The sequence below is a fragment of the Echeneis naucrates genome, chromosome 5 (assembly GCF_900963305.1).
Source record: "Echeneis naucrates chromosome 5, fEcheNa1.1, whole genome shotgun sequence".
Classification (NCBI taxonomy): Eukaryota; Metazoa; Chordata; class Actinopteri; order Carangiformes; family Echeneidae; genus Echeneis; species Echeneis naucrates.
In genome coordinates, this window is record NC_042515.1 from 1,773,591 (window position 1) to 1,834,538 (window position 60,948).

The 60,948-nt window shown below is 44.2% G+C and overlaps 3 protein-coding genes, 1 long non-coding RNA gene and 1 other non-coding gene across 6 annotated transcripts in view; 2 read left to right on the top strand and 3 right to left on the bottom strand.

Annotated features, from left to right (window-relative positions):
- The window catches only part of gdf5 (growth differentiation factor 5), a 4,543-nt gene extending 878 nt beyond the window's left edge, over positions 1-3,665 (bottom strand). The window contains exons 1-3 of the mRNA XM_029502549.1: positions 3,184-3,665; positions 2,872-3,117; positions 1-455 (exon numbers count right to left, since the gene is read on the bottom strand). The exon at positions 1-455 is cut by the window's left edge and continues 878 nt beyond it. Coding sequence (XP_029358409.1) covers positions 1-455; positions 2,872-3,117; positions 3,184-3,664 — 1,182 coding nt within the window. The 5' untranslated portion in view covers position 3,665. The remainder of the gene's footprint in view (positions 456-2,871; positions 3,118-3,183) is intronic.
- An 8,409-nt stretch (positions 3,666-12,074) lies between these two features.
- trnan-guu (transfer RNA asparagine (anticodon GUU)) lies at positions 12,075-12,148 on the bottom strand. Its single transcript has one exon. It is a non-coding gene; the product is annotated as a tRNA-Asn (tRNA).
- Positions 12,149-19,357: 7,209 nt separating this feature from the next.
- sdc4 (syndecan 4) lies at positions 19,358-34,832 on the top strand. Of its 2 annotated transcripts, none has more exons than XM_029502018.1 (5): positions 19,358-19,615; positions 32,634-32,811; positions 32,902-32,945; positions 33,028-33,226; positions 33,319-34,832. In XM_029502018.1, exons 1-5 carry the CDS (start codon positions 19,559-19,561, stop codon positions 33,468-33,470), a joined length of 630 nt encoding a protein of 209 aa, XP_029357878.1. In that variant the 5' UTR covers positions 19,358-19,558; the 3' UTR covers positions 33,471-34,832. The 2 variants fall into 2 exon arrangements, with proteins under 2 accessions (XP_029357878.1, XP_029357879.1); XM_029502019.1 differs by having other exon boundaries at positions 32,637-32,811.
- A 17,055-nt stretch (positions 34,833-51,887) lies between these two features.
- Positions 51,888-57,103, top strand: LOC115043533 (uncharacterized). Its single transcript, XR_003840733.1, has 3 exons — positions 51,888-52,629; positions 53,453-53,652; positions 54,694-57,103. It is a non-coding gene; the product is annotated as an uncharacterized LOC115043533 (long non-coding RNA).
- oser1 (oxidative stress responsive serine-rich 1) lies at positions 55,722-60,616 on the bottom strand. Its single transcript, XM_029502090.1, has 4 exons — positions 60,229-60,616; positions 59,140-59,249; positions 57,906-58,022; positions 55,722-57,131 (listed from the first exon to the last, which is right to left on the bottom strand). Exons 2-4 carry the CDS (start codon positions 59,214-59,216, stop codon positions 56,219-56,221), a joined length of 1,107 nt encoding a protein of 368 aa, XP_029357950.1. The 5' UTR covers positions 59,217-59,249; positions 60,229-60,616; the 3' UTR covers positions 55,722-56,218.
- Between the last annotated feature and the right edge of the window lie 332 nt (positions 60,617-60,948).

Here is a 60,948-nt window from a genome sequence, read left to right on the forward strand (position 1 = left end):
CTTGCTTTTGCCGAAGGCCAAGAAGAAGGCCTTTTCCTTGTTGGTCCTGCCGGGCCGGGCGAAGCCCAGAGCACGCAGGTCCGTGGGCCGACCGCCTCGGTGCTCCAGGGCCTCCAGTTCGAAGCACAGCTGCTGGGAGTGCTGCTGTTTCAATCCCTTGAAGACTTTCCAAACGTCAAACACTTCCCATTTGCTGCCGAACGCGCTGACCAGCTCCTCGATGGTCTTGGTCTGGAGCAGAGCGGCTTTTTGTTTACCTGAAGCGCAGGTGTACAGCTTCAGGCACGGGGACGCCCCCTCTCCTCCTCGGCCTCCGTCCGAAGCCACGGGGGCTCTGAGGGGGTCGGACAGGCGCTTCCTCAGGATGCGGAGCTCGGCCCCCAGGAGCCCGTCTCGCTCCAGAGAGCTGATGTTGAAGTGATACCTCTGCCGTCTCAGCTGAGGCCCCCGCTCATCTGCAACGACAGAGCGGAAGACACAAACATCAGCCTGGGAGGTAAAACCAAACGCACACACCTAACGTAAAAAGTGCAGGTGCAAACAGGAGGTGGGTGAAGGGGAGGACACACAAACAGATGGAGACACACACGTGCAGGCAAACATCCACACACGCCAGCAACTGAAAATTCATCTGCGACTATTTCGATGATCACGTCGTCATTTGGTTGATCAAACCATGATCTGGCGCTTTTTCACAATTTTCTGACATTTTACAGACAAAAGGTGTCATTTCTATATTCATATTTCACAGCCTGCACAGACACACACACACACACACACACACACACAGTCCTCCCAGTGCACAACCCAAACCTGATCCTGACCTGAACCGAACCCGAACACCTGAAACCAGGTCTTCCCCCCGATGCAGAGTCCTGACTTATCAACAACGTGCTGACGGGGTAAAGATCAAAATGGTCAGAACGACAGCTTTACATGAACGCACACTCATACGTGCACATTTACACAAACATGCACTCGGACATCAGGAACAGCGGAATGTTTTCTTTTGTTGTCAGTGAGCAGTGACCCTCTACGTCTAAATGAAACACACAGCAGCAGCAGAATGTCTTCTTCTCACAACGCACACACTCGTTCCCATCCAGAACTACTTTGTTGTAAAATTTGTGTTGACACACACACACACACAACAGGTAGCCGTGCTAAAGACAGCGCCATAATGTTGAAGCTGATGCTAGATGAGCACTGATGAACGGTCTCCCGTAACCGCGGTGACAGAGCCCGACAAAAACCTGGAGTAAAACACTTCAACGTTTTCTTGGCTGTAAGTAACAAAAATTAAAGTTTTGTGTTCTTGTTTTCATGAGATGAAAGAATTACACAAAACGTCTGTAGTTTTCAGCGCAGAGTCCCATTTTCTGTTTGTCTGTCAGTGATTTTAAAGGCGAAAGCACACAAAGTCGTTTTTTGTTATTTATGTGTTGAACATGAAAACCACATAACTGGAAGGTGAAACACAACCCCATGCTACGTCGGCTGAAGTGTGAGCAACTTGGCAAACGGGAGAGGAAAGAAAGAAAGAAAGAAAGGAAAGGGGGAAGTGAATATGAAGGGGGGGGGGGTAGGCCATCAGTTACACCTCCTCCCTGCTCCTCAACATGTGGAGGAGGTCACCGGCGATTTGCTGAGGACACGCTAAGCAAATAAAGCCCAAATTAAAAGTACATTAAGTGCTCGAAATGTAAACCTTTAGCAGGACTAGAAACATCGGAGCGGTCATTAAAACATTGTTTTAAACAGTTTTACACCGTAAAGATAACACCAGGCAGGAGGGGGCCGCCCAACTTGTGGATGTGACGGCTGTTTATTTACCCTCCTGAGGCCGCAGATCCCTGGGAGCTGCCAATGAATGACCAGATGGCTGGAAACACACAAGATAAGTATGAATACACACATCCACACATGTGAATGTGCACAGGCATGTGGTAGAGCTTAACGTCCCTGGAAAGCATAAACATCAGGGCTGTGCAGAAGATGTTGCTAAATCCCAGACGATGCACCGAGAAACTTTATCCAACTGTAGCTGAAAGCCGATCGCTGCAGGAGGGAAAGTGGACGGACGTTTTGGGAAGCACGGCTGGAAACCCCAGAAAGCTCAGGAAGGACTTTTACTGATGTCGCTGCCAAATGAGCCAACTGAGGATCTGTCGCTCGTGTGGCTTTTGGAGGAAGACGGACCCGGATGACATGATGCCTTCAGACAGAGCCAGACTAACTGCCCCCCCCCCCCCAGCAGCTCCTACATCATGATCATCAATCTGAACCTCTAACTCTCCTCCACCTCCCAAAGAGCAGAGCTGCCCCACATGTATGTGTGATGGTTCGCTCTGCAGCTTTGAAGTCTGTTCCAGCGGCGTTATGAGTAACAGAGTCATCTCTTCTTTTCCCATCGTCCCCTCTGAACCCCCCCCCCTCCAGATGCTCTGTCTTATTCTGGGCTGCTCTTCCTTTTAAACACCCCTAAACATACATGTCTGCAGTTGGACAGTTTACAGTATCACCCCCCCCCCCCCCCCCCCCCCCACTTCCTCCTCCTCTCCTCCTTTAAACAATATAGGAACCTCCAGGTTGGTGTTTCACCCCCCCCCCTCCTTTTCCTGACAGACCAGTCAGGGAGTCTGAACACCAACGAGGTGAACTGATGTCAAACCTGAGAAGAAGAACAGTGATTTGCCCCCCCATGTCTCTACTGCTGCCCCCCCCCCCCATGTCAGGGCAGCACCAACCAACCACAGAATTAATAAAATCCGTGTTTGTAGGTTTCAAAGTGTGTGTGTGTGTGTGTGTGTGTGTGTGTGTTGGGGGGGTGAATAACGTTTTCCTGATTTAACTTTGTTCAGTGTTGTTTACCTTGTCCTTTATCCACGAAGCTGGTGATGGTGTTGGCCAGACCGGCGTCGTGCAGCGCGCTCCCGTTCAGGTCTCCGGTGGACAGGGACCAGTACAGAGACAGCATGTAGTCGTGCGGGATCACCAGCGGCTGCTTGTGATGCGGCTCCCGGTCTCCCGGTCTCGGGGCCTTGTAGCTGGATCCCCGCTGCGCCACCGGAGGCGCGCTCTGCTGCGGCTGCGGTTTGTGCGCCACGGCGGCTCTGGCTGCAGCTTTCCCAAAATGTCTTCCCGGAGGTCCGCCGCCTCCACCTCCACCTCCACCTCCTCCACCTCCACCCCCTCCTCCCCCGGCCGCGGTCCTGACTCCTTTCCCAGCCGCAGGAGCGTGCGCCTTGAAGTGCGCATCCCCGCCGGGCAGCCAGGAGCGCACGGCCTCTCTGCGCCCCGGACCGGCCGCTCCGTCCCGCTGCTGCTGCTGATGATGTCCGCGGGTCACCGAACCGGACCCGCCGCGCAGAGGAGAGGATGTGAGCGCGCTTCTGCTGCCGGCAGGCTCGCCTTTGATTAACGGCGGACCGGCGCGGATACGCGTGATCCGGGCCGGACTCACCGGTGCCGGTTTCCACGTCCCGGTGCCGGTCAGCGGCGTCCTGGCCGCCGCCGCTCTTCCCTGGGCGTGCTCCGCAGCCTCTCCGAGCCGGCGGTGCTGGTGCTCGCTCGGTCCGGTCCGGCTGAGGGATCCGAGGACCGGGTCCAGGTAGACCAGAGTCCAGCAGCTCAGCAGGAGACAAAGACGCTTCGCAGCTTTCATCCTAAAGCCCTGCAGCCTTCTGCATGGCAGGGAGGAGCAGTCTGTTCAGAATCACCGGACCGGTTCGGTTCAGAAGAAGAAGAAGAAGAAGAAGTCCAGTCCAGTTCGGTCCGAGTCTCTCATTCTCTGAGGTCTCTCTCTGCTCTGCCGGAGGGGGGGTGAATAAAAAGCGCTTCTCCCATCTGAAAAGGACTACGGACATATGCGAGGCTGTAAAAGCAAAGATGTGGACAATAACTGGCTTTTATTAGCTGAAGAAACAAATCCTGCAAACCCTGATTCTCCCATCTGTGATGTGGAAGAACCATAGTGCTGCAAAGATCCGGACTCAGACCGAACTGCAAAGAAAATCCAGGAGGAGGGGAAAAGGCGCTCCGCGGCTCGATTCTGCAGGATATCTTGTAAGAAACTTCTTTAAATCCCACTTTTTTTTCCAAGAATGGCGTAATGCCGCTGCCTCCGTTCTCCCTCTCTCTCTCTCTCTCTCTCTCTCTCTCTCTCTCTCTCTCTCTCTCTCTTTCCCCTCAAAGTTTGAACTCCTTCCAGTGAAAATATTTCACTCACACACCAACCTGCAGGTGCTCGGAGAAAATCCTCCAGCAGACCTGAAGCGCAGGAATTGGAAACGGAATTCCAGAGAGCTGTTTTAATTAGGCCGTGATGTCATGCTGTCCGAAGTCATTTAACAGCAATATTTCTCCTCAAACCGTCCTCCCTCTTTCCACCAGTGACTCACTCAGACGGAGAATAACTGGCACACCCCCCCACTGAAGGAGAGAGAGAGAGAGTCTGTCATTTAAAGTGAGTCCTTTTTTCCCCCCCAAAGATTTTAACTAAACAAAAGGACACACACACACACACAGACTAAGAAAGATTATTAAAGCAACACACACTTTACAAACTTCGTTTCAAATTGGGGAGAGTTTTGCTTTTAATTGCTCCTCATTAAAAAGCAAAAAAAAAAAAAAAAACGAAACGTCACGTCAGCAGCAAGTTAGCTGCTGCTGAACGGTGACGTCACAGCACCGTTAGCATGTTAGCTTAGCTCAAAAGTAAAAGAACTTCATTAACGGGAAAGAGAAGCAGACGTCTGGCTCCTGTGTAGTAGGGGTCCGCACCGCACCCAGGGGCCCCAAAGGCCCCTGCTACACACCTGCACCCAGGGGCCCCTCCACAGCTGTACCCAGGGGCCCCTCCACAGCTGTACCCAAGGGCCACTCCACAGCTGTACCCAGGGGCCCCTCCACAGCTGCACCCAAAGGCCCCTGCTATACACCTGCACCCAGGGGCCCCTCCACAGCTGTACCCAGGGGCCCCTCCACAGCTGTACCCAAGGGCCACTCCACAGCTGTACCCAGGGGCCCCTCCACAGCTGCACCCAAAGGCCCCTGCTACACACCTGTACCCAGGGGCCCCTGCACAACTGTTCCCAGGGGCCCATTGCTGACACATTAACTAACAATGACAATAAAATTCTATGTGCTCTCATTTTGAAGTCCTTCAAAATAAGAGCCCCAATTCTTCCACTGTCTTCTGATGTTAAAATGTATTTTAATGTTTCAGCCTTTTCCTGAAACAAACAAACAAACAAACAAACAAAAAAAAAAAACAGTGCTGCTGTTTTCCTTGGAAGGAGTCTTTATCCTCTCAGGGGCCCAAATCATGAAATGACAATGACAATTAAAAGCACCTCACAAACAGACAAGTTGCCTTTTCAGACACGGCCTCGTGAACATCCACGTTCGAATTCTGTTCTTTTTAAATTTTCCTTCCTCTGCTGGAGGACACGGGGCCTTGGTTTTGATTCTAAAACTCTTTGCCAGTTTAATTTATGATGCCACGAGGAGCGCCAGCGCGGTGTCATAAATTTAGTTTCGACCAAGCTCGAGGAATAATTAGCAGCCAAAAGCTCGGCTTGAAATCTGGATATTTTGGCAGCGGAGCCGGTCTCTGGAGGTTTGTAACAGGAGCTGGTGTTCTGGTGCACACTGCCTCTCTTTCCCCCTTCCGCCTCTCTTCGCTCTCTTCCCCTTTTTCGTTTGACCTCTGCGCCTCTCGCCGTGGTGGATGAACAGAAGTGATTGGATGATACGAGGCTGTCGCTCATAAAATCATCCTGATCCAGACGCTTTGGCTCAACGGCCGAAGGACGACGGTTCGGTGACGTGCTTTGTGTTTGTGTAGCTCCTTCGGCTGCAAGATTGACTTTGTATAAAAAGCACATTACGGTTTTAAGATATTTTTACGGCTAAACATACAAAGAAAGTCAAACAAAACTTTAAACTTACAGCCCAAATAGAGCGGGAATAAGATGATGTGTTAGCATTTTAGCATCTTGTACCGAGGATGTGGATAAGACAAACTTAACAAAATAAACCAATAAATAAATCACTTCTTTTTTCAAGTCTTCAAAGTTAAAACAGTCATGTGACCAAGATGATGTTTCAGAATCAGAAATAGTTTTATTGCCAAGTGAGTGTAAACATACAAAAGGCAAAAAATGTATAAATATATCTACATATATACATTAGAAAGTTTATAACCTCTGCTGATTGTATTTGAGCTCCAAACATCACGTCTGACGGCGAAACTAGCTAAACCAGAGTGAGCGGTTGTTAGTCAGTCCAGAGCAGCTGACACAGGAAGCACGATTCGAGGAGGACGAACTCCGCAGAGGCACTGAGGAAGGCTGCGCTCGGACTGTTCTGTGCCATCCACGCGGTCGACATTCGTGATTCTCAGACAAAAATGGCTGCCATGACGTCGGTGCTCCTTCAGGTTTCCCTCCACGGCTGAGTTTCCCCGAGGTTCCATCCACGTGAGCACGTTAGCATTTAGCTGTTTTGTAATAAAGTGCCACCCGTCATTTCTGCCATCAGATGGACAAACAGATTCCAGTCAGAACAGCCATACAGGACCGCCAGATTTCTGCCAGCATTGTCTCACCTGCTCTTCTCGGTCTATTTCTGGAGTTTGAGTTATAGCAGAGCCGCCGTTATATTGGCGGACATTGTGACGAATATATCTACATTTATAAACATCGGCACACTGACACGTCTGTCCAGCCAAACTATGAATATTCTATATTTCCTGCAATCAAAACAAACGTCTTCTTCTTTTCTTGTTCTCCTTTTTCTCCCCTGACGGTGTGAAGTTTTATAAACACAGCAGCAGCTTTCCGTTGAGTCTCGGTGACAACAGGACGTGTCTCCTAGCACAGGCTCGCAGTTGTGGAGGGAGGGTGGCGGCTAACAAATTGACTCTTTATTTTATTGGTCTAACCTCATGGCAGACGCTGTCTCGCTGTGCGGTTTAGCAGCGTCACTCACCCCTGTCTGTCTAAATATCAGCAGTGCAGCCTACACACACCCTCTGCCTCCCTGAGTTATTATCGTGGCCGCGTGGCGAAGCTTCGAGGGCCAGACGGGAGAACCCGGCACGGCACAGCGCCGCGTTTGAGCCAAAGGTTGGCACAAATGGGAGACAGACAACTGGAGGCTTATTTAAAGGTCGTGGTGAAAAGTCTTTGCTTTGAAGGTTTTTGTGACAAAGTTGGAAAGAAAGCCCAAAAAAACCTCATATAACGGCAGGTGTCATTTTCACCACTCGTTCGTGTCACTTTCTGTTGACCTTGTTGTTGTTGTTTGGAAGTTTTTCAGCTCCTTCCTCATTATTTCCATCATTAACGTGCAAAGTTAATCCAAGAAGCTGAAGTGGAGCTGAGTGCTCCAAAAAAAACGAAGATGGCGACACTCGTGTCTCTTCTTCTGATGTTTCAGCTTTATGGCGCTCTGAAAGGGAGAACAGCTGACTCTGATTCCGAGCCAGCATGTGGCTGGATGCTCGGCCCATTATAGCGTCACACCTGGGCAGGTTCTGGCTCTGATCCTCCTGAATCGACTGCCGGCTGGATGATTTTCTGTTTGCGTGCCAGAATCGGTCCAGATGTGGAAGTAGCTTCTTATAATGTGGCTGTTTATGTGCCATATTTAGGTCGTGGTCGTTTATATCGTGAGCCAGAAGGAAACGAGCGTGTGTGATACTCACTGACTCCTGAGAAACAGAAGTTTCTTCGACTGTGAAGCTCTCCGGTTGTGACAGTTATGAGTTATGACAGACTGTTGACAGCCGTGTCAGGCTGAATCTCTCTGAACATCAGCGTTTGTCCCGTTAGGGCTGAAGTCAGGAAGCCTTTCCCTCCGAAGCGGGCTCTCGTGTTGGAGATGGTTGTTTGTCAGCTGGCTGGATGAGACATTGTGCGTTCAGAACTGGCATTTCTGTGTAAAAGCATTGGAAAGGTAACACTCCCCAGCTCCTGCGTGCCGCTCGGGCCAAACAAGGAACAAGGAAAACCACATTTCTGGCCTCACAATCTGCTGCGCTCAACATTTTCTGGTCGCCCGGTCTATCTGTTTATCCGTCAGTGTCCTTAACGTTACCCTCAGACACACACACACACACACACACACACACACTGTTCCTCGGATATTCCCGGAGCTGCCTTCACACATACGGAACTATAAAAAGTGTTGACACCCTTTCTGTGTTTTTCTCTTTCACCACACAGGAAACACAGTCGGGAGTTCGATGCTGGTTGCCAGACGAGGAATTTTAATGTCTCTGGTGACCCGGTGCCACCACGAGGTCGGCGTTTGTGGTTTCTAGTGAAACATCCTGAAAACTACTGGTTGGATTCCTGTGAAATTTGGTTCAGACTTTCATTGACCCCAGATGAGGCCTTTTATTGTCGCTTTTCATGTGCTGTCATCATCGGGTCAACATCTCAGTTTGCCCGAAACCAATAAAGCTTCTTCCATGTTTCTTTCTGCATCTGGACCCAGAACTTTTCGCAGCGACGAGCCAAGAGAAGAACAGATTTCCTTATTTACAGCTCGTTTACGGCTTGTTTTGGTGAAATGTCCCTTTAGGACCCGAATAGTTTCACTTCAGCCCCGTTCATCTGCTCTGAGTTAGCACTGTGTGCGCACAACAACGCATGCGTGTGTTTGTGTAAATGTAATCCTGAGTGTGCTCGCCAGGCGTCACACGGTTAAACGGCGCTTTGATCAAAGGAGGGAAAGATGGGACGGCGGCGTTTGAGTGTGTGTCACCAGGTACGTAAACAATGAGCTGCAGGACAAAGGTTGGAATCCCTTCCAGACTTTGTCAATCTGGACATTATAAACATATTTCTACGTAAACTCATCTATTAAAACTTTTCTTTCCTCAAAACGAGAGAAATGTGGAATTTATATGGTGATCACCGAAGATCAAGACTTTGTGGTGCAACTTCGTATTTCCAACTTTCTCTGTTTCCATTTCAGGGAGGAATATTGTACATTTCACTGTCTGTTATGAACAAAATGGCAGTCAGTGTAGAATTAGAGATGCTGAAGAGAAAAGTCTCCAAAAAAACAGACGCAGAAGTTAAAGTTTCATTTGCGTCCTTAAAAAAGCAAACGCTGACTCTAATTCTACTGATTTATCGTGTATTGTTTCTAAGAATCGTCGTGTTCTATCTGTTAATATTTGAGTGGTGATGAGTTTATCATATTAACTTGCACTCAAAGAATAAATCTAGTCCAGTAAAAGTTCCAGATAAAAAACAGAATTGGCCCAGATGTGAAGGTTTAATCATCTGGATTTAATGGAGCTGCTCTGTTTTTCAGGTAAGAGGAATAATAAACTGAACAAAGAAAGTGTTAGCTCATCATAGATTTAGCTAAGGCTGTCTGCTCCGATCCCACAGGCCTCCATTTAGCGTCGTCTCTCCGTGACAGATGTTTGAGGTCGCGTCAGTGACTCCGACAGAAATGTATCAAATCAGAAAATAAAAACAACCTGCATTTCCATTTTACTTCCTACAAACGTATATTTAATGGGAACTCTAAGTTTGGATATGCGACAGCTGTTAATGTCTTTGGGGAGATTTCGCCTTCGGTGCTCAAAGAAAAACTCAATCAAAGATTTTTCCAGATTTGAAAAAAAGTCCAAAACTTTTTGGATGAATAAAAATCTAATTCAGCATTAAATGATCTTATACATTCGCAGGCTGTAACTGCAGCATGTTTTCTTGTAAGTGAGTCTTTCCACATTGCTGTGTTGGCCTCCAGTAAAGGATGTAAATATGTCTTGTGTTATTGCAGTTATGTTCATACTTGGCAGTTGTGTTTATTTGTTGTTATCTTTTTTTTCTTTCTTCACGTACTTAAAAATGAACCAAGTGCCCCGACTTCTTGGAAACGGCTCCGTCAGGGCTGCTTTCATTGTGGCCTGATGTGCCCTGCTCTGTGACAGAGGCTCTGCTCCCCGTCTTGTGGTTTCTGGATCTCTCTAATTGACTCGAAACCGAATGCCACTCAGACCAGATGCTCTTCCAGTGCCCCCTTTAGGCTAATATAAGCCAGGGCCTCCTCGTGGAACAAATTGAGAACATCCAGTCCTTGGTGTGGAGTTTACAGGTTGCAGGTGGGCCAAACAATGTGACACGGATCACTGCGAGAGTCTGTTTATTAGTTTCTTCATTGCCCGCTGAAAACTGTCCCTGGAGGTGGAGGAGGTGGCAGGGAAGGGAAGGATGGGGGGGGGGGGGGGTGAGCGACTGCAGCTCAGGACCAAACGAGCGGCAACGTGGTGAGACTGTGGCTCAAACATGGAAACTGTGACAAGTTTGGACACGGTGGGTGAACTGTAAACCTTTGGTGGTGACCCTCACAGAGCGACTTCTCAGGTGGCGCTGGAAAAAAAAAAAGAAAGAAGGGAAGAGCAGAAACAAAGACGTGCAATCAGGCCGACCGCATTTACGTCACAGTGTTGGGTTGATATGGAGGAACGTGTTAGTTAGTTTGACAGACTCGTGTCCTGGAACGCGTCTGTGGCTGAAGTGGAGTTTATTTGGCTCGTTGACTTTTCTCAAAGCCGAAAGATTTTCATTAACTTCTTTTTTTTTTAAGCTAAATGGAGTTCTGGATTTTTTCAAGCACACGCAACATAAACGAAGATTGCAAAAAAGTATGTTTGATGAAATGTTGCTGTAATATGGACAATATCAGACACAACAAGTGCTTATTGGTCTAACTTCTCAACAGCTGGCTGCCGTTTCCTCCTCATCGTGTTATTTTTACCAACGTATAAATGTTCTATTTCTGTCTGGACATTTACACGTCCCATCACGTTAATCAACAACAAACCAACCATTATATATGATGTCCCAGGAGCTGGGCCAATAAAAGCTAAAGGCCCCGTGTTTTCCACTTGTACAGCGTTTTATTTTGAAGGGTTGATATAAATAAAAAGCTATATTTGTGGTTTTAATAACAAAAACCATCTCAGAGTTGTTTTAAATCGTCTCCGTCTGCAGCTCTACTAACAACACGTTTCTGTGCGGCGTGGCCAGAGCAGCGTTTTGTTGTGACATCACAAAGTTACAGAGGTCCTGGCGGCTCGTTTTGAGGCTCTGAAACGAAGGTCAGGGGTCAGCGGTGTGACTCCGCTGGGGCCCTGGATGTCCCTGTTAGCTACAGAGCCTTTCAGAGTTACCCTTCAGCTTTGGACAGGAACTTTGTTTTGGGTATTTAGACCAATTTAGAGTCAACAGTCAACCTAAACATACAAAGCAGCTGTGAAATCAAACAAACTGCTGATCATCAACTCATTTCTTGTTTTATGAGATATTTACAACAACAATGCTTGTGCAGGAGTTCTTCTAAAGAGAAGCCCTGTGGTGCTCTAAAAAAAATAAAGAAATAAAAAAATAACTTTTGAGGGATCCAGGATAATCATTAAATATAATTTGGTGTAGACATCAGAAGGCTGACGGCTGTAATAAAATTACGGCTCTCGGCCTTAAGCTCCAGTCGTGTCAAGTGGCCGTGTGCTGAGAGGGTTGATCCGGAGAGAAAGAAGTCCTTCTCTTGGCCAGAGGGGCCTTTGCTTTTCCACCTGAGCCACAGGTGTTTGCTTAACGTGCCTGCGGTTTGAGCGGCTGCAGCTCCGTCATTTACCATCACCCTGGAAATGTTGACTTTCAGCTCCGCTCCTCCCTGAAGCTGCCGGCCCGGGGGGAAAAGAAAAACCCACTCTGGCTCCTGATAAACTGCGAGTGTAAACATCGCCCCCGCATGTGTGTGTGCGTTTTATGATGATGATGGCGGCGATGATTGTAGCCTATCACCTTCCACGGCTGCACTCTTCCTTTGACGCAGGGCGGAAACGTGGGGTGGAGCTCGGTAACATGATGATGAAAAATGGCGGCGTGTGCGCAGGTGCTTCTGTGTTTTCACAGAGGATCAGATCTGACGAGGCCGTTTCTCCCATGAAGCACAGAAACCTTTTAGAGCTGCTGAGGTTAATCACTCATCTGCTGTCTTCATATTTTTAGACTCATCGAAGGGATGCCGGCTAACTAAAACGTCCCTGGGTGGGCTCGAACCACCAACCTTTCGGTTAACAGCCGAACGCGCTGACCGATTGCGCCACAGAGACTTGGGACTTCAGGCGGCAGCGGCCAGCTTGGGCCATACTGAGGTTTTCTGTACTTAAAGCAAAATCTTGGCATTTATTTGTAAATGCTTTTCTGAAATTGCAGCTGAGGACATCCTGACAGCACACCAACTTCATATTGATCCACAATAATGCATCTTTTATGGCACCGGCTTAGATTTAAAGCGTCCCTGGGTGGGCTCCAACCACCAACCTCTCGGTTAACAGCCGAACACGCTGGCCGATTGCACCACAGAGACAAAGCTGAGTGCTCTCATTAATCAGAAATGAAGAAAAAAGGTCTGAAAACTTGCCTGCTTTTGCTAAAAGTGTGACATCTCATCAGTATTTAAATGGATTTAGATTCATCTAATCCAGACTAAAGCGGCCCGGCTGTGAATCCGACCTTTCTCTCCTTCGCTCCATTTATCACAACAAGGGAAATAATAGCTAACTAACTGCAAAGTGGACAGTTTGCTTCCTGTTTACGGTCATGTGATGCCTTTGGGGGTTTGGGACGTCAGATTAGTGTGGACTTTACTTTGGACCTGATACCGGGCTTGGCCTTGTCTTGTGATGTTGGTTTTGATCGATAACCGCAGAGAGTCCAACATGAATTTAACGTCAGAGCTTTGAATTCCTTACCTTTCAGCTTCTGTTCAGCTCACCTGTCTGACCTTCTCCCCCCTCCTTCGCCCCCCCACCCTCCTTTTTCAGCACATGGTCCTTGTATTACCTGGCATGCGAACGCAGCCGTTTATTTTCATGGGGATACGTTTTCTGGCAATCTCTGCCAGAGACAATATTATGCTGGAAATATACAGGTATTAACTGTTAAGATTTCAGATGGTCAAATAAACCGGAGTGGCCGAGCTCTGGCACGGCACAACAGAGAAGAGATTGTGTGTGAACGGCCCGACTCCTAATGAAACACACGAGGGGGGAAGCTGCTCAATCACTAATAATTACTCCCCCCTTCGTCCCTCCATCCATCCATCCGTCCCCCGCTCTCCCTGTGTCTCCCTCGCCCCCGGTCCAGGTGATTTCCAACTGCCTCTCTCATTTATCTTCCCTGCCTTTGATTTCAATGTGACATTCATTTCACGCTCATTTCCTCTCGGCCTCTCGCACCGCCGCTGCCGTGGCCGTGAAGGCCGGCCTTTCATACACAGCTCCGAGCCACTAAACAGTCTCTTATGCTTTGACCTTTAGCAGGCGGCGAGCTGCTGAGACAAACAGCGCTCAGCAGGACGTAAATGATGATGGATCTGTTCTGGCAAACTCGGGGGTTGAGTTACGCAGGGACTCGGCTGCATGTGGTCACACTCAACGTCTGAGGGCGACAGACTGCAGGTCTGTTGTTGCACACAGAGATACTTAATGACCCTCGAAGGGTTAAAAGTAAGAGGAGATTAATAGCTGGAGACTTAATTAATAGTTAATTAAGTGCCTTTGGGGAATTAATAGAGTTTTTTTTACATCTGGATTTAGGTGTAAAGTTTGTGAAATTCTTCTGAGGTAAAAGTCAAAAACATCAGGACTGTCAGATACAGTGGAGGACAAAAACCAGAATGGATCCTGGACCAGAAGTTTTATTTCTATAACTGAGTGTCGTCAGTTAATTCTCCAACTAGAATACAAATTTCAGTCACACACTTTAATGATGATTATATATATATAAAAAAAAAAAAAAGTCATCACCACATGATAAACATGATAAACATTTGACTTGAATTGTTTCTTTGCCTATGAATTTGTGAGTTTCAGGAAGCCCCTGTGACCTTTGACCTTTGGCCCACAGGTTTTAATTTGTTGCCACCAAAATCGTTATTCTCGTCACTGCTGAGCTTTCACGCCTCAACAACACTTCACATTTCTTTTAAACTAAAAAGTCATATCATCTGTGGAGTAAATCTAACTGTAGTTCATCTTCTTACCTGACCAACTTATTCATTTATTTTCTGATCAGTTGCAGATGGCTCGGCTTCTGTAGGATTTATATGGTCAATAGTGTGTGTGAAGAAGTGAAATGTGTTTTCTCACCACCTCTGAGGTTACTAATTCGTATTTGCTGTGTCAGATAAAGGTGCAGCAGTGACTGTAGGAGCAGGACGCCATCTACAGGCAGCGAGATCTCCTGTTTTCATCTGTACGTAAAATCAGAGCGGTATCAGTTCGAGATCAGATCTAATCCAGTCACACGCAGGCATTCCATAAAATCCTAATATAGTAAAGGAATATGAATTAGTCAGGGGATAGAATGGGTTTACATCCCAGAGTGCACAGAATAATCTCAGATTATGGAAATATAAACTAATTAATAAATGAAAACATGAATTTATATAGATCAGTGATGGCACCAATCCAGGGGAATCTTTCACAGTTCACTGATTATAATAAAAATCTTTTCATGCAGTTTGGTTTGAATCTAATTTTCATTGTACAGAAATCTGATTGTCTCATAATTTATGTGAACAGTCGGTGTATAAATAAATTGCTATAACACTACATCGGTTTCCTCCAACGCACAAAATTCCTCCGTAATTTCTTAAGAAAGTTTATTTTCTAGAGAAATAAAAGCTCTCATAGTCCTTTTGCTCCATCTCTCTCTGACTTTCTTTTCTGTCTCGCTGTGTGAGCCATCCAATAGAGGCTCAAAATAAATCTCAGCAAAGAATGTATGAAGGATGAAGCAAAAAATAACTTGAATATCATAAATAATGTATTAAATATGCAGCTGTCAATAAACTAAAATTAAATCCTGTTAAGACTTAAGTCCACACCAGACAGGGAGGATGTTCTTCTTTATGATCAGCAGGTGGAGCTAAAGCTTTAACAACTAAACGTGCTGCAGACTCCAAGCAGAGAACGGAGCAAACAGAGCTTTTAAACAAAAAGTCTTGTTGCGGTTTGTCATCACTTGGTGATTTTGGGGTGTGTTGCTGATAAGAGTTTCAGTTTTGTGAGTCAGAGATGACTCGTTTAGAGATAAAAATGAATATCACAGTGGAGAACACCTCTGTAAGAAACTCAACCTCAAAGGACAGTCAGAAATATGGCATAAAATCACTTATTCTCTGTCTGTCTGACAGAAATATCTAAATATCTGGACTGCGGTATAAATAGTTGTCCTCACTCAACCTCTTTCTTTTCACTGCAGCAGGTCAAAGCTTTCACAGATCTAATCGGACTCCATGTTTCCATGACTGAAACATTTCTAACAATCATGTGTCTTCAAGAAAAATGTCTGAAAGCAGCTAAACAGCAACAAAAACACCATTTCACACCAAGGCCACAGTGAACTGAACCACCTTTGTCACTCTGGACACTCCACATGAATCCGGACTTTTCACAATTTATTTATTTATTAACTTTTCAAACATCATCATCCAATTTTACTTGAAGTCTCTGAACGTCGTGTCAGTGTGCAGTTCAGCTTAGCAAAATGCAGATGTAGTAGAGACGAGCTGCCTCCTACACAGCGGCGCAGCGAGCCCGTCACATTTTGGGGGGCATCCTTGGGCAGAACCAAAAGGCGGATCCATTATGTCCCGTCGTATCTAAAGAGTCACTGCGCTGCAGTAAAGAAAGCAAACAACGCTGACAAAGAGTTTCAGCGAATGGTCCAACTTTTAAAGCCAAAAGGCCTTAAAATGTGCTGTCGAGGATGTCGGGTGGCAGAAACCGTAAAAATCCTTCATAGACCCGACGTCTCCTTTCTGTTTGGCCTTCAGGGTTCATTTCAGCTCCTGGACTGGGACAGAGCTTCTGTCGGTGTTGATGTTAGCATGTGGACTTGTTTCTGTTTCCTGCTGATTAACGTTCATCTATCAGTTCCCCACAGGAGCCAGAGCCTCCGTTTCAAAATCCCTCTGTGATTCACGGTCTGATGGAGCTCATCACAGTTCATCACGTCAGGCACTCACTCTGTATTACTTTCGGCCGCAGAGCTCATGATTCCCCTCATGTTACCAAAGTTTTGACGTACTCATCTCACCTCTGGTTGTGACTTGACAGTATGTTTTTTTTTAGAACTCGTGACATTTTGGACTTCCTCTTTGTCTTGTGGCACTCTGTTCCTGAAGCTGATATCAGATGATCTTTTCCAAAGGTCATTGTAGATACACACACTGCACAACACTCACAACCCCACACACTTTCATGTGGAGCTTCCCTTTTCAGATTTATGTGGTACAGACATGCCCAGTCAGTTTTTTGTGGCTCATTCACTGAGCTGATAAATCAACATTTTCCCATACACTTCAATACAATCCGTCTTCATTCAACAACCGGTGGAACCGCCCCCTTTTAGCGTCTCTTTACGGACTCAGAGTCTAGTCTTTTAGCTGTAACACAATAAGTTGAGTCTCCAAACTCAGTAGCAACACGTCTGCGGTTAGAAGCTGAACATTATTACGTCACAAATGAGGAAGAGGTGCTCAGAAAAAGAAAGTCTTTCACCTTGATGTTAATATGTTCGCTTTACCAAACGGTTAAAAGAATCATCAGCTGCCAACACCTATCCATTGTGTACACACACCAGGCTTCATTATTACCTCAGCAGGGATTTTACCTGACACGTCTGGAAGTCCAAACACACACACACGGCTTCCTGGTTTTTTCTCCTCCACCTGAAAGGGGAATTTACTCGCAGTATCTTGTTTATCCAGCTGTCAATCTGATTTGAGAGCAAAATGAAAACAAGCTGCCGGCTGCTGATTTCCGTCCAGACTTCTTGTTTGAAAGACTTTGGTTAAATCAACCAGGGAGAAGTTTAATTCGCAGGAAACAGACGAGATATCGACGCCTCGTGAAGAAAAGGTCATCTAAACTGCTGCTGATAAAAGAAATGAGATGCTGCTTCTGCTTCTGTCTGTGATCGAGGGCCCATTGTTTCAATATAAGCTTAAATATAAAGTCAATTTCTTTATTATTTTTTCGCTTCTTGTTGATCCAGTTCTGGCCTATATACAGTACCACACGTCTGGTTCGATCTCCAGTGTTGAATAACAACCGGAAAACTTTCTGTGGGTCCAAATATGGAACTGTCATCTGACTGTCAAGCTGTATCTGAGAATGTGGGCTAATGGCAAAGGATGAGACCAGCAGAGCGCTATCCACCGAGCCCTCGGATACATACGGGGTTAAAAGGTCAAGGAGCAAGTGCTGATCTGTGATCTGGGTGTTTAAGATCATAATGCCATCTCCAGAAGTCATAAAGTTGAGTAAAAGGGGGAACGATTTCTCTTTGAAATGTAGATAGAAAGGAGAAAAAAGAGGCACAAACGAAATGAAGAGCTTCTTGCCAAACATGCCACAGCTTTCTGTGGAGAACTATAAATATGTCAGACGTCTCTGTTCTTCCTAGAATATCAGATCACATCATTTTAAGATGCGTCCAGGTGAACACACCCGGCTGTAAATCAAGCTGCAATGAGGACGCTGATGTCAAAGGGAAACAATCTTCTGCCTTGCGGATACGTTTGCCTTTAAAAAAAAAAAAAAAACTAAAGAATAAAAGAATTGGTTCACTTGGGAAAGTCCTCATTCTCTTCTGCCAACCTGAGTGGAACAGGTGTGACCAACCAGGTGAGGTAAAAAGTGGAAGCTGCAACTTCCTCATTTAGACAACACAGAAAAAACACGGAAAATTACACAGTGTGACGAGTTAAACTGTTTAAACGTGCATTTCACTGTGTTGATGCTGGTTATGAAAATATGTGAAGCAAATACAAATAGGCATTTACACATGAGCTGCCTACATGCGCATACACATAAAACTCTACACAACAGACAATGTGTGCGTTTGCTTTACCTCCTGTTATCTCTAATCTTACATCTACTTTGTGTTTTCTTTGTGCTAGTTCATCCTCTGGTGTTTAATGGAAAAGTGACAGCTCGAACATCTGAAGGAGCAGAAAATCCCCACCATGTGTCAGTGACAACTTAATTAAAACAGACACCATAGATCAGCGGAGCTGACGTGCAGCGTGCCGATAACACAGATAAATCAATGATTTATACACGCTGCTTATGCTGGGAAGACATTAAAGTGGCTTTTATTTTCCTTCTGAGGATCATAATTTTGATTTACATTTACTTTCAATAATATTGAATGTATTGATGACAATCAAAGACCCCAAAGGATCACAAGATTAATAACAAAAAGTATTGTATTAATGAATGACAATTAACAAATGAAATAATGAAATACTATTTTGGTCTCTGTATATGAGAAAGATAAAGATAATGCATAGTTGAAAGTAATTTAACAACAATATGATGAGCTAGGAGTACATTTGGGTTCTCCTCAGTTATATCTCCACCCTGAAGTGATTTTGGATTATGTACTAAAAAAACGAGGGAAAGTGACAGCATCGATGAGGCAGGAGGAAGAAAACAAAAGAGGTGAACTGATAAACTTAATATAGTTTCCAATGAAAACCCCGGTGGGATAAAAGCCCCTGAAGAACAACAAGAGGGGGAGGAGTGAAAGGGAGAGGAGGCAGAGAGGGGAAGTTTTTACCGGAAGATGTCGTCACTCCAGTAATTTCCATGAAGCAGCAGAAATGAATGTCAAAAAAAAAAACAAAAAATCAGCTGCCCTTTTAGGGAGAAAACACGCTGTTAAGTGAAAAGAACATTACTCAACCCGAAAGGATTGCATTTTTTTATTCCTAACTGAAGCTTAACGTTTGTTTACTCTGGACCTTTACTGCATTTAAATCTTTTTTTTTAAATATATATGTCCTGTCTCGTCACGCTATTATTGACCTGCTTAAAATGAATTTCCATCGTAGTAAAAAGGTAAAAAAAAAAAATCCTCTGGTTTTTTGACAAGTATGTTGTAAAAACAACAACAACAACAAACAAAAAAACGTGGATGTCTTCATATATTAATGTACATCACGGATTGATGTTTTTCATATAAATGTCAATTGATAAATCAATAAATACTAGTCGGATGTCTAATAGAGTTGAAGCTCAGTCTTAAAACTAAATCAAAGCACTTTCAGGTTGATCTATTTCACACCGCTGGCGTGCCTTTATTTTGAAATCCGCTCCAGGCGGCTGTCGTTAGGGGGCGTGGCCACTCCATGAGCGGATTTACAGTAAACACCGTGGAAGGTACGTAAGAGGCGCCACGCCCCCCTCGACGCGGATTGGCCGATAGTTTGGGGGCCTCATCTATAAGTGAGCGGCGGCTCCGGAGCTCCGGTGTAGTGGACCAGACACCGCAGAGAGAGTTCAAAGCCGACCGGCCCGAAGGCGCAGAAAGACGGACCAACTCTCCGCTGTTTCCGTGGACTATATCACTGTCTGTGGAACAACAGAAGCAGCCTCCCTCGTTTGGTTCCATTTGTTTGAATCTCCGTTTCTCCGGTAACTTGAACGCTCCCTCAGCGGACAGCCATGATCCCCCTCTGCTGCCTCGTGCTGGTTCTGTCCGCCTCCGTCTGCTCAGAGTCGGTAAGTGGATTTTATATTTCTCTAATGAAACGCGACACACTTTGACACACACAAAGGAAAAGCAGGAATTTAAGTTGGAAACTTGTGGTTTTGTTTTGCCCCCCCCCTTCCTTCTCCCCCCCTCTGCTGGCTAAGCTAGGCTAACATTAGCTGTGATTTAACTGCTAACTTGTTAACGGTGTTTGCTGTTGTCCCCCCCCCCCCCTTCACACACACACACACACACCTTCAAATTAAATCACTATTTGTATAAAGATGAAATGTTGGGTGATCCATGGAGCCTTTGTGTTGTTGGCTACCGACTCCATTTGTTTGTGGGAGTCCGGTGTGTGTTTTAGCCCTGGATGGGGGGGTCACACTGCCCGCTGCTATTATCCAGTATGGGGCCCAGATTTGGGGGGGGGGGGGGTCACTTTTCAATCACTGACAATCTGTGGCTGCTTTTTCCTTTCATCTATTTCCACGAGTGAAAGTGGTCATACACTTTCACACATCTGCCCCCCCCCCCCCCCCAAACAAAAGAAAAATCTATTAATAAATGCTCATCTGTAGGCTGCTGTGTGTGAAGCCTGGACCCCCTAAAGCAGCTCAGCCCACAGAAAATGTGAGGAAACGGTGATAATGACCATCACTCTTACTTCCCCTCAGGAAAAGCCTGAAGCAGTTATTCACTTTGATATGATGTAAAAAGACGTTATTGATTACTGAATTGGTGATCAGGATTGATTGTTTATGTGCAGCATGTGGTCTGGATAATAATAGTAATACTGTCCATCGACGCAACGGTTTTGACAACTGCTTTCCTAAAAGCCTGGAAAGCCTTTAGATGAGTATTAGCTCTCTTGTGGCAAAAGCTATCATTAAAATGTTTAATTTTGGATATCTTGCAGTGGAACTCCCACTTAGGACCCTCCCTTGGATCCACTGATACTTTGGGGATAAGTTAAATGGTGTGTGCTGTGTTGTGAAAAGCAAAAGGCTGACTTCACGCCAGAAGAATGTGTGCGCTGAGGAGCGTCACTGAATTAAAGATGTCTGACAAATGTTATTTCACAAGGCATTGGATTTTCCGAGTGTAATTTCCTGACTTTTGAGAGTTATGTGCTGCAATTATTTTCAGGGTGTGCCCCAGCCTCATTTAGGCAGTTTGGGTTTTTGTGTTTTGTGTGGTATTCAAACACCAGAATGTCACATATGACCGGGGCCTGCTGTCATATGGTGTGTGTGTGTGTGTGTGGTGAGATGAAGTAAGTCTTCAGTCACACAACAGCCAAAAACCCCTAGAAGTTGGGTATTTTTCTTATCAGAAGATTTAATCATCATTTGTATATGCCTGCTTTAACCTGTCAGGATTAAACATCCATTGCCTCATTGAAAAGTAGTAGGAGAAGGCAATTGTTTGCTGCTTTGCATTCTGTTGTGTTGTCGATGGTTATCAAACGTGGCAGTCAGAGCAATATTTATATTGAAATCTTTGCTTGGATCAATGGGAATCAAAAAGTCACTAACTTAAATGTAGACTCTTGACTAATAATGGACTGATATAAACTGACAAGTGGAGTGCTGGTAAAGAACAACTGTCCTGCCCTCCCAGTTAGCACAGTTGGTGGTTGCAGGTGGTGTTTAAGGGTGAACAGCAGTAAACTGACTTCGCTGGGTGCTCTTGTTTTGAGTACGTGTCTGTGGTAATGCATGGTGGCCTTTAAAATGTTGACCGTCACATGCTTCTGTATGACGTATGGAAATTTCCCATGACGGAGCCTGCAATGCTTCAGGTCACTAATCCAGTCGAGCTTCAGCAGCCTTCAGGCCGCCTTCTCTCCACTAGTATGTCATGCTGTTGGACGGATCCACTTTAGCATTACAACCTATTACATTCCTGAGAGCTGAGGAGCTTCTGCCTGCTCACTCTGCTTGCTCACTCTTCATCTTGTTGTCTCCTCCTATCCTCTTCTCCTCGCTCTCCTTTCTTTTTTTTTTTTTTTTTTTTTTTTTTGATTTTCCCCTCTGGAATGTGACCTTTGGTGACCTTCACCAGCCCTCTTTGGGATTTTGCACACTTGGAGGGATCTCAATAGGGCCCTGGGGCCTTTTCATAAGGGACACCGCTGTCCTCTAGCCTAAAATGGACACATGTACAGCTTTCCCACAAACATGTGCTCACTTTCTAACTTTTATTTTTGCTCCATAAATGAGCAGTTATCCTGCGGGTTTCTGAGCTTTTGCTTCTTCGGTCCTTGTTTGATCAATTGTTATTCCTGTGTAGATCTCTGCGGCCTCCCTTCCTCTTTCCTCTTTCTCTTTTATGAACTTTCCTTTGATAGATACTTAGCCTCTGAGCTACGGCAATCCTTCCCTCCACCTTCCTCTCCCTCCTTTCCAGCCCTTTCTTCTCTACCCACTGAGGTCATTATTGGTATGTGGGCTTGGCGTTCCCAGCTAATCGATAACAATGTTTCTGCTACCTGACAATGGTGCATGCTCCAAGTGAATTAGGGGGTTCTTTGGGAAACAGCAGGCAAGATTGGAATGTTTCTGTCAATGGATTGTGTTGGCTTTCTTATCAACTGGATGCCAAAAGACTTATCGTTTTCTAACTCTGGGAAGTTAGTGCTACATTTAACAGTCTTTAGCTGCCCAAATTGGCGTTTATTTTTTTCCATGTTGAACATTCTGATTTAGCTTGAGATAAGCTGAACATTAGCCAGCTGGTAAATTTATCAGTTGGTCTGAGATAGCCCAGGAAAAACAAATCCTGTTCTTCATGGGTTTCTTTTTTTTTTCCACTGGCCTCAGCATTTTCTGCCTGTTTGACTACGTACGGTTATACAAGCCCACAATGACAACGTATTGGGTGAAGGTGAAAGATGGAAAACCAAACAATTTTTGCATGTAAAGTGAAGGGTAAATATAAAGCTGTTTGATGGATTAGGTGTTTTTGTTTTTTGTTTTTTTTTTTTTGTTTTTTTTTTTTTTTCCCAGTTTGAGTTGGTAAAAGCAAAATGTGACAGTGAAAACAGGCTTGGTGAATAAATGGTGATGACTTGCTTGTTAGCTCTCTCCAATACCAACACTGGTCTTCTCTACTTCCAGGAAATAATCGTATTTCACTTTGCATCATACACAAACACCTCCTGCCTATTGTTTTTATACATCAAACTAATGGGAAGACTTTTGGCTAGCAGCAGTCGGGCTGATGGCCTACAGGAAGTACACATCTGTGTTTGCCCATTAAAGCATCCAAATTTTTACTGTCTGTGTGGCTGTCATTCAGGGTACATTGAGTGTGAGGAATCTTCTCTGGGAAACGGCGTGGACACGAACCATGTGACTCAAACGGTGATGTCACCCTGACTGGTTTAGTGGCCCACCAGCTGCTTATCTTGTCAAATGCTATTAGAATAACAGCAGAGGCTGGAAATTGTAAATACTTTCATTCCATTCATTTCAAGGGGCAATGTCACAACACCGTCATTTACCAAATGTGCTTATGGTCACAACTTTGGTGGTTAATCAGGGTAAGGGGGTAAAGAAATTCCCTCTGCCCTGGACCTAATCCAAGTTGCACCACTGAAAACCTCAGCTTGTTGCCTTTGGAGCCTCTGAGCTGAGTCCATTTGTTATATCTTGTTTTAATGTCACTGGTTTTGCATTTAGCCCCCCAATCATTTGCACGAGAATGAGCTGGTTTTAAAGAAAGTGTGTTTTTTTTTTTTTTTTGTTTTTTTTTTTTTTTCTCCCTTCTCCCTTTGGGGGGGGGGGGTCTCTTTTGCATGATGGGGCGCACTCAAAGCCTGTGTGGTTGAAAAGAACACAGGGAAGCAGGGAGGGGAACGAGGGGGCATGATAAATAGTATCACTAGGATGTAATAATGGTTCCTGCATTGCTGTCCGCTGGTCTATAAAATCCCTTTGGGCCGTGGAATGTTGGCACAGAGAGAGGAGGTTTTTGTCCTTCCTGCCTCTGATGGAGAGCGGTCGAGAATCTGATTCCCCTCGTCCCCCACCTCCCCTCCCTCCCCTTTAACCACTACATATTCTGGCACTTGTAACGGGAACTATATGAATTTGCTCAGGGCAGAAGTCAACCATAAAACCCCTCCTATTCAGGCTAAATCACTATAATCCAACTTTATTTTTTTTTATTTTTTTTATCTTGGATCAGTTATATTTCAGCACTCAAGACATCTGCAGGTTTTAAGTTTCAGATTCCAAAGAAAAATTTAGATTTTTGCTAATATCACACAGAAAATAGTTTCCTTCAGATCTGGTGATGAGTGTCTGTTTCCTCATTACAGCATTACAACACACTTTTATAAAAAAAAATCTTCTTAACCAAATATGTGGATCTTATTGTTTGCCTCAATAGCCAGAGAAACGAACACATTGGCTTCTCCACTGTTGCCCCCTGCCCCCCCACCCAGAGGGCGATGGCAGAACTGAGACATATGAGCCTCGCCGTGTTTCCATTGGGAAATGTATCGCCGAGCCTGGAGGGTGGCCCTTTGATATCTGCTCCACGACACACTGTTGTATTCTGAAAAATGGCTATTTCAGGCCTGCAGCCAGACTTTTAGCAGCTTTCAGCACCAACACTCCCCCCCTAAGAAAACTGTAGGGGGGAGCATGAAATCTAATAATCAAACTGCTGCACCCCACGGCGGGGCTCTGCATGTTTTGTGACTTTTGGTGTGTGATAGGATGCTTGTACCCACTGAGGAACCATTAGTTTTTGACTTGTTCAGTTTTTTTTTTCTGTCCTTCTTTTCATGCTAAGGCTGGCTGGGTTCGGTGGAAAATGCAGCTCTGACATGATGCACACACCAGCAGAAATGCACAGTCACCAGCCATAATGGAGGGACTCTGGGTGGCATTTCAGTGCTTCCCCCATTCAGGCATCCTTCCTGACAAGGGTGTCTCAATAATACAGTACATCTTTGATGTGGATCTTGTGTGTATGTTTTTTTTTAATTTGTCACTTTGTGTGTATCAGTGTGTGAGGTCTGCCTCTCTACACTGGACCACCAGGGGCTCCACAGCCTCTGAACCCACTGTCAACAACAGAGACAGCCGTGTCCATTTAAAATCCATATAATTCAGCTGTGATTAACTTGTGGTGGTGTTGGGCCTTTTCTATGTGTGTCTGTACCACGTTAACTTCAGTCATGAACTGATGGAGATGACATTTTCCTTGAGGGTGGATTAACTGAAGCAAAAAGCATCTCTGGAATGATTTGCTGAAGTCAAAGAAAGAAGCATGTGATGTTGGTATTTTCTTTTGCATTACTGCCTTCCCAACAGTAAAGGAAAAATCCTAAAGATGATGTATGGTTTTCCTGCTGGTATTTTTGACGATCAGTGCAGCCTGGATTCATACCCTGAACCTCGAAAGGACCACAACAGCAGATCTTGGTGGCTTGGCCCAAACCTTTAATTGCATCCTGCAGGAATGTTGTTGCTGATTGTGTGGACGTGGTCTTGGCTTCTTTGTGGAGGGGCACATTCCTCGGTGTTTGAAGCTCAGCTAAAGCACATTCACACAAAAGGAGCAGCTCCCCATTTTGTGGAGGCTTTGGGAGAGCTACGTGAGAAGGTTGATGTCAGCCTCATGCTGCTACAGACAGTCATCTTAGCATAAATGACCAGCCTGGACATCCAACTTCATATTTACACTGCGAAAAAGGGAGATGACTTCTAATACTCCAAAGTAGTTCATGGGGTTGTCCTTCTCTTAAAATAAAGCTTTGTACTTGATACTGGTTGATCAAACTGTGAGCCAGCTCATGCTTTAATATCTGCTGAACAAAGTTGAACATTAACAACAAACAGACTCAATACAGCGTGATCAAACATTCACATTTTGTTAACACATGTCAGGAACACTTTAATCAACCTGAGGTATAGATAACCACCACAAGTCCCACTCATAGCGTGTAATGTAGTTAAAGGCCCTTTATCTTTTTTAAAGAAGGTAAAATGAAGGTTGTTTACAGGTAATTGCAGTCACAGCCATATGGGATGAAGAGTCAACCTAAGTATTTCTTGTTAGAGATGAATGGGGTTTATTGTGAGTTGTCATTCACTGTTAATGAATGGACATTCTTGAACTTAAAAGTATAAATAGGTCAGTTGTTTACTGGGGTGGTTTTATATGGCAGCTTTTTCAGGGTTATATTAAACAGAAGTTGATTTGTGTGAGACTGATATTTCCTGTTTTCCTGCCCTTTTCTTATTTCCTGCCATTTAAGGTCCGAAGCCGATGCCCCGGCTGATAATCGCTCCTCAGCCGCTCACATTTAGTCTATTGGGCTGTAATCTCTTTGATCCAAGGCAGCGATATGCTTGCCACGGGGAGTGACATCAAAGAGTTTGGACGAGCAGGGAAGGCGTTAAGAGAGACATGGCTTCTGCGCACGTTCCACTCGCCACAGGTGTTCGGCTTATTTATCCATGAAGGGGGGATCGTTCAGTTCGGCGTGGCCGGACTGCTTCATTGGCGGGAGGGCGTGACCAATACACGATAAGCCTGGGGACGTTCTCATAGGTGGTGCTCATCAGAACTCAATTAGGCTTATCACTGGAGGCTGAATAAACGCTGTCTGCTGCACAGCTGGCTGGTTTGAACAGCCTCTGTCTTATCTCACAATGGCAGGAAATGAACAGTCAAATAGAAGGCGAGTGGCCCCGGTCATTGTGAAAGTTAAATTCGACAACATTACTCACTTTGCTGTGTGATATTTGTCTTTTGTGATAAAGAAAAGTACAGCTCTGGACTCGTCATGTAGCTCGGGTGTCTCGATGACAAACCACCCTGATTCTCAGCTGCAGTGATCTTTATCTGAACTTTCAAGCAGTTTGAGGAGCCACTGGGTCCACATGGGCCAGGAGGTTTTATTTACATTTTCTTTTAGCACCCCAATTTACTGAACAAATTCTGTAATGGTGACACTTTTTTTTTTTTTTTTTTTTTTTTTTTTTTTTTTTTGGACCTTGAGCCAAACAGCTTTGTGAGCAGCTGATATACTATAAATCTGCACCCAGCAGTACACAACTGAGAGAAGAGAGTTCAACTCTAAAGAACATTTTATTACTTAGATTCAGAAATGAACAGGCAAGTTTAACAGCCCGTCCTCCATTTGTGCTGCCGTATGGCTTCTCTTTACGTGTCATGTTGCTTTAAAGTCTCACATGGGGCAGGTAGGTGGAAACTGGGCTATAGATAGACAGGGCATAGGTAGAAGGAATCTAGAGCCCGCCTGTTAGAGCAAAAGGCGCGCATGTGCGTGTGTGTTCAGCATGCAGCACTGTGATAAAGGACAAACGAAGCCCACAGGGGATCAACTTTATGATTTTAATCAAGCAATGATCTGGTTTTAGATCACACCCCATGAAGCCCTTTGAATCCATAAACTCAAGGTGTGTGTGTCCTCTTTTGGAAGAGTTGCGTCACAAGGTCAGAAGTGCATCTTACAAGCAGATCAGGCAACACAATACACAGTGCAAATCCTGCTGCTTCAAGTATTACCCAGCAGTGAGGGAGGGGGGTGGGTTGGGGGTGGTTGCAAAACAGGATGGGGAAATTGGGGGAAGAAGGGAACGCTATCTCGGTCTAGATAGCTCTCATGGTTTATTTTGGCTCCTGTAGCGATCTCGGACCTGAAGGCGTCAGAACATCACACCAGAGGTCGGAAAACAACGATAATTGTCTTCTGTTGAGAAAGGTCAAGAGACGTTGGACATCAGAAAGAATAAGGAAGCACATTCCTGCGTGCTGGTGTTTCTTTTCTGTCCTTTCAAACCCCGCACCACCTCCACGCCGCTGTGTGAATGGAACAGATGCCTCTCTCTGTGCCGGCAGATGGAGGGATTGTTTCCCCAGTTTAATGAAGGGAGGCTGCTGGAGGCTTATCCCCAGTTACCTTGGTCATTGATATGCTCTTGAGGCGTCCATCGGCATTGTTCGGTGTCAATAGAAGGGACAGAGCCAAAGGCCGGGTGGCGGGTGTCTTGACAGACTGCCTTTCAGGGAATGTGGAGAATTGGGGAACTGGAAAGTTCGGGACCTCCATGCTGAGACGGGACAGAGCCTTGTTAGAGGTGTGAACATTTCAGCTTTTAACAGCTGCAGAGACGCTTTCATAAATCTGACCATACATGACAAAGTCCAAATGGAGACAAGTGGAGCAAAACACAAAACAAAACTACATTAGTGACTTCAGTTACAATCATCAATCATCGTTGTGATTTCCCCAGCCCTTTGCTGGTTCCTGCTTTTCTATTGTGAAAATTTCCCATCGTATATTTAGTCCCGTCATATAAAAGTTACCGGTTAATTATGTTGGTGCCAAATGTCAGTTTCCAGCTTCTTTTTTGAGGGTTGGGGTTTATTTTTATTTTTATTTATTTATTTTTTTTTTTGGACTTCACTATTTTCATAGTGAAGCCTCCGGCCATTGTGTTTTGTTTTGTTTTTTTTTTGCAGTTAATTTTTATTCCTTCCTCTGTAGTTATTAACATCACGTGGCAAAATGAGCTCCACAATAAAGAGTTTGGTTAAACAAAGACCAGCTTTGTTTGGCCGTGATGCCCCGGGGCTCTGTGGCCCCAGATAAAAACTTATCTGAACAGTTTGGACATCTTCTGAGAGCAGTCGTCAGTAAGTGATGTTGAAATAAATGGAAATACAGTTTGTTCTTCACTTGTTGAAAAAAAAACTATTATTTTTCCAGACTGGCTCCTTTGGGCTCTGGAAACTTAATGGGGTGGATCCACTGTTGTGGCTTAATATTAGATTAAATGTCGAACATGCTGTGCATGACGTTCCTCTGCTTCTTTGGCTGCAGCCCACATTCACCCCAACAGACAGGAAACACCAACCACTGATGGAGGACTAAACGCTGTTTAGTGACTTTGGTAGTGATTTATTTATTTTTTTTTTTTTTTCGAGACACAATATTTGAAAGTCTCCTGATCCAACACACTTTGGGTTTCAGCTGAAACCAGTTAATGTCAGACACAATAATCACGAGCTTTTAGCATCAATCACCATTATTTTCTCTCATGCATTTACTGTACATGAAGTATTTATCGCTGTCATTAAGTCTTCAGTTTTCCAGGATGTTGGGCTTGACTGCGGACCACAATGCTCCCAATGCAGCCAGAGTCTCATTCCATTAAGTCTGCAAAATGAATATTTTTCCTTTGGGATGGGAGATTAATGATAATGTTTGATTGCACATACAATTAATGGATTCCTGACTATGGTGCAGATGACAAACATCTTTTTTTTGTTGTTCATAATACAAGGAAGTAGTCAAATCTTCACTTTCATTAAAACTGTCTCTCTGTAAAATCCTCATTGAGGAGCAGATTTTCTAGTTGTCCTGTTTACGCAACCAAAGTTCACACACTTCTCTTCTTTCTCTTTGGCTGTCTTTGCAGAGTGAGCACATTCTTTCCTTTTTGTTTGTACAGTAACGTCTCCTTTCTGTAGTGATTTTTGGTAACTCTTAAGGGCGATGGGCAGCTTGGACACCAGCCTCATCCTGGTCTGCTCTGTTGAGGATGCGGTGTTCCTGAACACGTGCCTGCGTCGGGAACAGAGCGAGCTTGTTGTTCTGTGGACTGACTGGAACTCACCCTGGCTTTGCTTCCTGTGAGAACATAATAAAGATGAAATATCCCCCCGCACACCTGATCGTAATATCAGAGGCTGCCATCGATACTTAACACCAGCAGAAGTCTCCTCCTCTGTCTCAGCCTGTTGGGACACGCCTCACTCTGTTCAGTCGCCAGTTTCGTTTATATTAACTCCCCGAAATACAAATGTACATCCACGTTTCATCATGGGGGGGGTTAAAGGTCGGGATCAGCCAGCCAGACAGGAAGGAGTTTATTGACTTGCTGGGACCCACACAGGGATGAACATATCGACTCCTCCAGGATATTGAACAAAACACAAGCAGCACTCTTTTTCATTTTGAAGCTCCTGTTTGTTTTCTTATCCAGGAAGTTTTTTATCTGAACTCTCTGAAGTGTAATTCTGTTTTAATCTGTAATTCCCTGCCCAGTCGGTGTGCAGGGAGTGTGAGTCATCCCAATTCACAGAACGGTCTGTATGGAGGCAAGCAGCTTTGAAAAATGGCTGTTTAGTTGTCTTAACTCAAAATGAATGTAACTGTAATATTTCAGTAATGAAAATGATTTATAGTAAAGTCTGATGTTTAAGTAAATGAGTTTTCAACCTGTTGGTCTCAGTCCAACGGAGCAGAACTGAAGCCTCTGGCGGGGGGGACATTAGCATTACGGGAAAAAAGAAAGATGGTTAAGTGACTCACGTCGGCTCGAGACCAGATTCTGATGAATCCACATCATTGTACTGAGCGAGTGGGATTCCTATAATGTGACTCAGCGGGCTTGTTCCAGCCCGCCCCAGCAGCAGCCGCCTTTCATCTGAACAGTAGCGAGGAAATGAAGAGCTGGCAGTCACCATTTTACTGCTGCGGGATTAGACACGCACGCACAAAGACCTGCAAGTACGCACACACAGACACACACAGACAGGGTCCCAGCACCTCTGTGGGTTTAAATGAGGACGTAATGGAGACATGATCCACAACCAGGAGTCCTTCTCCAATAACTAATTTTGAAGAAATGAAAATTTGGTTTCATCAAAAGAAACATCCCCATATTTGTCTGTGAAATGGACACTGGACTGACACTAGGACATGAAAAATAAAAGTTAGGCAGTTTTTTTTTTTTTTTTTTTTTTTTTTTTTGTGGCATTTGTAATTAATGAGTGAGTTTAAAGTCCATGAGAACATGAATGGCTCATGGGGGGGGGGGGGTTACTGTACCAGAGGATTGAAAACCAATCAGTTTTTTGAATCAGTGGGAAAAAAAACTGAAGAGAAGGATTATGGGTAGAATACGTCTAAAACAAATCGAGAGTAAGACGCACACAGGAGTCCTCATCAGGAAGAAAATGGTCACACACACACCCCCCCCCCCCCCCCCCCCCCCCCCCCAAAATGAAGCTCCAGTGCCGTCACAAAGGCTGACACCTCCCACCTCCACCCTCCAACTCATATAAACTGCTAAAGGCAGAGAGGATTACTTTCAAACACACACAGACACACTGTTACTATGCCAAGCACTTCAACACACACATAATAGTGGGAGGCCCCAGCCAGCTTTACCAGCAGTTAACCCTTAAAAATGAAGACCAAGACCCCTCCCTCGCCCCCCCCCCGCCTTGCACGTCTCAGATGGAAGTAATTATGAGGAGAACTCATGATGTCAACACAGCTCTGTGTGTTTGTGTCGGGGACAGTAAATGAGGATGTTGTGGGACGCCCAGGCGATTGCGGTCAGATTTTTGCTTTTGCTTCTCAGCAAACGGATACTTTCACAAAAGAAGAAGAAGAGTTCTTTTCCCCTGAAGTGACTCAGTTCTTTCACAAGATCCGAGCGAGGAAAGGCATCAAGGCTGCTGGGAATTTCTAAGAATGGGTGCTCGTGTTGATTATTGTTAAGAGACACGTCCATATTTGCCCTCCAGTTATCTTATTTTATTCAACTGTGATGGTGAAAAAATACAAGATTTTGAACCATTAAGATGTTTTCAACAACCTGCCGGTGCATCTTCTGGGTCTCTTACTGTTTCTATGAAAGCCGTCTATGTGGACGATAGTTTTGACTGAGCTCTCACCTCCTATGTCAGCTGCCTCTGAGTTTAGGCCTAATGCCGATTAATCGTATGTATGTTGTGTGTTGTAATGATAATTAGGCTGATGGGGGGGTGTGTGTTAGTCTTAATCCCATTTATGCTGCTTACTGAGCAAATGGTCAATGAAATTAAGTGTGTTAATGTGATTAAAGGAGGTGGATGTGCTTTCATTGTGTTGAGCTTCATAGTGATTAGAGCGACAGTGAGTGGAGAAGCTGTGGGGCAAGTCCTCTTTAAAGTTCATCAGCATCACTGATGGGTTCATCTAAAATGTTGGAAAACAAACACCATCACAAAGTTGTTTTTTGTTTTTAATTTTATTTTTTATTGATTTTTTTTTTTTTTTTTTAATTATTCATGAAAGTTCGTCGGTGAATTAATTGAAAACTGATGACGGTAACTTGATGCTATGGAACAGCTGCATCGATTAAAAACAGTTTTAGGATTTCTCTTGTATCTTTTGTAGTGAGCACATCACTTATAGACTAAACAGTTACCTGATAATGAAAGTGATCATCATGAGTTATAAGTTTAGTATTTCTTCCTAACGGTCACTTATCCAGCTCTGTCATGGTGGAGACAAACTCCACGTCGGCTGTCGCCACCTAATAGACGCTTTTCTTTCCCAAACCTCTGTTTACGTGTCTGTGTGTGGCATCAGGACGCAGAGATACTGTCTGTCTGTCTGACACATTCAGATAAACCTGAGCAGAGCCTTGGGGCCTGACTTGAAGCTGTGGTTGTGGGTGATGCTGCAGAAACAAATGAATCTAAATGATTCATTTTCTTTCTGGCTGGGAGGACGGAGGCGGTTCTGCTCAGTCTTTAATGTGCAGGTTTACTTCAGGTCAGGACAGGTAACCACCACGCTGCTGGTAATGACTGTTTTTCTGCTTCTGGATCAGATCTCTCCTACCAACCACAGACCGGTGGTTAGGAGAAGTCGGCTCAGTCGGTGTGATGTGGTTACTAAAATCTGCTGTAATGTGGTGATTGAACAGTCGCCCCCCCCCCCCCCCCCCCCCCCCCACCGTGGATTAACATGAATGCATTTGCAGATATTTGTTGTTTCCTGAGGATGAATCTTAGCAGCTTTCTTTCTTTCTTTTGTTTCATTAAATATCTTGATGGATGGATTCGTTGATGGTTGATTGTGTACTTTTTTGTCGGTTTGTTTGTCTGACTCTGACATCTCGATGGTTTTGTCCTGTGGCTTTCCCATCAGCCTCAGCGTTAGTTTGCCTTCAGCTCATGACCTGACCACCCCTGCTCTTTTCTCTGATGTCCCAGCAGGTCAGGGAGACGGAGACGTGGATGCCCATGAAAACCACACAGACAGTCGCCATGTTGACACACAGGGACAACCTGGAGGCATCGGGAGACAGCGGCTCCGACTTCGGCTTCACGGACGACGAAGACGACGACGATTACTACGAGTACGATGAGTTTTCTGGCTCTGGAGATGGAGGTTGGTTTCTGCAGATACAACTTTAGATGCAGCTCTTTTTCCTTTTAAGTTCTTTCTAAGTTGAAATGACAAATCTGCTTCTTTCCACAGAAACAACTGAGACCCCAGACAGAGAGTCCAGACCATCACTGAAGGTGAGACCTCTTCTGGTTTTTTACTTTGTCCTGTGTGTGTCAACGCAGTGCGGTGTCTTTAACTTCCTCTCGTTATCCTCAGCCTGATGTGAACGACAACAAGATCCCAGAGGTGGAGCAGCCGGTGCGACCGACTGTCAACGAGATGGACATCGTCCTGAGCGGCAACGAAATCCCCGTCCTGAAGAATGAGGCGGAGACCAGAGAGGACTACCCGTCCAACGTCCTCATGTCCCACGCCAGTGACGACAGCATCCTCAACAAGACGGAGGTCCTCGCAGGTCCGTATGCATCCCGAAGAGTTGGCCGCAGTTTGGAGGTGGAAGAAAAACTTTCACAACATCTAACGTCTCCTTTTGTCCGTCTCCTCCAGCTCTGATTGCAGGCGGAGCCGTCTGCCTGATGTTCGCCGTCCTCCTCATCCTCCTCCTCATCTACCGCATGAAGAAGAAGGACGAGGGCAGCTATGACTTGGGGAAGAAGCCCATCTACAAGAAGGCCCCCACCACAGAGATCTATGCATAGACCCCATCCTCCCTTCACACACACAAACACACACCTCGCTCCCTTTTAAACCTCTAAAAATAAACCCCAATCAAGGCCGACACCTGGCCTCACAGTGCCTCATCGTCATCGTCATCACTTTTCCTCTGACTGTACAGCGGAGTGACGCTCTATCGATTGACTGACTCCTCCTACCTGATCTATAACCAATGTTATTGGTGCTCTCTCAACCAATCAGAGGCCTTGTTGTCCCTCTCTATCGGGAAAAAGTGGCATCAGGAGTGGACTATTCAGTTGTGGTGTTATTGTTTGTTCCCAAGTCAAGAAATTACAAAAACAAAACAGCAACACAACTTCTAAAGTGAGGAAGCGGAGAACTTCATCCCTCCTCTTCCTCTCTGCTGTTCTCTTCCTCCACCTTCCCGTTCGAAACACTAACATTGTGCAATGATTGTTGTCTCTGTATGGTACACATTAACAGTCCAGTTATTTATTTCCCTCCTCCTCTTCCTCTCAACCGGTTTCTTGGACTGAAGCTTCTCACCTGACTGAAGCAAATGACTTTTAAGTAAACATTTGTATTTGATTTTAAAAAAAAAAACAAAACCCCGACAAACTCCTTGTAATGCAGAGACATTTCATTTTTTTTTTTCTATTAAAGAAAGAAGAGTTTTCAGAAAGCTGTCCATCACTATAACACTGTGTGGTTTTATGTTTTCATATATTAGACCTGAGATTAATCACAGTGTTCGTTCATTTTCATCCTGCAATTACACAAAAAGAGGAAAAAGGGCCAAACAAGCTGTCAGCAAGTTACAGCAAATGGTTTTTTCTGCCTTTTTTTAAATTTTTTTTTTTCTTAATCTGCACAAAAATTGCTGCGTTAGAAGTGAGATGATTCAACACATGATCTATAAACTCCATTAAAATGACCTTTTTACTCCTTTTTACTTTCTCCTGGTGTGTCCTATTACCTGGAGGGGGTGGGGGGGCGTCAGAGTCCCATCCGTCTGCCTAACTAAACTAAACTAATCCAGGAAGCAAAAATAAGAATTCGCAAATGCTGTTTGACCCAAATTGTATAATCAACTACACTGTTCTTAGTATTTTTTTTTTTTTTTTGTGGGGGGGGGGGTTGAAGTCTTCAAAAAGGAATGTTTTACCACTATAATAGTTGCCGCTGTACCTCCGGAGATTGTTTTCTGTCATTATCCTGATGTTGAGTGGCACACCTACATTCCTCACACACACACACACTGTGTGAACTGAGTCAACACCGTGCGGACTGTAGCTGCTTCAGGAAACACACTTTAAAAAAAAAAAAAAAGTATTCAGACTGATGCTCCCCCTCACGTCTGTTCAAAAGCTTAGCTTAGCACAAAACGGGTGGAAACAGCTAGCTCAGCTCTGCCCATCGTTAGCACGTAAATGGAAAGTTTATGACATCACAGTGACTCGATACCTCATAATGACACGGATGCAGCTTCTTTTCTTACAACACTGGACTTAGTTTTACAGTTAATTACATTTCGCAGCTTCATTCTTTACAGCTAAAACAAGACTAGTTGTTTCCCCCGTTTACATTCTATGTGCTAAGCTAGGCTAACTGTAGCATGGGCTCAATCTCCTCCTCCTCCTACCAAAAAAAACCAGAAAAAGTAAATGCTCATTGAACTGTTCCTTCCACTCGGCTTTTTTCAGCTCCTCATGTCATTCTGTTTATTCCTTCATTCAATAAATGTTATTGATCATTTATCCAGTGGGGAAAGAAGTTAAGCTCTGTGATCGGAGAAACTGGTAGTTTTTGTTTTTTGTTTTTTAAATCATGGGGTTGATGGTTTCTCAATAAGCTACACCGGCTGTTCATTAACGTAGTTTTGTTTTATTTCCACGATAAGGTCTATGAGCGCATGAAGCCGTTAGAAAAAAAGGTTTGATGCTAACATTTCTTCGCTACAGCTAGCAGCACAGACTGGTCTACCAAGGATTTGTAAATAGTCATTAGATTTAAAGACAAACACAAAAAAATGAACTTGGTACTTAGCCAAATCCTGGCAACAAAAATATCTACCAAATATTTAAATGCCAAATTGTTTTTTGGTTCGTTTTATTTTGTTCCCCCCCGAACAGTAACGTTCTTGTGATTTACTGTAAATGTAAATGGTTTTTGATACTATCAATGCTAATACTAACTCACCTCTCATTGTTCTCCAGTGTTTTTATTTTATTTTATTTTATTTTCTCCAGTAGATCAACTTGTTACTTTTTTTTGTATTAATTTAACTGTCAAATTATTTTATTGCCTTCTTTCAGGTTGGGGTGTTTCCCCCTTTTTAAGCTGTTGTATATGTGATTTTAAAGTTTTATATACAGTAGTTTGAGATTTTCAGACACACATAGTTTTGAAACTTTTTATGTTGTAAGAGTTTCTATTATCGTTTAGCCTTTTTTTTTTTTTTTTTTTTTTTTTTTGCTTTTGTATTTATGTTTTTTCCGTTTGTTTTTTGTTTGTAGAAGGATTGCTTATGTGGTTGGTGCTCATCTCGTTCAGGGGATGTGCTGCCGATGAGCCATGTTGTCAGGAACAGACCTGGACACACTTCTGTGGACGATAAATTTGTGTAAATCGGCCTCGGCCTTCATCATCTCTGATCCAGTCAGAGAAACCTCCACCTTCGGTTTGGACGTGATGCAGGTAGTCGGGTCCAGGTCTGTTCAGGGAACATGGGAGAGATACGTATGTTCTGCTGCTTAATGTCACAAACATCACATGTGAATCACCAGTGGAGTGAAGGAGCCAATGAATCATTGGCTCCTGCATGCAGGTTCTGATTAATCGGAAATAAAGCTATTTTTATGCACATTAACATTTTAATAAGTTGCCTTTGTCCCCCCCTTTTTTTTTGAGTAACTTTTCATTTTATATTTTTTCATTTTTAAGTCTGAACAACTGCTCTGGAGGAAATAAAAAAATATATATATATTGTTCCTCCAAATATATATATATATATATTTTTTTTTTTGAGCACTTCGAACAGAGAAACGTGTAGAAATAAAAAGTTAAACAGAAGAAAAACAATCACAGGGCTCGTTTTATTGATGAAATATTAACCTGGTCCAAAAAGACTTCACTCTGCACTCAGTCTGACAAAACATAAATAAAAAAAAAAAAGTAATTTCAAAAACTTTCTTTTTTAAAGGAAAAGTAGAAAAAGAAATAAGGCAACAATAAAAAGATAGTCATTTGGCTTCAGGTTTGTTTTCGAAGATCCTGATTATAAAAAAAAAAAAAAAAACAAACTAAAATATAGAAACTCAAACAGAAAACCATGAAAAAATGTTGGACAGACGAGGTGGAAGGAGTGACAACAACCACAGAGGAAGAAGTTTGTTTTCTGCTATCTGCATGGCAGGAAGTGTCACTTAATCTGGCTGTGGCTCGGCGGTGGGAGAGCGTCTCATCAAACTACAGTTCCACTGGATTACAGGACGCTTCGTTTCCTGTCCGGCCCTCAAAGGCTCGTTACACAATTTAAAACAGAAAACAGTGAATAAAATACACTGACAGGCCGTTTGGGAGTAAACGTGACGTTAAAAACTTATTTACTTTCAGTTCAGTCTCTTAGCAAACTCAAACAACACCTTATTGACACAGATGACACACTTCCTGCTCCTGGATATGACCCATTTTCGTCGGTCCGTAAAAGTATCGATACAGCACGCCGCCTCAGTCGTGTTAGCGGGCTAATTGTTGGTAGTCGGTAGTAAATTCAATCTGAGCTCCAGCTGAGGAGTGTTTGTAAGGAAGTTTGGTCGCACTGAGAGGAGACGTATGAAAACGACTGCAGGAAACAGGAAACTGTGCTGGACACTCGGGGCCAAAGGTCAACCTGCTGGTGAGCGAGCCACTGCGCACCATAACAAACCAAACTTGGAGGAGAAGCAGGATTGGATGGTCCAGTCTGTTAGTCACCCAGTAGCCCCTCCCCTCCTTCCTGCTCTGTTTCCCTTTAAATGGATCATCATCTAAAAAATGAACATCATGTCGTATTGAAGACCATAAACTCATCAGGGAGGAGGAGGGACATTTTCCTATAGACTTCAATACAATAAAACAATGAGTTTGTTGTCTGCATCAAACGAGTGTTTCAGCCCTGGTGTTGAGCGTCCTTTGTGGTTCACCTGTGTTTTCTGTCTTTTTGGTCTGCTGTCGGGGACTCAGAGGACGGACGGGAGACGAACTGCGGCAGACGTGGAGACGTGGAGGAGGACGGAAAAAAACCAAGCAGAGAAACTAGAGGAGCTGACGGGCGCTGAGAGTTTCAGGAAAGGAAAGCTCGGAGGGTGTTGATGTGAAGTTACATAAGCAGGTTTGGATGAACCGGTCCGGTCTGCGGTCTGCAGAGGGACGAGAATGAATCCTTCAGAGTCGGTGCTCCCAAACCACCTGCGACCTCTGACCTCTACATATAAGACGAAGCAGCGGAGAAGTCCAGCTCCTGATAAAAGAAAAGCTAAGCTCAAATACAGAGACGGAGTCAGAGTTAAGAGCTGAGGGGGAGATCTAACAGCGAGCAGTAAATTATTTCAGAGCAGATCTAGTTTCTGGCTGCGACGTCTCGAAGCAGCTGCAGGCGAGATAAGACTGACTGACTGATTGTTCTTGTCCCGACAAGAAGAAGAAATAAAAGCACGACTTCCCGTCTGTCTTCAGGGACGGGTTGGTCTAACAGACAGTTTTTAAAACAGAATTTATCCTTGGATGAGGAGACAGAACGCCGCTGGAGTTAAGTTGATTCTGATTCTGAGATTTCACCCTGAATGACCCAAATCTTGCCGATTGTTGTTGGTTTTGTTGTCTGAAAGGAAACTTTTTGTCGTCCAGGATCACAACATGCAGTTTTGTGTGTCGTCTAACAACGGAGGATTTTGTATTTTGTAAATTGCAGATCTTCAGACAAGAAGACCAAGAAGGTTTGGATACATGAGGCGGGTGAACAAAAATAGTCCACAGTCATGTGTGTGGGTGTGTGGGTGTGTTGTGTGTAGGTGTGGGTGTGTAGGCCTGTGTGTTGTTGACATTCATGCAGAGCCAACAGACAAGCCATCGCCTGTCGGCCTCGGTCCTGCAGGGAAAAACACAGGTGACGCCAAAACACTGAGTACAACAAATCACACACACATTCCAGAAGCAAACGCAGTTCATGCATCATCTTTTACTCATTTCACAAACACCGGCTGAGTCATTCAGCTCTGAAGCAAGCAAACAAAAGTTCAAAGGTCAATTTTTTTTTCTTTTTTTTACTTATTTTTGAGTCTCTTCACGTTTTTCTTCTTCGGCTCCTGCTGCTGTTGGAAGCCGAACCCAAATTTTTTGGGATTAATAAAGTTTGGTTAAATGTGTCCCCGCACTAATTTAAAGATGGATTAGCATTTTACACTTTTAGCTTAATGCTAACATCAACATGCTAACACTGGCTCTGCTAAGATGCTAATTATGGATTATTTTTATCACTCACGTTTGTTATGAGCAGATATTTTGCTGCATTTTTATTTGTGTTTGATGTATTTGATTTCAGTTCATCTGTTTTGTGAAAGGTTTATTTCATTCTGGATTTATTCTTCGATTTTGTCGAAAGTCTTTCCTTTTCCTGTATGAAACATTTTGAATGTCCTCCATCTTTGAGACGTAACGATTCAGCCAATCCGATCACAAACTGAAGAACTGGACTAAATCTCTCTTTGGACCTGAAGACGGTTCATCCTGCGGGGAGCATCTCACTGTCTTAAATGTAAATCTCATTGTGGAACCACAAAAAGAGTCAGAGATCATCAGATTCATCCTCTGGGGACTATGATTACCTACCTAACATTTTGCTTTACCAGCTCATTCAGTAGATTTTTAGCGTTTTCAGCATAAAACTTGACCTGCTGGTGGCAACAGAGGAAAAGTCAGGTGATCAGTAAAAGCCAAGGCGGTTCATCCTCCGGAGGTCATGAATGTTTGATGGAAAGGTTTCAGCCTGGTGATTTAACCGCCGTATTTCTGAACTCTTCACACATGAAATCAACACACATTCTTTTCTTACCTTGGCTTGCTTTGACAGTCTTTGACTTAAGTATGCACAGATTAACACACACACACAGACACACACAGACACACAACACACCGTGTGTGTCATTAGGAACATTTATGGGAATTCCCAGAACATGTTGCGCCAGGCCCATTTTTTTTTAATTCACTGATCGGAGGAAGCGCTGATTGCAACACAGCTTTTCACCATCTGCCTCTGTATCTGCCTCCATCTTTGCCGCTCTTCGCCCTCACGAAGGCACAAACGCCGTCAGTCGTGACCTCTTCGTTTGCCCCAGGGCCCCGAAGTCAAATGAAAATAAGGCAGTAAAATTAATTACAGCAATAATCTGTGAAATCCTTTGTTTTGTTTTTTCCTTCTCGCCCTGCGGTCAGAGTTTGGGTGCGGTCCGCAGAGATTTAATGACGAGACGCTCAGATGCTGATCTCTTTTATGAAGTTCAACTTTGGTGAACTGTAGCAGCTAATTTGTGTTATTCAAACACAGACAGGACACGTCTGACTTCCATGTAACTCCCCCACCAGAAACAAACGGTGGTTTGTGGGCAAACAGCAGAACGACGATTCATTCAGCAGCTCACACGACTCGGATTTGATGAAATAAGTCACAGCTGATGTCGTCGCTAAAGTTGAATGTTGTCATTTGTACATTTTTTTTGACGGATAGATGAACGCCGTCTGTTTATGTCATGACTGCTCCGCTCTGGTGAAAATATTTCCAACATCCAGCTCTAAAATTAGCATCACTTCTGGTTCTTTTGTGTCTCTTGTGATGAACCAGAAGCTCCTCCTTCGCTCCTGAACGTCATCAATTTGACTGTTTGGACTTCCTGCTTCCTGCTGCCCGTCGGACTATCAGGACGCTGTAGGAAGCAGGAAGTGATTGTCGGTGGAGATGCTGTTAAACATAACAAACTGCAGAGGAAGTGTTTCCCAGTTTGCATGTATTTGGTTTTTTATTATTAACACAAACGGATATGGACACACATGGAGATGAAACTTGGACTCTCTATGGTTAATAATAACTTTTATTATTATTATTACACTTTTTTTGTTCTTTAAGCACAACGTCAATTTGAGCCATAAATATTTTTTTAAACTCTTTATCTGGACTATTTCTACTTTTTGCTGAGTTTTACACAGAAGCAGCTCACTTTGTCTTTTTACATCTAAAAGAACTAATTTACCTGAACAAAGGTTGTATGTCAACATTGTGTTATTGTATATCAGTCTGTCTATCTCATTATAGTTTATTTATTATTTATATTATTATTATTATTTATTATAGTATCAAATCAATTATTTGGAAAAAAGATTCAATGCAACTTTGTCTTGGTGTCTTTCAGGATTGGATGGCGTTTGCCTGATGCAGTCGAGTTTAGTTTTTGCTTTCATAGCGTCTGTGCAGGTTTCTGACTGAGCCGCCTTCACAGAGCAGATCACACGGAGCCGGAGGAAGTTGGAGGTCCTAAATCTGTCGGCACCCTCGCAAAGGTCAGAGGTCAGGAGACGAGGGATTACAGGAAATGAGGTCCTCATTGTGAGTGCGTGTGTGTGTGTGTGTGTTAGCTTGTGGATAAGTGTGTTTATGTTTATATACACGACTCTTTTGGAGCCTGAAACATCAACAGCTCTCAGATCTACATTTTTACTCCACTCTTTACTTCCTCCGTCGTCAGTTTCTCTCTGCAGGCCGTCTGATGCTGCTGCTGTTCAGGGATGCTAATTCGGTTCTAATCACTGTTTACTTTTGCACAACTACCTCCCTACATCAGTTATAATTACTGTGATAGTGTCATTTTGTCATATATTGTTACAGCCCCATCACTTCCTAATCTGTTCTATCAGATTTTATCTTACTGTTATCTGTAAATCTTTATCCAGTGTGTGCTCCGAGTTTTTTCCTTTTCTGGAGAATTAAAATGAGCCGCTGTGTCGCACAGAAGAAGAAACTTTCTGCACAGGAAATAACTACGATTCCAAACCAGGATTAGTCTCACATCCTTTTTAGAAATGGCACCAAGTCTCACACCAACTTTTCCTCATTGAGATCAGAAAGGTTCAGGACTGATTGGCTGTGACATCACCCAGCGGAGCCAATAGGAGCGTCCGACGTGGAGACGTGACTCCAGACGTCACTATGAAAGATGGAGGATGAGAACGGACGGATAAACAAGCAGCCTGATCCAGATCAGAACCAGCAGCTGTGTTCTGTCTCATCTTTTTTAAAAGACATTATTTTCTTTCACAGTTTTAAAACGCAGAAGAGACGTCCTCGTTCTCGTCCTCGTCCTCTTTGTGCCTCCCTCTCTCCGTCTCTCCTCGTCATAGGCCGTCTTTTGTCTCCATGCAAAAGAAAAGAAAGAAAAAAAAAAAAACACAAATTCCTCCCCGGCCTCTGCCCACAGTTACACACACTCAGACACACACACTAACATTCCTCTGCCCTCCGACAATGAGCCCTTTGTGTCGCACACCGCCCGTGTTTTCATTTCATTTTTTATTGCTTTTGAACTCCTCGCATGGAGAATTTAATCATCTCTCTGCCGGTTCCCAACGCTGCTTTTGAAAAGAATTTTTTTTGTTTGACGGCTGATAGTCAGGGAGGCTGGCAGCTGTGGTGTGTGTTCCCACAACGCACACACACACACACACACACACACACACATACAAACCAAGGACAAAAGGGTTACATGTTTTCGAAGGACACCTGACTTCACTTTTGTTTGTGTTTCAGCTCTTATCATCTCCAGTGAGAAAGTCCGCTGGCTGTGAAAGCGGAGAAGGAGAGGAGGATTCTGGGAAAAAAACAGAAAATAACCAGGAATGAAAGATGAAGACAGAAAAAAGGAAAAGGAAAGAATGAGAACAATCAAACATTTAGAGATTAGTTTTCTTCCAGAGAGTGAAATCAGGACGATAAATTGAGTTTGTTCGTTCCAAAAATTAAAATGAGCGGAGTGATGTGGAATTACTTAAAATTACACCTAAATCCAGATATAAGTATTTGCTCAGCTTCTCCTTATTTATATATATATTATTATATTCTTCTATAATATTTTTCTTTTTTCAGAAACTTTGGCCAACGACGACTTTAAGATCAAGAATTGTCTGTTTCTCACCTCGATGGTCACGATCTCGTACCTGAAGAGGACGTCTAAAGGAAACCACCTTCAGGATTAACGTAATTTAGTGCTCTTGGATCAACTGGTCGCAGCCCCCAGAGGATAAACCCTCAGGAGCTAGCATGTCAAATTTATGGTTTGAAGATGACAAATCTTTGTGACTTAACAACATTTGAGTTTCTAAATGATTATTTCTAGTTCAAATTTCAGCATGCAAACTGAGTTCTCCAGCTTTCCGTCTTTATAAAATCCTAAATCTCAGCTGGAACCTCTTCAGAACACTGAAATGTTACCTTCCTTTGTTTAGTGGATTTGTGCTGTCTCTTTTCCTGCGGTGGCGACGGGACGCCTGTAAAAGTTAACTCGGAGTCTGAGCGCAGAGCTGCATACCTGACGCTCGGCTGTAAAAATCTCGCTGACAGGCCTTTGAACTCTGAACGTCGTGTTTCTCTGAGGCCATTTCTCACTTCAGAAGACCTGCTGTATGTTTCTGAAAGAGAAAAACTCTCAGTGGGTTTTTATGAAATCTTTTTGATGATTAATTGATCAATGCAGCATTTCATCTTCGTAACCAGAAGCAAATAGATGCTGCGAATAATGTTTCTGCTGTGCGTTCGATCATCACCTGAGGCACGCCGAAGTCCAGGTGAGGAGAAGAAGAGATGATGAACACAACAACACAACGCAACGCAGGTGTGAGTGATGGATGACAGACTAAAGCCTGAAAATCCAGCCCAGAGTCTCCAACAACAAAACTTCAAAGAGCGGGAACATTTGAGCCGGACTAAGATGGCCGACGACCAAACTGGAGGCTTCGAAGCTGATTGAATAATTTTTATTAATTGTTGTTTCCTCTAATCATCAGCTGAGCTGTATGACCGCTGCGTTTAACTAAAGATGGTCAAGACTCTTTTTATCTCTGTGAACAGAGCTGCTGGTGTGGAATGGAGGAAGCTTCCCCAGTGTTCCCAGTCCTCCCAGTCTTCCCAGTCCTCCCAGTCCTCCCAGTCTTCCCAGTCCTCCCAGTCTTCCCAGTGCTCCCAGTGCGCCCAGTCTTCTCAGTCTTCCCAGTCCTCCCAGTCCTCCTAGTCTTCCCAGTCCTCCCAGTCCTCCCAGTCCTCCCAGTCCTCCCAGTCTTCCCAGTCTTCCCAGTCCTCCCAGTCCTCCCGATCTTCCCAGTCCTCCCAGTCCTCCCAGTCCTCCCAGTCCTCCCAGTCTTCCCAGTCCTCCCAGTCCTCCCAGTCTTCCCGGTCCTCCCAGTCCTCCCGGTCCTCCCAGTCCTCCCAGTCTTCCCGGTCCTCCCAGTCCTCCCGGTCCTCCCAGTCCTCCCAGTCTTCTCAGTCCTCCCAGTCCTCCCAGTCCTCCCGGTCTTCCCAGTCCTCCCAGTCCTCCCAGTCCTCCCAGTCCTCCCAGTCTTCCCGGTCCTCCCAGTCCTCCCAGTCCTCTCAGTCCTCCCAGTCCTCCCAGTCCTCCCAGTCCTCCCAGTCCTCCCAGTCTTCCCAGTCCTCCCAGTAGATGAGATGATTGAGTCTGCAGGACAGCCAGCGAAGACTCTCAGAGACACCTTGACGTCTCAGAGTCCATAAAGCTGCTTAACTGGATTAAAAGGACGGAGTGACAACTTCAGTGTGTGTGTGTGTGTGTGTGTGTGTGTGTGTGTGTGTGTGTGTGTGTGAGACAGAAGGGAAAGTGTGTGCAAGCATGTGATTGTGTGTGGGATTGAGCATGTGAGTAAAGGTTTGTAGGTTTATGTGTCAATCCGTGTGTGTGTGTGTGTGTGTGTGCGCGCGAGGGAAGGTGTTGCCGTGGTAACACACTCGGCCCCTCCAGCAGCCTGGACTTCATAATAGTGGAAAGAATTACGAGGCGTCTCCAGTAACGGAGGAGCTGCTTCTTCTTCTGCTCCTTTATTCAGGCTCCAGTCACGAGCTTATAAAAAACTCAGTGCTTCAATTTAATTCATTTTTATTTTTCAGCCAAGAAGCTCTCAGAGGCCTCGTACGTTTTTATGGGATTAGAAATGAGTCGTTATCGTCACGTGTTACGAATAAAGTTGGTTTGAACTTTTCTTCATCTCATGATGTTTTCTGTTGAGTTCAAAAGAAAAGGACAAGCAGCTTTTAATTAAAGTCAGTGAAAGGTGATTTTTTAATTATCAGGTTCTTTAATGTTTCCATCACACCTCAAATCAGACGTATAAAAAATCTAAATGGACTTTTATCCAGGTTTTAAGTCCTAAATGTTCTGTGTTGAAGCATCCGCACATTTTAGTGTTTTTATCTTCTACTTCCATCTTTAGTGATAAGATAAGACATAAAATTAACTTTTATTGAGATTTAAACAGGAATGAAAGAGGAATCTAAAACAAGTAGATAAAAGAAACAACCAAAATCAAGTCTTTGCTTTCATTGCATAAGAATTCAGTGATGTTTGAGTTCTCGCTCAGTTATTTCTTCCCGTCGTCACTGTTGATCTGTCTGAAGTACGACAGTAAACATGGAATAATCTGCCTGCTGAACTGAGGACACAGTTTAATATTCCCATATCAGATCTGTCAGTTTGACTTGCTGAATATAAAAACTATAACAGTGATGGTGTTTTATAAAAATGTTCCCGTCTCTTTTCTTTCATCCTCCTTTTCCCGTAACTCCACGTCTTTCCTTTTTTTGAGTTTTTTTTTTTTTTTTTTAAGGGAGGGGAGGTTTATACCGTTTGAAAGTCAATCCCAGCTCTGGACTTTCTCAACCTGTAAACTCTCTCCATCCTAAACAAACACGTTCAGGTCTGTCTGGAAAAAAAAGGTTTTCGGAAACTTTCAGGCCGGTTTTGGAAAGTTTTGAAAGTTGTTCTTTTTTTTGGGAGGGTGAGCAGAAGACGTCAGCAGCGAGACAAACAGCTGCGGCTGCCGTTAAACGCAGAATCCCCGAGCGGCGAGGAGTCCTGCTCCAACACGGAGGCCTTCGAGGCGGGTCAGAAAAAACCTGCAGAGCCTCCACCTCGCCGTTCTTCCCACCGCAGCAGGGAGTCGATCGCTTCCTGTTATTAAGTCTGGCTGGGGGTCAGAGGTCAAGGGTGAGAGGTGGAAGACAGACGCAGTGTTGACATGAGGGAGTTGGATGAAGAGAGAGAGAGAGACATGTGTGAGAGAGCAGCTAGTGGAGGGAGAGACGGAGGCAATGACAGCAGGAATTACAGAGGAATGACCGGAATTTCCTGAATCACAGTGACGGGGTTTCTCTCTCTCTCCTTTGTGGTTTGATTTTGTGGATGGACGGTGAATACAGAGGTAGAAACACAACAACACGCAGACGCAGACGGACCGAAAACGTCTTACGTGCAGCGGAACGCCGGGCTGAGACAAACACAGGCAGTTGGACTGGAGCGTTGTTGTGTTACGCTAACAGGTGCAACACAACAGCAGGTTATTAGGACGGTCTCTAACCTTCCTTCTACTCAGCACCCATCAGGGGGCAGCTGCACAGGTTGTGAAAGAAGTAAGATTGTGTTGAAGTCTATGGGGAAATGTCTCTCCTTCTGCGGTGATTTATTAGCTCAGTAAACGTTTCAAGTCTTCGATACAACATGATGTAAATTGTTTAAATGGTGGTCAGGTTTACAGGAAAGCTGGGGTCGGATTAAGGGGCGGGGTGAGTGTGTGATTGACAGGCTGTCAGTCCTCCTCGGTTCTACGTTTTATTCTGGTTTCTCTGCCTCCTTTCTGGACTTCGGTCCTTGTGTCTGTGTCAGAACGGTTCCTCTCTCGTTAGAAACTGATTCCTCTGTGTGAGCTTCACCTGTGAGCCGGTTCTCAGCCACCAGAATCATATCATCGTTTACTGAGTGTTAAAAAAACATGGAGGTGTGACGCCTCTTGCATTGTTCTCCGAATCGGCCCGAGCCCGGAGAGGATCCTGTTACATGCTGGTGCAACCTGCCAGGCGAAGCACAATGAAGTCGTGCACAAACACACGATAATACACACTAACAAAAGCGCTGCGTTTCGGCCGCAGGTGCAGCTGGTTTTATTTGGATCTGACAGATCGTGGAGGCCAACAAAAGGTCTGCTGTGCAGATATTGACAGTGAATGATTATTACTGACATGAAAGCATCTTTTAAACTCATCTGCTTCTTCTCCATTTTTGTTTGAAATATTTTTCCTACAAAAATAATAAAAAAAAACCCATTAACCTCCTGATTTATAGAAGGCATTGAGCATTCTGCCCTCCAGGGATGGCCGATTGGAATCACATCGACTATCATTGTTAGCTTCTTCTGTTCATTTATTTTGTTTATGTAACCTGTTGGCCGACACGGCGTCAGTGTTTGTGCTAATGCTAATGCTAAAGTTTGCTAATGCAAACTTTCTGCAATTTCCCAGCCTGGGATAATGACTTCTACTTTTTAAGTTCAGGGAAGGAGTTTGTTTTGTGCAGAAAGGCCGTGACGGTCTGCTTCGGAGCTTCCTGTGATTTGCACCTTCTGATGGCGGCTCAGGTGGAGGTTGATGTGAGCAGCTTCCCATATTTAAATGATTAGGTTGGACACGTCATCGACTCTGATCATTTCATCGTTCCTTCTCTAATCAGCTGTGTTTTGACTTGAACTTGACGTTTGCAGATTCTTACGGCGGGAACATGAAAGCTTCTCTCATTCTGCTGTGACTCTGAGATGAATCGGTAAAAACCAAAGCAGCTGGAATCGAAAAATCTTCGGCAGCAGTACGAACCAACGAGAAAAAGATGCTGAGATGTTGTGCGATGTTCTTTTTCTTCTGTGTGGAGTAAATCAGCTCCATGTGTGTCTGAAGGTACAGTAAATCCACCCACCCTGCCCCCCGGGGCCGTTTTAGGGCGGGTGGGATCAACGCTAAAGCTGACTAAAGACTGTTAGAGAGTCCCCGCCCTCAGGGGAGACATCAGGCGGTAAATTCAGCATACCTCACGTATGGAGTCAAAGTAACATGACTCTCCGTCTTTCACTCCCTCCCAGTCATGTGTGATGTGCGAACATGTGTGCAATAATGTAGCTGCGTCTTAAATACGGCTTTTTGTTCTGTGTGTGCACGCGTGATTGGATTGTGTTGTTTCTAAGACTGTAACGCTGTAAAAGTGTGTTTTGTGGGTGGGAGTGTAATCACAAAACTTCACCTGTGTGTGTGTTTCAACAGCTAAATTCCAGCTGGCTGGTCAAAAGTCAACAAAACAAACAGCATCACAACCAGATGGAAGCTTCATTCATAAAAACATAAATCATTGTGTGTTTTAAGTTTGTGCTGAAGAGGGATCTGCACACAACAGGCAAGAGAAGCAGTAACCGAGATGAAGACCCACAAACATCAACAGCAAACAACGAGAGTTGGAGTGAAAAATGGAAAACACAAAACATCACACAGACGCTAAATGTTTCGCTTCCTCAGAGTTTCAACTTCAGTCCTTTGGGGCCGGCTGTCAGACTGTGCCAGTGCGGCCTTTCTTCAGCAAGGTGACGTCAAAGCCACGGGAGATTTAGACCCAAAATTAAACCGCAGCCGGTCTGCACGTCGTCGTCCACCTGCAGGAAATCTGCGAAAGCAGCAGCTTCCTTTAATCTGAGGTTAAACCCAACAACATGTTCAGATAAAGGCTCGTAAATCTGGCACTCTTGCAAAACTTTTGAGATGACCGGACCAGATTCCAATGTGAAATCTGCTGAGATGCTTTTCTGAATTCCTGAATGTGAAAATGAAATGAACAGGAGTATTTAAGGAGGTCGGCCTGCCCTCCGTGCCTCCTTATCTGGTCCCACATGTGCCTGAGTCGAAGCTTCGGACTCTGAGAGGCCGCCAAAGGCCGAGGATCATCAAAGACTTCTTCAAGCCTCCTCGAATCCTGCACAAACACCGGCCAGCGCCAGGGAGAGCTTCCAGCAGCCACAGGAAGTGGCTGCAGACTTCGGTGACGTGTGAGAGAGCTTTTAAATATTTTTCCTTCGAATGCAGAAAATTCCTCTCAGCTGGCTCTGCTGGCTTTTACAGCATTTATGTGCATCATATTTTTTCAAGCTCAACACTTCCCAAATCTCTTGATGGCTTCGTTTGAAGGTGGATGGCGCCACAGCGGACACGACACTTGGATCTTTTCCCGTCACGTCTTCACGCCAAGGATGCAAAGAGGCGGTGATTCAGACTACAAGCTGCAGTCTGACGGTTTTTCACTTCTGTTCAGACGCAGATCCAGAGAGTTGTTGATGTTTCCGCTTGAAAAGTGAGTTAAATTATTGAGCAGATATCAGCCGTGACGCTAAAAGAATATTTTTTAAGGCTTGAACATTTTGAGGGTTTGAGAAATGAAAGTGATTCAATGAAACATTCCTCTGCGCTGATAAGACTCCAGGATCTCTTCACAGCTGAGCAGGACTCTGTTTGGTCTTATTTACTTCTAATGAGGCTGAGAATTAAAGCGTCGGTTCAGTCTGGAAGCTGATCAGGAACACTGGTAGACTGTGAATGTGTGTGTGCGGTCTTGATTTTTACTTTATCTCCGACTGGACGGCGGTTTGGATGATGGACGGTCGTCTCGTCTTTATTAAAGATGATTATTTTACATTCAGCTTGAGAAATTCAGCAACATTTTGTTGATCAGGGAGCTGCAGGGGAACAGGAAGTGGGAGAGGAATCTACCAAGCGTCATACTGAATGTGATTTTATTTAAGTATATACGATGGAAGGTGACAGGAAATTGGACTTGGTTTCCACATCTTAACTTTCCCTCCCTCCGTCCTCCTGCGTTATCACGTGTTTATATCCTGCGTGACCTGAAAAGAGTTGAATGTTTAAAGACTATGGAGGTCCCGCCGTGTCAGACTTGTTCCCACAGATTTGGTTCTCACACGTAACAAACTGACAGACGAACAAGCGGAAGCATGTGGAAGTGTTTAGAGGCCAGAGCCCCCAAATCACCATGTCCTGCTCCTTCGCCAGCCCCCCCCGCCCAACATCTCCCCGAGAGAGCCATGAACCCGGGCAGAGAGGTCGGAGGTCAAATACAAAGGGAGGGGGGATAAAGTCCAGGCATTCAAGAAACAAACAGCAGATGACGAACGTTATTATCAGGTACCAGCTTTAATACGTGAGAGACAAATCATTTTCTCCCCCTGAGCCTAACTTCATCTCAGGCAGCTGACAGGCTGCTCAACAACAGTCTCAGATTCTGACCCCTCCTTTGGCTACGCAGATGACGTAAAAGTTGGTGATATTCCACTGTTTCGTGAAGAGGACGAACCTTCAGCCTCCGATCAATTAGTCAAACAGGCTTTATTTGTGCAGGAAGATTCATGTGGCCTGGACTTACAGCGTGACGCTCAGATCTGGATCGATTCTGGGCCTCTCACTGAAAATCTTCTGGCTGTGAGACAACACCACAGGACGAAAACCAGGATCTGTCCAGATGTGGAAATGTACAGGCCGGACTCGAGCCAGAAGTTCAATTTTCCTCTCTGACACGTGAAAAAAGAGCCAATGAGTTTTTAAAAAGAAAAATAAGAGGTCTCTAATTTCAGGATAAAATGCACTTTACCGCACAACCAGAATAAATTGTTTCTGTTCATGTTTCGCGCTCCTCTCTGAGGCCGAGGCCGCCGACTCAAATGAAACCACGTGTCAAAACAACAGGACGACTGTCGGTGTGAGAACCTTTTTTTAACAAACCACACGAAGCTCACATCTGACTGTCTCAAACCTCGACCTCCACATCGCTGCTCTCTCTTCAGTGACATTACAGCAACCTGATCGGACTTCCTGCATTCCTGTAAACAAAAAGAACAGAGCTGTTTCCAAAAAGAGTGAGAAGGAGAGGAAAAAAGAGCCTGGAAATCTTTTGGCCTCTCAATTACATTCATGTAAAATTAACTTGACTGACTGAAACACAATCGAATATCTTCAAATGTCAATAAACAGATTTACTTTCTGGTACAAAAAAATGTTGGTTTCTCAAGCTGATTTTGTCCTTCAAGGCGACTCTATGAGGAGAGAATGTTTGTATAGTGCACCATCTTAACGTTTTATTCAGGCTTCAACTTCTTAAAGTCTAAAGGTTAGTCAGGAACTTCCAAGAAAAGAACAGCGAAGCAGCTCAGTCTGAGGATGAGACTGAATCCATCTGCAGCTCAATCTGCACAAAAACTAAAGTGCAGTCTTTTGTGTTGTGCTGATCCCGAGGGGCGGGGTCACCCTGGACAGGTTTAGAGTCACGAGTCAACCCAAACACGACGCCTTTGGAACCCAACCGGGACCTCCTTCTGCCCTAAACGAATTCATGTGTGGATAGAATAAATAAGGTCTGTAAATAATCAGCGACGTTTGGAGGAGCTGATCATCTGACAGCAGCAACCCAAAGAACATCTGAGAGCACGGCCACGTCTCCAAAATGTTGTCATGTCCCTTTAATGTACATAAGAAAGAAATTCTATTATTGTGAGATGTCTGAATTCAGAATTCTGTTGATGACGGAGCAGAAAGCAGCCTGAGTTTAACTTTTTCTGGCGATTTCTTCTTTCTTTCGTGATTAAGGTGAACCGATTGTTGAAGTAAATCGAGAACTTGAGTTTGTGAAACCACCAATCTATTTCTTTTCTGATGTCTTTCTTTCATCCGTCCGGCTGCCATTCATCTCACTTCAACGCACAAACACTCGTGTGATTCTTTTCTCTTTTTTTTTCTCCTTTATTTGTCGACCGTGTTGTGAACGTTGTGAAACGTCTGTTGAGTAAAGTGGACTATTTATGCGTGAGGGCAGCAGGTATATTTCTGTACACGCTGTTCCGTCCAGGTGGAGTTTGATCAGACGAGCTGGATTCTGACATACCAGACTTCACGGTTACTGAGCGACGACATTAACCGCAAACAAGTGACAGATTAACCGGCCGGGTTTGTTCCTTTATATAAATGAACTAGTTAACACCGTGTGGGTGTTTGTCTTAGACGAGTTTTGCGAAGTCGACCTTTGACCCTTTGGGTATAAAACATTCCTGTTTTATCCTAAACATGTGTGACAAATAGGACGTGAATTTGTGATTTATTGGCGAGAGCTCCTTTTTCGAGATCACAGTTAACTTTGACCTTTGACCCCCAAACTCTACTTGGTTCTTCCTCGACTCCGAATGCGAGCAGTCAAAACAACATTTGGCATATTACAACGCTCAAAGGTTCACTGAAAGGTCAGCAGGCGAAGAGCTTCCTGTCCACTCAAGACCTCAAAACTTAAAGTCAGACTCTGAAGTGACTAGTTGCTACTCCTCAAGAGATGGGTCTCTTATTTTGAAAGCACATTCTTATTGGCCAAGTGGTGATCATGTGACTGGAGGTAGCTGAGGTACAAATGTTTGCAGGCCTCCCAGAATGCACTGGGGCAACACCTTCAGATGCATGCATGAAAATAAACGCTCACTGAAGTCTCTAAAGGAGAACTTTACATGCAGAAGCAGCTTTTTATCGTTCAAATGATAAATTCCTGATTTAGACTAAAAGCTGTAAACGTTCTGGAAGCTTTTATTTCGTTCTTAATCGTAACAATGACAGCAGGATTAAATGTGACGGTGTTTTGATTCACGAGGATCACAGATCATTCCAGATATAAACGGTAAACAACTCTTGTTTTTTTCGGGTGTTTTTTCTTTTGTTTTTTGGGGTTTTTTTGTCTTTCTTGGCATCACATTATGATAAACGACCATGAGATCAGAAGCAGAACGTTTCCAGAAAGCTGCAGTGTGAAGTCCCCTCAGACGCCCGGTGGTTTCTCTGTGGTTTCTTCTTCTTCTTCTTTTCTGACAGCTGAGAGGAGCCACTCTTGGTCTGGCCTGAGTTTCTTTCTCTTAGAAGAAACAGGCCGACTCTGCAGTGAGGCTTTAAGAGTTCCCCTTCTTCGTCTTCACGCGCTGAGAGAACCAGACCTGCAGGAGGAAATCCACACGTGTGACACAATTCAGGTGATCTGCATTTACAGTCAAAAACTGGAAAACACCTGAGCGTGAACTTTTTTCCTTCAGTCTTTGTGATATCATTTTAATGGGTGATTTATTTTGACAAACAAACAAAAATCCCATGTTTCTTGCAACATTTTAGCAAATTTGTTTTTCTCTTTTGATAACAACAAATGGACACAATTGTCAGCACAACACACAAAAATAAATGCACAACAATTTAAATTAATTAAACCACACAAAGCCAAAACAGGAAATTAAAGTTGTTTACGCAGTGAAAATTTTAGGACAACGAAACTCTTGACTGCACTTTTTATTATGAATGCAAATATGTGTTACAGCAAATTCGACGAGTTAATGAAACTAAAGTAATTAAAGACACCTTGATCACTTTTTATTTACATTTTATTGAAGTTCTTCAGCCTGGCGGCTTGAAACAACATAATTAGGTGTGAGAGAACAAACCATTTGCATTTATGCCCTGAGAAGCTAGAATGAATCCATCATTGAAGTTAAATTATTTAACTGCCGTCTCGCTCCGCTTTCTCCCGCGTTGTCTGAGTCACCACTGCTCTTGTTGTTGATGTTTCTTTTTATTTGTGTTGATTTTTTTAACGCAGTCCGTTGGTTCTGTTTCTGACACATTTTAAAATCCTCAAAGCTCCTGCTGTTGCTCAAATAATTTTAAAGATCACAGTTAAATTTGGGACAAATTGTCGCTTTTTTCCCGGAACTTTGTAATTTAATCTCTCATTGTTGTAAAAATCTGATTAAAATTCCAATATTGAAGTGTTTAATGTTTTTCTAAACGCGTTTTAAATGATTTCAGTGTGACATCTGCATCATGTCGGTGACCAGGAGTTTGCCCATCACCTGCAGACCCCAGCAGCGGTCCAGGTTCCCTTCATGGAGCTCCACAGGGCTGAGGTTGGGTTGCTCAGATCGTTTCCGTCCCTGGAGACACACCCTGATGAATCACTCCAGGTCAAAGGCAGAGTCAACTGTCCAGCCCAGCTGAGCAAACAGCAGGTCAGCACTCAGGAAGGGAACATTGGTAATGTGAGGACGTGCTGCCTCCTGGTGGTCACTTCTGACTGCTGCAGGCCACGAATGAAGGTGGAGGACAAAGGTGGAGGTTAAAGTGAACAGTCTGCGTTCTGCCAAAGACTGTCAAGGGACGTCTCCACTGGTTACTAAAAGTCAGATCGGATTGAAATCTATGGGAAAATGCCCCTCCTTCTCCCTGATTTATCAGCTCACTGATGAGTTCACGGAACGATGTTCATTTTTTAAATGAAGGTTTAATTGTAGCAGAGGATGGATTAGCTACTGTGTGACTGACAGACTGCACCATCCAATCAGGGTAGAGTACAGACCAGGTCCACTCCAACTTCCCCTCCTAATCTTATTTAAGGAAGCCAAGATCTTATTGGCCAAATTACCTCAAAGTCACTGCAAACAATTTAGATATCAAAAGAAAACCAGGTTTGTTTTATCTGAAGAGCAGCTCAGATCCATACAAACCAAATGAAACGACCAGATGTGACCCTGCTGCCTCTGGAAATGATTTCATTATGTGTCTGAATGAACATTATCTCTGTTAGTGAGGGAGGTTTCTAACCAGATTGGAGATTATTTTAAGATAATTCAGACTGTCACTTAAACAGCACCCCCCAAAAAAATCCCTTGTTTTCAGTAAATACTGAAATTCAGTGAAGAAAAACAAAAATCAAATTTCCTCTGAAACTCTCTGCACCCTCTCAGACGTCTGATGTGGTTGCAGGCGGTTGTGGGTGGACGTGATGAATTTTGGGTCCCTTTGAACGAACGTCTTCCCAAGAAAGACTCAAAACACAGAGAGGAAAGTACCTCAGAGTTAAACTCAGATGTCACCTACCAGACACGCTTTTATATGTTTTACATTTCACTTTAAATTTAAAATTAACTGTTGACTTTTGCCTCAAAAAATCTAATTATTTCACTTTTTTTTGTTTGTTGCTGATTTATTGTTTTTAGTGTCTCCTGAGCTTTTAAACACCTTTTCTTTGTGCCTTCATGTCTTTTTTTCAGCCGGTTTTCTGATGAACAGGAAGCGGAAATCCAACCAGTCGTCTGACTGTTGAACCGACCGACTTTACCTTCTGTCCATCACCATGTTTTCCTGACATTCAGATATCATACACGACAGGTGAAGTGAACAACACTGATTACCTGGTTACCATGGATACCTGTCATTGGGTGGGGCCTGTTAGGCAGCAGAGCAAAGAAGGAAGGCGGTCTGGTTTAATGGATCAAGATCTGGATGCATTATTGGTAGAAGACCAGCTGGTGGAGACTTGTTAACCTGGTTAACCTTTAACCTCAACCTGGTCCCGTCCAAGTCCAGGCCTGAATGGAAACAGTATTCTGATATCAGCTCAGGAATTATCTCAGGAACAACAACCAGTCCAGTCCAGCAGCTGTGGGATGAACTGATCCACGGAGGATCCACCTCACAACTTCCAGAACTTCAATCTGCTGCTGATCCCGCAGCTCAGGAGTCAGCTCAGGAGTCCAGCCCTCCAGGATCAGGACTGTTTAGGCAGCAAAAGAAGTGAACTCCTCAAACTGAGGTCGGCGCTCCTTTTGGTTTTGGGACGGGTTAATTAAAACATTTGCAGGGTTTTTACCTCCAACAGACACTCTCACACTGTGGAAATCGATTTTCGGCTTTTCCATTGATTTTTAATCAATATAAGTCATGTTGTGACTGATTATGTCCAAATGGCTGACTTCCTGGTTGCCCAGCAACCACTTCCATCCAATAGTCATTTGATGTACACTTGTTTATTTTGTGTATCTTCAAAAAGTTTAAAATGCAAAATTAAGTCTATTAAGACACTAAAATGAGGACGGTTATATTTCTGTTTGATGTTCTTTCCTCTGAAAATTTTTCAGCTATGTAAAGACAAAAGTTTAACTCCAAATGCAGAGGAAGATCATGTCATGTGACCAAAAGCTGCAGACGAGCTACATAAGTTGTCTTTGTGTGATTCTTTCACTTCATATTTAAATTCCCGGTCTGTTTCTGACTGAAACTGAAGAGACACAAAGATGTTTTTCAACAAAAACATGTTTTTATTGAAGGAAATGAAATCCAGACAGGTGATGTTCAAGGTCACAACACCACAAACATAATCACGCTTGGCATCACAAGTTTGCATATTCCTACTGATATCTTGTTCTGCAAGAGACCCCCCCCTCATCCCAACTCCCGAGAGCTTTGGCAACTTCATTTGTAAACAGAAAATCAAGATTAGGGAAGAAAAAATAATCCATGAACACTACAAAAAGAAAGTGAAAACTGATGAGAAATGGATGTTGGATGTGCATTTCTGTCAGGAAAACAACATGGGGGGGGGCAGGAAAAATGGAGACAGTTCAACTGGAGTAAAAAAAAAAAAAAAAAAAGAAAATCAGTAAATGGTGTATCTTTTAAATAGCATCTTTCATGCCTGATCCATTCCACCAACAGTGACATTCCTCTTTTCTCTAAACAGAAGAAAATCCCTCTTTATTATTTCCATATTTGATATAATAATATTTGATTTTTTTTTTAAGTGTACATCATCTCAGCCATGTGTGACATTTTCTTGGGGATGTATAGATAATACTCCATGTAGCCAGAAAGGTCCTCTATCGTGATGTCGTCCACGTAGCCTCGCGCCTGCTCCGAACACGAGCGAGGAGAGCCCGACGACAGTGATGACGACGACGAAGGTGGCGAAGCTGTGGCGGCGTTATTGTTGGCGCCGAGAGTTCTGGGGCTGTCTTCGTGGCTCGGCAGGCTGCTCTCACACTCCGAGATGACGTTGCGTAGCCCCGTGAAGGAGTACACTTCCACACCGTGCCAGCCCCGATGATGCAACGGACACTGACATTCGGCACTCTGCCCGCTCTCCTCCTGGGAATCAGAGCTGCTCCTCTGGACGCAGGAACAGGTCACACGGGGGCCGTCTGCAGAGCAGTGGAGCTCGGATAAAGATCGGAAGTCAGCGACCTCAGCTGGTCTGGATCGCTGAGCTGCAGACTCTGCCCCGTCACAGGCACTTTTCTCTGAGCCTCCCTCCTCACTCGACTTGGCGTCCCCAGAGCCTCCATCCTGCCTCGATGATGCCGCAGCAGTAGTGATGACAGAGTGGATCTCCTGTGCAGCTCCAATGTGCGTCTCATACGCGGCACAAGATCCAAAGACCAGAGGGGAGATGTGGCCGGCCGTGCCCGAGGATGAGAGCTCTTTCTGGGCCGGGATAGCAGCAGAAGAGGCTGTTCTTCCATCGACGGCAGGATGGGGCTCCACGGGCTCAGGCACCACCAGACGCTGGTGCTTCAGGCAGCCACTGGGGGGCGACAGTGAAGAGGCTGCAGTGGTGCTGCAGTAGGTGAACTTTGGGGGGTGGAGGATGGGGGACTTGGATCTCCGGCGCCGCTGGGTTCTGGATGCCCCTCTGGAACTTTTCCTCATGCAGCTGAAGATGGAGGAAGGACGAAAATTATGGCAGATAAACATTAAACGTCATCTTGGAAATAATTCTAATTCATCTGATAAAAAAATAAAACATTTGCATTTCAGAAAATCCAATGAATCCACTTTTCCCTTCTTCTTTGATAGGAAAAAAACAAAACTGCATCACAAACAACATCTGTTGAGGTGTGAGGCAGCCGGCTGTTTGGATCACATTAACCTTCACATTCAACATAAAGCAGCCTGCAGACAACAGCAGCTGTGTGATCGGCTGCACTGACATTTAAAATCGCAGAGAGAGTCAGAGATAGGAAGCCCATTTTCACTTTAGTGGAACACAGACGTAAGCTGTGAAATCATCATCTGTTAAAAGTTTTCCCTGCACACACTGAAACATCTGGCTGGTGTTTCCAGAGATATGCAGATGGCAAGTGAGGCCGGGGACACAGTGGACTTTTAATGAAGCGCTCCTCATTTTGAATTTAATGTCAGATTACTTGAGGACAGTAAAGGTCTATATCATCACTGAGCAGGTGTGTCTCCTGGTAAACAATAAATTTATGGTACCCGCCTTAATCACTAACAATTATCTGTGCAGAAAAACTCAGTATTTTGCACTTAGACACACTGAGTTACAAATAAAACGATAACGTTAATAATCCAATTAGACGACAACATAACACTTTTTACCAAACAACACAATAAAATAAACACGACACTGTCGGGCAGGAGGAAGACGTTTACAAGACAACGCTGAGCTTTGACCACGCCGACCTACCCATGCCAGTTGTCCTTCGGGCAGCTGAGCTTGGGCTTCACTCCGCTGGTGTCAAGACCAGGTCTCGGTGCTCCTCTCGGGGCCAACGCCTCTGAAACACTCACAGCTCCAGGTACACTGGGGACAGGAGAGAAATAGACAAACTAAATTATAGGACATTTCATGCAATCTTAACATGACTATGAACGGATTCCCACAAGTCTGAGCATTAAACACGTTGTCAGGCACAATGGAGTTTTTCACCAGTTCAGTCCTGCGTTTCACTGACAAAGAAGTAAAACATCTTCCTAGCATAGAAAAAGCTGGTGAGTGATGTTGCCATGGTTACTGTGAATCGACCGAGAGACAGGGTCAAAAGACATTTTAGCCCGTTTTTTAAAAATCTCAAAACTGAACAGCTGCAAGCTCTGAGCAAATAAGAAACTGTCATTCAATGTTGCCCCTCGTTTACTGACAGCAGTCGTAACTAGTCCCTCTAGGACGAGGGCATTTATTACTCTTTACTCATTTATTATTCTGTGAGTCATCTGTTTCGTTTCAAGTCACCAGCACTGATGCTGGGACTGCGACACACGATCACATGACAGACTGACCAATTACAACAACAGCAATAAGCGTATGGAATTACAGCCAACGTTGATAAGATGGCGCCAAAATGTCCAGAGACAGATTATGTTAAAAGAAACATTGCATCACAAATTTACAGGTCTGATGAATACAAATGAAAACTGAATGCAACAGCTTTGCTGTCAAAAAATAAAACCTCATGAATATGAAACTGTATTTTTCCGTCAGTTTTTTATTAACAAATACTTCCGTTATTGACTAATCTGGCTGTAGTTTTTCCTCATTTAATCAACATGTCTGTTAAGTGTCACATATTTAACACAAGTCTATAAAATGGTGAAAAGTGTCTCAAGCATCAGTTGACAAATTTAAAAGTATCTTTTGGTCAAACGGTAAAAATTATTTCAAATAACAGACTCAATTTTGTGTGGGACAAAAATTCATTGATTCAAAGATTCAATGACTTCTTGTTTCAGCTCTGTATTATTTTCCCTGTTGAGCTGCAACATAATGTACAGCTTTGATTGACTTTGACCGTAATCACATAAAAACATTTATGAAGTGTGTAGTCCACAACTTTAAAAAAAGAAAACATTCAGCTGCAAGTTTTAGTTTTGGTTATGTTAGAAGAAAAGAAGAGGAGAAAAAGCATTTATCTGTCATTTACCTCTCAGCATCAACCCTCAGCTTCTTAAACGCCGTCTGCAGTGTTTCCTCCTCACAGTCCTTCCCTCCTGCCTCCATGGTGGGAGGAGGCTGCTCTGACCAGCCACCCAGCTAAAAAAACAAACACACAACTGTGATTCAGCATGGAAATTATTCACAATCATTGCCATTGCAGTTATGGGCTCCCACTTCATCTGAGTCAGTTGGGCTTCTTTAAGACATGGCTTACCTAACTGATTGAATATCAGACAGTGAAACACATACTGACTGACAACCAACTGATGTGGTATTGCACAACATGTTGGCCAATGCCCACTGCTAATTCTGTTCAACACACTTCCTCCAGATGACAAGCTGGTAGTGTACCAAACACATGTGCACTAGATGTGAGATAAATCAGAAGTAAAATTCTGCATATTGGTCCAGGCTGTTCATGTTTAAATTGTGTGAAATGTGTCTCCCAGTTTTCAAGGAGAAACACAACAAATGACAAGAGAAAATCTGACAAACTGGGTCACGTCATTTGACTATGCTGATTTATGGGAAAGAACAGTTGCTATTCAGTGATAGCAAACTGATTTTGAAGGACAAAAATAAGTTATGTTAAGAGAAGACCAGAACTGCTGCTACTACTCAACCAGTAAAGTGTGTAATTTCCTTTTGGTCATTTTCTTTAAGCAAAGACTTAAAAATATTTTTTCCCCTCATGTTTTCCTCCATCACATGTGATCAGGGAAAAAAAGAACAAGACACTGGAAATGATCCCCTCTGGCTGGGGAAATTTATCTTCCACCATTTTTGACGATTAATTGATATTTACAATCCAAAAGATCGCGCGAATAATTAATCGATACTGACATCAGCAGTTATTGGGACCAGGTCCAGAGTTTAAAAGTGTGTATTGGCTGTTATAATCCCGAACTATCCCTCATAGAAACCACAAGGTCCGGATTCAGAACCAGGGTTTGTAAACAGCGAATTTCACAACCTCTCCCCCACTCTACGGCTAATGCTACTAGCTAGGCACTTTGGTTGCTATGCTAACAGGCTAGCGTCGTTTGAAACACCCATAAGAAAATATAATACTCACTTTCCAGGATATCCTGGTCGCTTTAGAGAGAGATATCTCCAGGGCATAAAGGGTGTTTCCCTTGAAAACAACCCCCACCCTCCTCCTCCTCCCCCTGGATGTTGACTAGCCAACGAGGCTAACGACGGCTAAGGCAAGCTAAAGGCACCGAGCGGCTAGCTTCCGACGCTAACAAGCTAGCGCCGTCTTCTCACCTCTGCCTTCCTTTAAAAAAACAGCATAAACAAAGAAAAACACGGAGTGTGTCTTCGGAAAAACGAACGGGTGGACTCCTTTCTACGCGATCACACGGCGCTGAATGCCGACTGGGGGTTTAAACGGCCGCTTTCCTCCGCGGTGTCCGTTGTTTACAGTCGAAACGGTCGCAGTGACTCTGCAAAGACGCGCTGCGCCGCTGACGTCACCGGCCCCACAGAAAAAAAAAAAAAAAACAAAACAAAACCCACAAACGAAAACAAAAAAACAACACGCTGACGTCACCATGTGCTTTCCACGTAATTTGAAATGAACCATTACATTTTTAGAAAATGAAGACGCTTCAGTGTTTCAGATGGAGTTGCTCGGCCTGGACGGCGGTGTTACCTCACTGTTATATAACAGGCGATCACACGGCCCTCTGCTGTGGAGGACAAAGCTTGGCACACATTATTGAATCCATATGGGAACTTCTCTGCTTACTGAGCCGCTTTACTGCCAGCACACTCATTAAAGTCCACCAAC

Bases quoted from the DNA above. Each gene is read 5' to 3' on its own strand.
- sdc4 (XM_029502018.1), top strand. From the start codon at position 19,559: ATGATCCCCCTCTGCTGCCTCGTGCTGGTTCTGTCCGCCTCCGTCTGC. The intron at 32,812-32,901 runs GTTGGTTTCTGC...TTCTTTCCACAG, and splicing joins TTCTGGCTCTGGAGATGGAG to AAACAACTGAGACCCCAGAC. The intron at 32,946-33,027 runs GTGAGACCTCTT...CGTTATCCTCAG, and splicing joins AGTCCAGACCATCACTGAAG to CCTGATGTGAACGACAACAA.
- oser1 (XM_029502090.1), bottom strand. From the start codon at position 59,216: ATGGAGGCAGGAGGGAAGGACTGTGAGGAGGAAACACTGCAGACGGCG. The intron at 58,023-59,139 runs GTAAATGACAGA...TCCTGTCCCCAG, and splicing joins CTGAGGGTTGATGCTGAGAG to TGTACCTGGAGCTGTGAGTG. The intron at 57,132-57,905 runs GTAGGTCGGCGT...CTCCATCTTCAG, and splicing joins CCGAAGGACAACTGGCATGG to CTGCATGAGGAAAAGTTCCA.